The sequence below is a fragment of the Amblyomma maculatum genome, chromosome 1 (genome assembly GCF_055883805.1).
Source record: "Amblyomma maculatum isolate TAMU_Amacu chromosome 1, ASM5588380v1, whole genome shotgun sequence".
Lineage (NCBI taxonomy): Eukaryota > Metazoa > Arthropoda > Arachnida > Ixodida > Ixodidae > Amblyomma > Amblyomma maculatum.
The window spans coordinates 496,812,546-496,884,634 of NC_139344.1; the positions used below are offsets into that span (position 1 = coordinate 496,812,546).

The window sequence follows — 72,089 nt, forward strand, 5'->3', positions numbered from 1 at the left end:
TATAACGGGCTTCCATCCTGTGACAGTGGACTACATAAAAAAAATGTAATTGAAAGAGCTGATGCAAGTAATTTTTTTTTTTTACACCGCCACCTTCATCCCTATCACTATCGCCCTTCATCTCTCAAATAGTTCTGTCTGTTCTTTTCTGCTTCTTTAGGGGAGGAAAATGGGCTATGTCAGAGTGAGTGCCGGACTAGTCATGTCTGACTGTTAATGGCTTTGCTTCTGTTCTGTGTGGTGCCAAACTAATGCATCACTCTCGCACTAATTGCAATAATCACATCTTGTCCTTCTTAAATTTAATATATATAGAATAAAATGGGGCATGGGTGTAGGATGGGTGTAGGATAAAAGTGAGTAAGGACAAAAAAAAAGGGGGGGGGGGTTTAGGTAAGTGCTTTAGCCCAGGGCTATTTTTTAACTCTGCAAAAGACAGAAAATTAATGTTCAAAATCCAGTCAGGCTGAGCAAAATGTGGTTATTTTCATCATGGTAAAAGAAAACAGCTTTTCTTTATGCCCTCTAACTTTCCAAACAAGTGTTTGTTGCAATCTATAGTTGTTCCTTTCTGTGCAAAAAAAAAGGAAATCTCTTATCTGGCATCTTTATTTTAATGAATCTGCAAAAATCTATGAAGTTTCGAGCTCTAGACTCGCTGCTTCATCAAGTAGGCATGGCTGAAATCATATTTAAACAATGTGTTGAAACTTTACGGATATATGGAAGCACAGAAAAAGTGGAAATCATGACTCATGTGTCCCTTTGCAACTTATGAGCTGCTCAGTGATGTATGTATCATTGTAGGACAATAATCACGAAGGTTGCAAGACATTCAAAAAATTTATTACACATTTTAAACCAACAAAGAATGGTGACTGCACAAAGAAAATAATAGAATCAAAATATAACAGCACCTGTTCTACAAAATGAAATGAGTGAGAATACGAGCCATCCATTAGAATCAGCCAAGTGACACCCGAAGAGCAATGGAGTCAAAACAATAAGCTTAGCCCATTCACGAAGCCAGAGACAACCACGGCTTCATCTTGCGTTATGAGCCTTTGTTTTAGCCATCCTATGTAGTTCCCTGTAACCCAGTTGTTTGAGCATAAAAAAAAAAAAAATTTAACAATCGAGTAAGACGTGCGAAAGCTTTTGTGCACAGGTGGCAGTTGATGGAGACGAGGACATCCAGTGCACAGTGCAAGAGTGTGTTGCAGTCTGCACATAGGGGGATCCACTGCAGTTATAGTAGCTACAGCACTTCATACTTGCTTCCCATGAGTAATTCCTGGGTTTGAATCCACTATGTCCCCATTGTTTCTTTTTAGTGTGAAAGCACTACAAGCAGACACACAAGCATTAGACAATTTGGCTATGCCCTGAACCACTGGATTAGTGCTAAATACATTCATGCTCACATAAGGCACAATAAAAGACACTAACTTCAAAGCATCCTGCCCATTCGTAGCTGACCATATTTGCCAAAAGCCTAGACACTCAAAGCCTAAGAAGCTGATGCCCACCTGCCCCCTTTGCCCCATTACTGCTGCCATAACACTCAACAAATGGGAGGAAGCCGCTGGCTTGGTAATCACTGAACAATATTGTTATGAAGAGGAAATAATCTACAATATTCTTACTGATATGCCGCCAACTGACCTTGCCACTCTGTCACTGACACAACAGCTCTAGCCAACTTTGGCACCGACCCTGCACAGAACATGCAAGTTCCAACTGTCGACTTTCAGAATCGGCAAGCCTCGCTGCCTCAAGCATTCACAAGAGCAGTGAATGTTATATGACCTTGCTGGACTCCTTGATTGTGACTTTCAATGGCAACAGAAAGCTATTAATGAATAGATGTCAAGATGAACATAAGTATACCCAACAGCTTGCCTTTTCAGATCACTTGCCCCCCTCTCTCCCGTTTTATATCACCCTTTCAAAGCATGATGCTCCAAGCCTTCATTACCATTTCAAAAGCTGATCAGAGTGGAAGCAAGTGCTTATAGTGCAGTTCGGCAAGCAACTTTTTCTTATAAAGGCAAGATCTTGTCAATGTGCCTGAGTAAGCCAGCAGCGAGGAATTCACTTCACCAAAGACAAGATATCTGGAACGTGCCCACTCTCATTAACTGACAAAGATATATTAGTAGCAGATTTAGGAGGAGGAACAACTTTTATTTCATTTATCTCTTTCTTCCCAAGTGGAGCCCTGCGTTCAGTGCTCCATGTGCCACCACTTTCCTCCAGGCCCGTTAGACTACAATTGTAAGAGGTGCAAAAGAAAAAAAAATGAAAGGCCAGAAAGTGAAAAAAAAAAAAAAAACATAGAGACAAAAAATAATGGGAAAAAGAAGATGCACAGAGAACACATCCTTCACTACATCAGGTTTAAACTGTACCCAAATACTCGCCAAGCAGGCAAAATTAGGAAAGATGTATGAAAGGGTAAATGAAGCACAACTATAAATACATACCTCATAGAAGCCACATGACAGGAAAAAAAAGCAAGCTTACTTGTAACAATGGCAAAACACTTAGCAGGGAGAAGGAAAATGTACATATATATATGTATGTATACAATTGGAAAAAGAATGAGCAAAAATGACAAATGTAAAAGTAAAGGCAATAAAAAACTCAGTAAGCATCCATGACTGGAAAACTTCCAAAATGCATAAAGCTGCACAAGTGGAAACAAGGAGTGAAAGAGGAAACCGACACTTACTAAAGGTAATGCCTATTGCACCAATACTGCAGGCTTCTGGAGCTCAAGCCTCAGTGAATAACAGCGCACCACAGAGGAGTTATGAAATGTATCGACACAACTCGTGTAACTATTATTAAAGCATCTAGCAGAGCTGGTTCAGTCTAAAGGAGTAACTCAGACCTGCACATCGCAGCACCACCAGCAAAAAAATGATAATAATAGAAAATAAAAGAAATAATAATAAAAAGAAAGAAGTGGTATGCCCAAAGTACCTATTTGCTCGACAAAGGAGCAGGAGCCCTCCTCTGTACAGAGCATGGTAGGGGGTCTGCAGGGGGTCTGACACCTTCCAATTACCTAGCTCAGTCTTCAAACCTCATTGGGGTGCAGGTGATCTCTATAGGAGGTGAGATGGTCAACACCAGGCTATTTAGCTGAGTCAATTTGTTTCTTTTCTACCAAGGGCAGTCATACTCGCTTTCTAGCCACAGTTTGAGTAACTGTCACATGACACCAAAGCAGGCACAATGTCGGTAATCGGGGATGAAACCATCCACCACATCAAAACGAGGTCACGGCAAGGCAAGGTCCCCTGACTCTATTAATAAACAGGCACTTAAGATGTGCCTTTTCTAGCCACTTCAATATGCTTCACAGCAGTCCTGCACACTGGAGCAGGACCTCAATATTCGTACGAAGAGCCCCCGGGGTAGTAACACCAGCCACACCCATAAAAACCATTAAATTGTTTATAGTTTCCGACTGCTGAACGAATGGCATCCACTGAATATGCAGCTGCAAATACCCTTATTTGGACCTGTTCTCCATGTTTAACTAATGAAAATCCTAAGGAAAGCTTCTGTAGCTCCTTTGCAAAGAGTGTAAAAAGAGTGGACATGTTTCGCTTTGAAAAACCAAAACAAATAGCAGGCATAAGCCTGTTCTGCTTTCAGACTGCAAGGTCCAGCTCAAGAATATCACACTGAACTGGCCAGATGTCAAACGTTAATTTTTAAAACACTTTAATTCTATCTGTATTCCACAATAGTGAAATATTGTGAGTTGAAAAATCAGCCGACAGCCTGGCATGTTCTATGCCATCCACTACGTCATCACACTTCCTCTGATTCTTTGCGGAAGCAACTTCAAGTTTTGCTGCCCAAGACTTCGTTGAAGCTGCTCTTTCAAAGGAATTACAAGGAAGGAAGAGCAAAAGGCTATGTCAATATCCCATTCACAGTTCTCGCAGTGAATCTCAATCTGAGCTGTACTACCCAAGTACCTGGTACAATCAAGACAATAAAAGTGGTTCTCAGCTTCAGGAATGTGTACACCCAAAGCTTTGAAAAGCAAGTATATTTCAATTTTTTGAGCTTTTCCTGGGTACTAGATGATATTCAGCAGGTCCAGCGGGTCTGTCATCCCCCTGGTCGCTGACTTTAGGGCGCATCACATAGGACATGAGAAGGGCTGCAACTTGTGTCCTCTCATCAGCAACTTGCAAAGTACTTTGTTGAGCTCTGCAGTCAGCATCTTAAAATAAATGAGATATTCCACAAATATTAATTGGAAGAAAATGTTAGTTTACATCAAATTTTCCTACAGTCCACTTATACATAAGTGCCAAATAGCAGAGTCTAACTGATACAATGACAGGTGTATTTTACTGACAAACAGTGCGATATGGTTCCTTGCATGATAAATTCCATTTTTTTACATTTGTTAGGGTCAGCATAAAGGTGAGCATGTACTGAACATGCAAGCCAGAGAAAGGTTATCTGCCCAAAATGCTTAACATTTGCACTTCATTCAAAGCTTTTGGTGTCAAGATGGAATTATCTGGCATTTAAATCTTCAGCATTTCAGAAAAAAAGAAACATGCTCACTTGAGGACCTCAGTCTTCATCAGAACCTGAGCTGTCTGCATCACTTGGCACAAGATAAGGTACTGGCACTTCTTCCTGCTTTGATAAAAAAAAAATGTTGTGAGTCCAGAGGAGAAAATCTTGCCTCACTCAATAAGAACTTAGCCCAGCTTTCCTTTCTGAAATGATTGAAGCTTAAAATATTTATATCATGGTAAGCTTCATGAACAGCACTGCACGCCACTTACAACTATTATATGACAGTAGCATATTAATCAATGTTGCATGGCAGTTTCATTAAACCAAGGAGGGGGAGCAGAAAAGTGGACACAACAGAACCAATTCTTTAAAAAAAGAGAGGATGGCCACTACATGCAATTCATTTTTATAATCAGTTTATGAGGCTCGATAAACGTTTAAAGAGACAATAGCTATCCCTGCTAGTTTCCTATTTAACTAAAATTTGTTCAATTACTTTTTAAATCTTCACATAAAGGCTGGTTCACATGCAAGCAATTGAGTGAACTCAGTGGTGAGCGGCATCGACACAGCAAAAAATTTCCAACAGGTTGGAACTGGAGAGCTCGAGCTGCCGTGACAGCTCAAAATAAGTTTTTTAGTTACTCCGGCAGAAATTGCTGGAGTTCTCACTTGCATGTGAAAGGCTTAAGCGCTCATATGGCAATTATAATTTTAAAAGCAACTGTTATAACTGAAATTGATTGAAACGCCCACCTAAAGCCGTATATGTAAACACTTTGGATGTTAAGGGGAGTCAATGGAAGGAAAAGGAGAAATGCTACATGGTGAACGCTGGAAGGCCAAGTTTGCTACATGGCCGCTTGCCAACTGCAAGCCAAAAAGTGTTCGTAATTTCAGTATCTGGAACGATATTCAGCCAGGAAGAGCACCTTTTTTAGTAGTCTTGGCGGCATTAGAGTTAAAATCAGCAATTCTCCAGAACTAAACATTTAAATAACTAAATGTACATTGGAAAAGTGTAAATCTTAAGCAACTACATTGCCATAGGTCAAGCACTCATCTTTTATGATAACCTGAGTCTCCTAACATTGTGGCATCCTATGGCAGACACGAGTAATTGTGTGCAGCGAGGAGTAATTATGGCGTGCTCTTGTTGCAGCAAAAACGTGAAGATGCACGTGGTAGCACTGACTGACCATGATTTTGCTTCTTCCAGAGCCACACATGGCTCCTCCTAATGGTCAGGCTAGATACGTACATAGATCTGATTCTGCTAAACAATATTTAAGTATATTTTTAGCAATTCTTTGCTTCCACCTTGCGCAGCTGCTAAATTAGAGGAGAAAAGAGTAATTCAGGCCCTACCAATCTTGATGCATAGAAGGTGACAAAGCCCTGACTAAGCCTTGAAGCATATTTTTGTTTATCCACTTCCCTCCAAAATCACAGTGACATACCTCTCCAAGTCACTGAACTGCTTTTTGCATAATTATCGCAGGCATTACTGATCACAGAATCTCACTCTTGGTAGCACGAGTGACACTCAAGCTGAAAGAAAACTAAAAAACCTTCAGCGTGGTGCATATCAAAGCCACATCCCTGTTTATGCAACAATGTGACCAGGGCTTAAAGTGCTGTTTTGTGATATGGGTCAGGTATTAAAAGGTGGGAAAGAAAAAAATAAAAAGTATCTGAAGAGCCACTGACTTTTCAGTAAATCCATACAACTATAGGTGTCATTGGCATTAAAATTATGATTTTAAAGTCATCAATAAAGCTTGACAGAAGCAAATTAACAGACTTTAGTGAGTGACCTTATATTTATTGATGACCAACCTCAGATAGGGTGTCCCCTAAGCATGGTAAACACACTTGATAACACTGTGTATTTTGGAAACTGCAACTTGGTGACATTGGAAACCCTGTCCTTCTATAGGTGCTCTCATTTTTCAGCTTTTGTCAAGCCATTTCCTTGCGTTAGCAGCAACTCAGCCACTAATTCCTGTTTCTTGCCTGAGGCTATCAGTGTTCAGAGCGATAAATGGATTTCAAACCTGCAAACCTGGTCCTTTCTCCATGAATATGAGCATAATACTATGCTTTCATACATAGTCATCTTAATTACTGCATTACGACTTGGGATTTCACATATCCTTCACACGTGACATCACACCACTACAACACGTACAAAACCAAGCTTTACGTATATTTACATTCAGCCCATACCGTGCCAATATTCCCAAGTTATTTCAGCAACTTAACATTCTTTACATCTCTGCCTTACTCACGAATAACTTAGGCACTTTCACATATTGTTTTGTTAGTAACAACAATCTTCTCTAGTTTATATATCGTCAAGATCTTACTGACCCCAATACCATTAGATTTTCATCAAGAAGTAATTTTCTCCTGCCAAGAATGTGCACTAATTACCGTAGTTGGATTCACATCAGTCAAAGCATGGAATAACATACCTCCGGACATCAAATCAAGTCTTTTGCTACATTTGTTTAATGGCGCTCATTTTGTTCTTCAATTCTTCAATCATTCAGTGCCACCAACTAATGAAATACTTCATACACACTTCGTAAAAAGTTACTTTTAAAACTTGTTTTCTTGCACATGTTCACTTGTTTGTATTAATATTTGAATAATGGATACTTGTATTTTCTTGTAGTACTTTAGGCTATGCTGCTGTTCTTCCTTTCATTTTTTTTTATGATATGATACTACTTGTCGTTCTGTCTACGTCTACTTCTTTGTGGGGTATTCTATAATTTCAGAATGAATTTTTCTTCCTTGCCTCTATAATATTTATTTGTTATAGAGGCAAGGGAAAAAATTATTATTGTTATAACATACTATATTTTTACTTTGTACATTTGCTGTAACTACTGCTCCCTTTCATAACTCGTTTTAATTAGCTGAGGAGGTCCCAGTACAGTACATTTCACTATGGGACTCCTTTTGTATTTATTTATTATGTATGTAATGCTATCATATATGAAGTGCAATAAACTTGAAACTTGACAAAAAAAAAATTGAAATCTTGGACCCTGGTTGCAGTTTTAGTTTGGATCTTTAGACCTCAATCTTCTTTTTTTTTCTACTTGCAGCACAATAGGTTACAAAAAAAAAAACAAGCACAAGAGCTACTGTAACGTTTCCACAACAAATTCTGGGACAGGCCAAACTAAAATGTTACAATTTTACCTGCGCTGTTGCCGGCTGCTCCAGGAGAGTGTCATGCACATCTGTGCCTACTGGCAAGCAATATCTTGCTTTGGCCTGGTGTAAGAAAGGCAGGGTTATTGGTTATCACATTTATCACTTTTTAGTGGCAGCTCTAATAGGACACCAAGTTTCTCAACAGAGAAATAAAAGGTATTTTGAAACATCTCAAAATAAAGACCATCAAGGAAAGAATGCAGTGTGAGATGTCATGTGTAAACTATGCTAACTGTGCTTAGTTTGAACTGTGCTGAAAATTAGATACCAGATTATAAATCGAGACACTTCATACTGTGCGAATATGAAGTTCCTTGTAGTGGGGGCAACTGAAACAAATATGTAATTAAACACTGACAACTTAGTGCCATGAGCATTCTCTTTCTCTGCCAAAAGCCTTTTTCCTACCTGGCATCAATCCAGGGGCACCTCTCTATCCTCGTCTTCATCAATGCTCTGTGTAACCTGGTAACAAAGAGCATAGATGTTAGACATTAAATCAGCCGACTTCATGAAACATCGGGCACACCGTTAACATACATTCAAGTAAAGCTTCGAATGCAGAGCTCTATGCAACATGCTGAAGTGCATGTGCCCCCCCCCCTTACACACACACACACACACACACACACACACACACACACACACACACACACACACACAGCGGCCCTTCCTACTATGCTATATATCTAATAATGTAAATAATATATCCTGGTTCATATGTTAACTGCATGGAACTAAAATAGTAGAGTTAGGGCAAGGGTGATGCATTAGTTTAATTTCAGCTCACAGAATCCAAGCACAAGCTATTTAACAATCAGACGTGGAGGTAATGCACAAAAGACTAGTCCTGGACTCACACTGATATGGCCTGTTTTCCTCCTCCAAAGCGGCAGAAAAACATTGATGGAACTATTTGAGAGATGTAGGGTAATTGTGACGGTGGTGGCAGAAAAATATTTTCCTCATTATCTCATTTATTGTGCAGTTCCATTTTTTCAGTGTTGTCTATCACCACAGGACTGTGAGATTCACAGTAAACCATTAAAATCACTTCTCCAGTCACTAAGCAAGTGCAGATCACCTCACAAAAAGGGATCTCCTAGAAATCCTGTTTTTGCATCTCGACAAGGTCTCTCAACAGCTAAACAAAGATTATGCGGGGTTCTGGTTTTCTCTCTAAGTGCCTGTTGCTGGAAGTTCCATTATTTGTGATTGCATATATGATGCAGCTTAAAACAAAGCCCCTTCCCCCCCCTCCCTCCCCCTCCTCCTACTCTCATAGGTTGCAGCCCACTGGGAGCAGAGAGCTTATTTAAGATGACACTTAGTCTATGAAGGTGCTGTACGGAATACCGTGCCAATTACTGTAAAAGGTCAGTAAACATGGCGTCAGTGTAATGTCCAGCGCCCAGGCAGTGAGAGATTCAAAGTAGCAACTTCCGGGATGTTTGGCGTACTTATAACACCCCCCCCCCCCCCCTCCGCCACTTTTTTTTTTTTTTTTTTTTTTTTTTTTTACGAGAGATCTCGACTGCGCACACACTTATGCAAATGAGACGCTCCTCAAAGATCGCGCTTTCCGACCCCAGAACAATTATTAGACTCGGCTCTATGTTTTCAAATGAAATGAATTAACACCATGAAAGCAAGCCCAGATTTGAGTAAAGTCTGTCCGCGCGTCTTTAGCCAACCGAGTTCGAACGTATATATTTACCTCTCCGGCCGCCTTGTACTACTGCAGAGTGGTCGGTAGAACTGTCGTCGTCGTAGATCTCGCCAAACTGGGGGCGTCGAAGTCAGAAGCTCCACCGCTCGAAGAGGCATGAGAGGTCTCGGCAGCCATGTGCATTCTGAACCGCCGATTTTCTGTCTTTCTGTGCATGAGCACATATCTTGCTCAAGGTGGCGTTTGCACCCTAAAGGCATAGCGCGCGTCGTTCCACAGGTTCCACAGTCCCCCTTTTGTCACAGAACGCACATCGACGAATCAGTCCAATAAAACGTATCCAGAAATCGTCCTGCCTTACAGCTAGGCCTAGGCCTTCCCTTGGCAAAGCGGTGTGTGTTTGTCGATTAACTCTATGGATCTATGGTTTGGTGTGGTTGGTGTGGTGATTAAATAGATAACTGCCACATATCTGGTGAATAGTGTAGATCATGAACGTAAATGTACATACCACTGAAATTAAGTGGTACTATGCGCCACCTGCCTTTTGTATTTTGTGAAAACTACCTTGCAACAGTAGCCTTTAAGCCACAGAATCCTTGGCCTACATCGTTTTAATTCACTCGTTTTCATTCTCGGGATAAAAATTTAAACGCTGAAGAGCGTGAAGGACTGTCCGTTGAACATGCATGCATGGGTACATGAGCGCAGCCGCGGTATCCAAGTTGAAACGGACGTTCAGGGCACAAGATTAATTCCCGGGTCGCTCGAAATTGAATTTGGCTTTCCTGCAGTAACGCACTTGCACAATTGAACCGCTGAACGATTATGGTCTAATTGCCATAGTTTTTTTCTTCAGGGATCATATATAGTTATTTGATACTGCCCATGGTAAATTGCATGGTCTAATTTGTTTATAGAACTTAATTCCCAGTTGACATATCTGGCTGGCTTATAGAAATTTCTTGCAAAAAGGGTCCTGGGTTCGCGCTGCAAGCTTTCATGCTCTACGTGCTTCCAGCATTAACACAAGCTCGACCCCATGACTAGAGCACTGCACCTGATTTTCCGGTTCGGGCCCGGCCCATGCCCACCGTTTAAAGGTCCAAGCCCAGCCCGGGCCCATAACTCCAAGCCCGGGACTGGGCCTGGCCCATGCACACATGAACCAGGCGCGTACCTGGCCCGCGTTTCCACTATAGGCCCGCCCCAGGCCCGACAAAGTCTGCATGCGCAGACGCCTTAAAAATGTACTGCTTACCGCCAGTACATAAAAATAAGCCAAGATGAGACAAAAAAAAAAAAAAAGAAACTTACAGTAATAATATTCTCAACAGAGAATTAATTGCAGTAGTATCTGTAGAAGCAAAGGTTTCGTCAAGAGAGTTTTGGGAAGACATTTTACTCCTCTGTCTACAATATGCTTTCTTTTATTCGGCGTCAAATAAATCACTGAACCAAATTCAGCGGCAGGTTTCCTTCATTTCCGAAAGAAGCTGTATACACAGAAAGCCCCGGCCCGCGGCCCGTTTCCATGCAGTGTTCTACCGACCCCCTGCCCCAATCCCGATCACGTATATAACACAAGCAAATATACGGGACGTCGTGTCAGACACGTATGGCGAGCTTAGTACGGATCACACATATGCTCTTTCACATATGTACTATAATCAGCTGAATACGGCAGCGACGATGTCTTGCGATGTGTTTGCTAACACGTTGAAATGGCCACAGAGCGTAGCGTGGCGGAACGTCCGTGGCCACGATGGCCACGATGCCGATCTTCTCTGTCTCTTACTCAAGTGATTAAGAGGGACTCACGTATACCACTTTCAGGACTAGATCATACCTCCTAAACCTCCTACGTCCCTTTTGTTTTCCTGAATACATTCGAGGGGTGCACATACATCATGACTGATGTTTTGTGGTCGTGTGCGCCTCTCAGCTAGCAGTTCTAGTGAAATGATGCCGAGACAGCGAGAAAGCCGAATTCCCAAGCAAAAAAAAGTGTGTGGCAAAAGATAGGGCCGACCTTTCTCGCCGACCAAAAAGTGGCCGGCCGACCTTCGGCACCCGAATGAGGGCCGGCGTCGGGGATTGACACTGACCTAACGTTGGCCGATTTTAGGCAATCGACTACGGCCCAACCTTTTGGCCCGACGTGACCGACCACCTGCCGCACGTGGGCCTGCCGTCTGCCAGCGTTACTGAATGGTCGGCCGCTCGTCTGCCCTAGCATTTTGCTGACGAAAGACCATACGTCGGCCGGTTGCTTCCCGACGCCGGTTAGTGGCCGGCATCGCCCCTCGTGCAGGTATCATGCCATGCATTTAATATATCGTGGGCCATGCATATATAACGGGGTAGCACATACAAATGCATCAAGAAAAGCAGTAGCTTTTCTGATGCCATGAAGAAACAAAAGCTGCAGTATTTGGTGAAAAATTTATTTGTCAACAGCGTTCAGAAAAAGCTCGCGATTTGCTTTTTAATAAGCGTGGATATATGACTGCGCGTGTGCCACATATGGAAGATGGGCTTGAGGCTTGGTCTCCTTCTTTTGGCAGCCTGTCGATCACTTGATGTCTGCGACTGGTCGGATCTGCGGCAGGTTCCATCTTGGTCAGCTGTACGAAGACAAGTGTTTTAATGAAATATTTCCTTTTCGCCTAGACTTTTACATTGCAGGCAAATATAGGGTGAAAGGTAGAAAAAATAATGTCTGCTCACTGCCACCAACTGCACTATCACATCAATATATTTTATGCGCTTGACTTCATGCGACCCTACTGAAAACGCATTAGCGCAAAGCCGCAATAGGTAATCAGGATCCGTGAATCCGCGAGAAAGGCGCGATCACTTCGTTTTGCTGGAGTCATGATGTTGCAATTTGAAACCGTAGCGCAGTCAAACCTTATCCTCCCGAAGCGCGTTCTTGAATGCTAATGCTGCAATTTAATAATTCTAGCAAAACCAAGTGTCCGCGCTTGTCATAGAGCGCGTATGAGGGATTCCAACGCGGCTGAACAAACAGTTTCCGCGATATTTACATGAAACCTACAATAAGTTTATTCCGTAGAATACAGCTTAATTTTCTCAAACTAGATGGAACTTTTACAGCAAAAGCGACCGGATATTTAACGATAAGTCATCTGATTTATTTTCGTTATTTAACAACCGAGCATTATTTTAAAAATTCGGCTATTTAGACAGCCCAACTCTTAGAAGCTTATAGAACCCGTTGTAAATTTTTAAAGCTTGAAACAGGTTAGCTGAACACCTCATGAGCATGTAAGCACCAGGAAATAATCCGCACGATGAAAATACAACTGATTGCCCAGAAAGCAAGCGCACAGAGCAAAATCAATGTGAAACGGCTCAGATCTGTGTGCATCACATATATAATTCCAAAATCCACAAAATGAACGCACTGGCTCACTTACCTTGCCAGCATACCGCATCACTCAATCATCAATTTTCACGTATAGACATCATTACAGCAGCAAAAAAAAATAATAATAATAATAATAATAAACACGGCATAAACATTGTACTCAGTCCTGGCACGAGCTTGCTTGGCAGCAGCGATGATGCTTGTACAGCTTCTGATCGCTCCTATGGCGAGGGGTGCTGCAATATTTATATCAGTGATAGCATTTGACATTTAACTGGGTTGCATGCGTCCCATCGATGTGAGTCGGATAATCGAATTTTTCAAACAAAATCAGCGCTAATACCTGTCCGGCAAGTGCACCGCCATAAAGAAGTGAAAGGCCAGCGTTTTAGTGTAGAGGAGACCAAGGACTTCGGGCTTCGGCGAAACGAGCTTCCACTGTCGCAGCCAGTTTCCAGATCAGCTGATATCGCCTCCCTGCACGATCAGCGCAAGGCGCGCATACCAATTACAAAATATGCATTTACAGTAACAAGATGCGCATAAGTCTCAAAACAATACATAATTAGTTGCAGTTCATTATCGTATAGAAGAAAATCAGCGCTAATTTGACTTACCTGATGGGTATACATGTCAGTGCATGCACTTCGATATGAAGTGAAAGACGGGCGTTTTGGGGCAGAGGAGATCGGACCTCGGACTGCAGCGAAAAGAGCTAATTCCACCGCCACAGCATCGTTTCCAAGTCGGCTCAGCACGTCTTCCTGCGCAATCAGAGCGAAATGCGCACACATCGATTATAAAAAAAAAAAAAAATGCACGTAGTAACAAGATGCGCATATATATACGCGCTCCAGAAACAGTTGCAGTATATTGTCGTATCGAACAAAATATGTGCTAATTGGACTTACCTGATCGGTATAGTGAGTGTCCCTCCATGTTAAAAGGCGAGCATTTTGGGGCAGGAGATACCGAAGGACCCAGACTGCAAAATGAGCCAATTCTGCCACCGCAGCCAGCCGCAGCCTTGTTTCCAAACGGCTCAGCAAGTCTTCCTGCGCGATCAGCGCCCACACCAATTATATATATATATATATATGAAGAAAGATGCAAGGGGTATATAACAAGACGAACATATGCTCCAAAACAATACATTATTATGTTCAGTATAATATCGAATCTAGCAAAAAGCTCCTCTGATCAAGACCGAAAGATCATGTACTTACGCATGTTTTGGTGAACTTCGGCACGAAGAATCTGTACAAGCGGCTGCAATCATCAGCTGCATATATGGGCTGTTCTTTTCAAACGCTGACTGCACCAGGAGGTTGAGACAGATTGAATTTGCGCGAAATAAAAGCGGACGATAAGATTAGGCAGTACGCATCGCGCCCACACGGAGGCTGGCCGTCGACTGAGTGACGCCGCGGCCGCGCATCTTAGCTCGCGCGGGATGTGTTTTCCCGCCATTTGGACATGTGACCTCAAGAAGGGAGGAGGGGGGGAGAGAAGCTGCAAAAAGCAGCGAGAATCTCCCTGTGTGCTGTGCATGAAATTCTTTTTTTTTTTTTTTTCGCGCTATCTCTCTCTGCTTCGGCATTCCTGTCGCCCCCCGCGGTAGGGTGCCTCGATGCCTTTCGCCTCCCCGTGGTTCTTTCCGCTTTGCCGCAAGGAAAAGAGATGGGCTGATGGGGGGCAGCGGGTCCCGCGCAGCGAGAAGCAGTTTTCTTTCTTTTTCACGTACTCCCCCTCCCCCCCCCCCCCCCCTCCCTCGTCGTTCAAGAAGCGTCGAGGTAGTTTCTTTTCTTTTCTTTTCTTTTTTCTACGGCTTCTGTAGAACCCCCGTCTTGATACCAGCGGCTGTAGTTCTTTGCATGAAAAAAATATGGCTTGGAGTGAATGTATGTAATGTTCTTTTAACCGAATATCTTCCACATAAACCAAGTGTGGGGCAGTAGAACACCTGCAGCTTCATTTAGCCAAAATAGCAAGACCTGGCTACGTATATAGTGTTCAGTAACTTTATCGGAACCGTCTTGGAAACTTTTCCAAGACGGTTAAGTTGCAGAACACTGTATATTATGAGTGCTTTTGCAGAGATTACATAGTCCATGCGGATTTATACTTCCCAAAGCAGTACGTGGGTTATTTAGAGTCCCTCGGGCTGTCATATTAATCGCAAACCACATTTCCGTTTTCGCGTTTGGTTTCCATCATAATGCGGCTTCTGCAGCTCGACTAAAGCCCGTGACTTCGAGCTCAAGCTGGTAAATAACGATTGAATCACATAGTAACTGCTGCAAGTTTCTGACAAAAATATATTTTGTCCATTTGTTCTAGGGATGCATGAAAATCAGTAGAAGGTCGCAGGGCGAAGTGCACCGGATCCGGATGAAAGCTCATAAAAGCTCACCGCCTCTTTTCTTGACCCCGTACGAAATGTAAACTCACGGAGGCTGCGAAACGAATTTAAGGGCGTTTAGGATTGATAGGTTTCGAGGGCACTGGCAAAAGTAATTGACGGTTAACATATAAACCTTAAAGGCACGTGACCTCTTCGGTTTACCGTGGGTTTGCTTAGAGTTATGTTATAGGTTAATTTTATGATGAGGTTGTTTAAATTCAGAGGTTACCATTTAACCATAAAAAAAAATGGACAATTACATTCGTAGGTTCATAGCAGTTACCGCGCAAATCTTAGGCACTTAATACTAAGTATGCTTCAAACAGACAATCAGCGCCTACCAGTTCACAAATTCAAGCATAAGTTCATGACAACTCGCGATCAACCACAGACTGTACCATACCCGCCGCGGCTCAATTAGCGCGCGGTTAAAGCGTTATTTCAAAATATGTATAAATAACAGTTAATTTCACCTCCTGTTGCGCAATGTATATTTCTATCAGCAGGCTCAAATGATATAGTGTCAATATATATCATGCACGCGGTATAACTCAATGTTGCATAAAAATAGCTGTTTCAATGATACGAATTTTCCACTTTTCTCCTGCTAAGCCGACTGCCTCATGGAATGTAGAGGGGAAACCTGCGGTATTGCAGGAGACTTTACTTTGATATGGACAATGTTATTTAATGATATATTATAGCAGCAGTGAATACGCGGCTGGGGAAAAGGGGATTCGAGGAACTTTATATATATTCTGGCATTTCATACCATATTTCTGCGTGTGAGGCTGACGTTGAAGAATTTAACAATGTAGACCGCCACTGGTGCAGGAACCGATCGATCCTCGTCATGTTGCGCGGGATTCTCAAAACGCAATCCCTTTGAATTTTCTCAAAAGAACCAAATGTTACTTTTTGCACAATGCTTGTGTTCGCAGGAAGTTACGTTCGACAGGTGAATCGTCCGGGCGATCGGCTCTTTGCGTGCCTTTCATTTTTATTTGAAAACTATCAGGACCACATTTGTGTTCTGGATAAACACAGTCGGCCTCGGCATATTGATATATAAGGAATAAAGCTTTCCTAATCCCCGTGTTTTAACTGAGGCGGGCAAATATTTGTCCCAAGCTGTTCCATTTATCCTCATGTCGGCAATATACCCGAGTTTCGTCTATCGAGAGTGCAGCATATATATGCGAAGCGTTACAGCTCATTTGGTCCAAAAGCCACCTCGCTAACCCGGTTTTCGCTTGAGTATCGTCGAGTTTTGTCTGAAATATTCGGAATGTGGTAGTAAATATGCAGATGCGGTCCAGGTTCCCACCGGGATCTGTGACAGATGCTGCGCCTTTACTTTCCTATAACCAATTTGCAATTAACTGCGGTTGTCCACCGAAATAGAGAGATAGAGAGAAGAATGAGAAGGCGTTGTATCCCGTCAAACGTTAAGGGGAAGCTTGAGCGTCCCCCTAATTTTTATTTCCTTCTTTCAATTATTATTAACTATTCCATCGTACCACTGTGTAAGGTCGTGGAACAATTTACTCTGTGCGACTGCAGACGTGCGTAAGTGCGTGCGTGCGTACGTGCATGAGTCACAATAGTCACACTAGGGATAGATATTAACTCAATAATCTCGGACATCTTGTTCATCCTAAAGTTATAGCTAATTAACGTATGCGCGAAACTTCTGATAAAGCCTAGTGCACACAGGTGCCAACTTTCCCACATCTGTGTTCCTTGATTGTTTATTGATCCAGCCTCCCAATGATACGACCCTGCATGGCTTAGCACGTGTTTTCTTGTGTATTCCTCTTGCAAAGTCAACCTACTTTGATTATATTTTCACTATAGCTAGGTGGTGGCGCCTATTTGGGTTCCGCCTTGTCTTCATTATGCCCTTTGTTGTGCGCTATTGGGTATCCGAGTTAGTGGATCACATAGGTTACGTTGGGCGGCCTTAACTTTTATACTGGCTTGGAAGTAGAAGGCAGATGTTTGTAGTGCATGGTCAGGGGAAGCAGGCGCACGTGTTCGCATAGTTAGAGGAGATGTTCGTAGACGGAGCATGGATAGCCATAGCAGTATCTAATCTCTGCGAAGCGCTCTGCTATTCTGCGCCCCTACACATATGTGCCAAAGGTATGCGAAGTGGGAGACGCCTGTTGCACCCAATCTCCCGCATGCTGTAAGAGACTTTCGGTGGCGCACTGAGTGTGGCGTATTCGATCCCCACCAAATTAAACAGGCTTTACAGCTGGCATATTGATCTGCACTGTATCAACTTTGGTCAGGTCGAGTCTCACACACGTGTCCTTAAGGACTGTGTCGCAGCTTGGACATTCCGCTGCCTAGCGCCGTGAGCTTTTTCGTCGCACAGTGGAAGGCCGCGCGAAGCGTTCGAACAACGTGTAGTGAAGTCCGTGGGATTGATCATTTGGCAGAATAGGAACGCGGTCGATCGTATTCTTTCGGTGACCCCGTTGTCTACTGTTCCTCATGCTAGTGCGTCTCACCTAGATATAGCCATCTGTTAGCTCTTGGAGAGCAAAGCTTTATCCGGAGGTTGTTGACGCGGCACATCAAACTCAGGAAGGTCACTTGTACATCGAAGTGATTTGAACTCGGTTCTTGTCTTGAAAGACGCAAGCCTGCGGCTCACGCGTATATGTGTGAGCACAAAGGATCGAGCAATCGACTGTCTGGAAATTTGTTAGGTGGTCAGAGCTCCCGAGGGAGTCCTGTTGCAGCTGCGCATTATTGATATACAACGTGTGACCAGAAACTCACTGCATTATATATTTCTTGCCGCTACCTTATATGTTCGGTACTGTTTGCTGTTTTACTGAAACATTATTTATTGTCCCAGTGTGCTTTGCTATTTCCATGTTTATCAATAAAATTTCTTTGGTTCCCTGCTAAGTAAATGGTTGAAGTTCACGCCTATGACGTCATGATCGTTTCTACTCTCTTATCCCGGTACTTTTCAAGCAGAAGTCTTAAGTTTCTGGACCTATGCAGCATTCCTTCCACATGCAGGGCTATTCTACAAGCGATCTCTCGGCTTAGTACGTACGACAGATAATTCGCTTTAATCCCTTCCGATACATGTTCACGCCTTAAAACTAAAAGTTCTCCATATTATTAGTCTGAAGCCACAACAAAAACCCGAAATTGCGGCAGCTGCTTCAGGAAAGAATTCTTTTCAATTAGCTTCTTTTATTGCGCGTACCTCGTGTAGCTCTCAATAAATATTATTAATTTTCAATCACTCTGTATAACATAGGGGTCTCAAACTCATATTGATATGCAGGATGCGTTGAGAAAATATGTCTCTCGCGGACCAGGAGTGGACAGTAACAAGCAAGAAAATATAGAAGCCATAATTCAAAACAATCTGTAAAACAAAAGCGAAATACTAATAAAATAAATAAAAATCAACTGTATCGTTCCTATGAAACCACACTCCCATTATTGAGCAAAAAGAAAAAAGGAAAAAACAAACAAACAGAAAAACAGAAAAAGCGGAGCATCTTCGATTTTTTTTTTGTCCAAACGCGCCGGAGGAGCGCGTTACTTCAGGATGGCTTGGCGGAGTTACTGAAAGGATACAGCGGTTGAAAACTATTACAGTCACTTGTCCTGACAATATATAAATGCGAATGAAAAAGAGGTCTGGTTGTCCAGCGCCTAGTTATTGAAGGTAACAAAGTTGACTGTCTTGTAATTTTAACTAATAACGCGCAACTTTGGAAAACGCGCTTGCATTTCCAACATTTCGTTCGCACGTACAGCGTCCTCGCGCGCTCGAGATCGTCTCTTGGTCGCGCTCTACACTTCTGCAACGAACTTGAAAGCACGCACGCACCCACGAGCACAAGCTGCCGAGTCTTCCAAGAACTGTTGACAAGAAGCGGGGGAGGAGAGGGGGTTAGTTTCCGGTGTAGAATCGGACCGCTCGCTGCGAAAATGCGCCCCTCCGACTTCCGAAAAAAAAAAAAAAAATGAAAAGAGCCGCCCGTCCCACTCCGGCAGGTCGTAAAAGAGGATGAATGGGCCACACGCAAAGAAACAAAACCAAATGACAAGGACGCTGGCCTGTTTTCTCGCGGCTCTTAGCTTTACCAGACTGTTTTGAGAAAAACAGTATGCGATTAATAACCTGGACAATAATCATTTTCCTTCGTTTTTTTTTTCTTCATGTATTTGATCGTAAGACAACTTTGTTCGAAAAGAGCTCCTTCAAAAATAGTATACAAATACCACAAAACTGCATGCTCTCTTCAAAGTCGGCGTGTATACATTTCTTCTCTCGCCCAGTCAGGAACGCTCGCCACCAACTTTCGAGCTGCGGGGGTGACACAGTTGCCCCGCCCTTCCCACCATTTCCCCCCTCTTTTCCGCCCTTCCTTCGAAACGTCCGAGCGTGAGGTCGGTTTTGTTTCGTCCGAGTCTCCCTCCGTGTACGCATTTCTCTTCTCCTGCTGCGAAGTAGTGTTTTTAGAATTTGTCTCTGCTTGCCTGCTGGAGCGTTCGCCGCGGCCAAGGCTTGCCAGTGCCCTACGCATAATTTCTGCCCCCCGTGTGCTTTTTCTCTTCTGTCCGCTTCTTTTATTTTACACAATAGCCTTCTCCTCCCTTACAATGCGAAGTTGCGTCTACTCAAGTGCCCAGCTGCCATATAGCGAATTTCAGTGAGTGATACGGGCTAAATGGGGTGTACGGGAGCTTGTGCGCCAAAAAATATAACTGATGTTACATCACCTACAGCTGCGCTTCGTAATAAGCAAACAGTATAATGTATAATGACATGATCTACACATGAAATCGGGGTCACCTTGTGGCGTGCTGTTTATCAGAACTCGGTAAATAATTTTACTAACAGCTATAAGGTTCACTAAAAATGTGAGCGACAAGTTAAACAAACAATGGCATTAATTAATGTAACAAAACATTTACAATAAATAGCATGTATCATTTTGTTCCATACTAAGCGCAAATTACATAACATCGCGAAAAACCAAAGCCGAGTAACAGGCAAATTTAAAAAAAAAAGTAGCAGTCATGCTCTTCATAACCTTTTTTCAATGTACCGCCTCAACAGTCGGGCCGACGCATTGCCGCAGTCTTGCCATTAACCTGGCGCCGTGCCCGGCATTTAGTCCGGCCAAAAAGTCGGGCCAAAGCCCGCTGCGAACTACTTGCCGAAATGGCTAGCGGCTACCTCCGGGCCGACCGCTTGCCGTGGTTTACTAGCCGACTAAGTAGGCTCCCGACCATTTTCCGAACGTCGGCCACACGTAAATGGTCGGCCAAGGATGCTTGGGTTGTTATCCTCTCGAACAATCGTCCTCATAACGCTGCGGACGAGTTCTTCGTTAACTTCCGGGCAAAAGGAGCAACATGCAGTACGACTTGTCTGACGACGGCGACCGCTAATTGACAAAAAAATAAAAATAAAATAAGAATGGAGTTGATAATGAAATTGCTACGCCTTTGTATGTGAAGCTGTACACATTATGGTGCGTTACAAAACCTAAGCAGACACAAAAGCAGATGCAGAAGGAGCTGTGTAAGAACATTGTGTGTGTCAATGTCAAGCGAGACAAAAATGTGTCGTGTAGGCCTATAAAATTTGAAAAATAAATATATAAAAAAAGTTGCTTGTATTACGGCCTCCGAGATCACCGTTTGGTGATCTCGGAGGCCATACTTGTATACATGGTAAAAAGATGTCATAAGTGAAAAAAAAAATAAATGAGGAAAAAAATCGTTAAAATAGAATAACAAGGGCTAATTTGGGCTAAATGGTGTGAGTTACTACTAAAAGAAGAGACAGAAACATTATTTACTCCTTATAGGTGGCGGGTGCGACACACGTGCGATTAGGCCATTTTGGGATCCATTGGTGACATGTGATACCTTGTTCAAGTTCGCGCTGTTCCAATTTCCCGATGAGTTTTTTGCTGTAGAGTATGTTAATGTAATTCAGGGGCACGACGCAGTCGTCAAACGTAACTCAAAAACCTTGCCGACGTTCAGCGGCCCTTCACAGAAGGTCAATCGGATAAACGTTGCCTGGCCCGAGAGGATAAAAAACGGCGGGCAACTGGCTCATCAAAGCTGCTCGTCGCGCAAGCTGTCAAGTTCAGCCGTAAGTATACAGACTGTTATTGTATTTTTTGCAGATGTAGAACTGGCGCCCTTGCATTGAGCCAGATAGCGTTGCTATTTCGCTGTGGCGGTATGCATGCATGTTTATCAAGAAGGAGGAATAGACTTCGCGTATCTCCTCCACCCGCGTCTGGCGCTTCGCCTCGGATGCTGGCTGGTGCGCGTTGTTCTTCGGTCAGGTTGATCGCGCCCAGCTGGGTCTCAGGGTCAGAGCTGTGCAGGGTCTCCCAGGTTCTTTGGTTATTTATATTTACGGCCCTCCTTGGGGAGAAGGGGCATGCACGTAGTACTCAACATGTCGACAGTGCAGTAATTTTTTTTTCCCCAACGTTAGTATTAAGGGAGAAAAAAATACGATGTCACGCCACAGAAAGACTTTTGGCACATATCGCAGTGTCCGGATTTTGCAGTGACGTAAACAAGTGGAGCCATGGTTAAAATACTTTATGCTTGTTTCTGTACTCTGAAGGGACGGAAGAGGAAAGTTTTTCGTCAAGAACTGGTCCTAGATACCAAAAACCGGCGTTATTGGGTTTTTCAGATGCCGTAATTTTTTTACCGGCGAATGTTTATCAATGTTTTTTGGTTAGAACCGGAAAGTACATTGCCTGCTTGTGCCGTCAGTTTTTTTTTTTTTTTTAACGATATTTACTGCCTAAGGGCATCAGTAGGGTATGAGATGAAGAATGAAGAAATGATTAAATTAATGGAAAAAGGTTGGGTGATTTTATGAAGTGAAGGAGTGAGCATGATGTCCCTCCGTCCAGGTGATATACGAGGCAGGATTGTTTGCTGGTAGGCTAGCTATCGCCAAGTGCCGGATTAGTGTCAATTTCAGTGCTGGGCAGTCCCACAGCAAGTGGTGAATGTCGGCTTCAACATTTTTGTTCTTGCATATCGGACACCGTGGGTGGGGATATAAGTGTCCCCGCCCAGGGTGTTCGATATGTAAAAACAAATATGAACGTAGTCATTGCTTTTTTCAGAGCAAGAGCTCAATTTTGAACTGTGCCATTTGTATGTTAAGTCAAGTGATGTCATTCACAAGCCATAATATAGAGTGAAGCAAAGACGGGTATGAGAATGTCTGCTAATAGGTTTTCTTCTTCCTAGCTGTGCGCAGCAATCAGGAAATATTACTGAATGCAATGCTTGAGGAAGAGGAGGGATATGGTGATGCCCATCGACTGAAGACCAGCAAGGTTTCTGTCTTCTGTACCTTCCATTCATGTGTTATAGGCCATAATGAGAAAATGTTTTGTATTGCTTTTTAGATTTCTGTAAAAATGTATTGTTTTCCTTCTTTGACAACAGCATAAAATGCTTACGTTTGCAATCTAATCCCTGAGACAGAGTCAGAAATTAAATAGATCTGCAGGCCATTAAGATATGTTTTAAGATCATCATGTAGCAACTTCCTTATTCGAGTTAGCAGTGTGCTGCAGAAGCCTGTTTGAGCCAGAAATCCTGTACAGGGTGGTCGTGAACCCCATGTGTATCGGCCAGCTCCACAGCATCTTGGAGCTGGTAGATTGTCAAATTATTCAGCAGAAAGCTTTTTATGTTATTCAGTAAGTCTGGCACACCAATTTCAGCGAGTTTAACATGCAGTACATTGGCAAAATAAATTATTTTTCTGAGCCTTAATGGGCAGCTTGGTGGCATCACCTGTTGCCTTAGTGTTGATGCTAAGCTTTCACTATTCTCTTAAGTACCACAGCTTGCTATTGAAAATAATGTTCAAATTGCATTCTTCATTATACCATTAGTCTCTTACATTCCTCCAGGCCTCTTATTGATGAATGACTGCTGCTTGTTAAAAGCTAGGAATCAGTTCTAAATTGTTTGTGTTTAAGCAGTTAAACCTCATTTTTGAAAAAAAAATTATGGTGTTTCTTTTTTGTATAATAGAAGCCAGGAAAACGAAAGGGGGAGACAGCATCTTAGGCTGGAATTAGATCAAAAGGTAAGCAACTACATGTTTTTGGCTATGTTGAAGTAGTTAGAAGGCTTATCTATGCATAACTCATATTGAATAAAAAATTGTCATTGGCAATTTAAATACACTTTTGCAATATTATGATCCTCCACATAAATAAGAGTTAAAATCAGTCAAAAATTTTTCATATTGTGTCTACTGGAGAAATGAATGGCTTGTTTGCAATTTTAATGGCCTGGGAATGCAGCATCATATTATGCATGTAGTGATCACACAGCCTCAGCTCTCTGTGTCAATTTCTACAGGTCATGTTACAGCTAATGATTACTTTTGTAAATGGGGAAGGATTTTCACGGTACAATTGAGTGTCACAATTAAAGGCCTGTGATCAATCATTACATGGCACTCTCTGGCACATTAAATGATTGGCATGGTGCATGTGCAGAATTAGACATATGATGAGGAATGTTTTTCAATGCCTGTCCCAGTCCTATCTGCCATCACTGCAAATTTGTGACTGCCTGCAACCCAGTATTGATTTCAAAGCTCTCTTCAGTCAAAAATTTTTTATATTGTGTCTACTGGAGAAATGAATGGCTTGTTTGCAATTTTAATGTCCTGGGAATGCAGCATCATATTATGCATGTAGTGATCACACAGCCTCAGCTCTCTGTGTCAATTTCTACAGGTCATGTTACAGCTAATGATTACTTTTGTAAATGGGGAAGGATTTTCACGGCACAATTGAGTGTCACAATTAAAGGCCTGTGATCAATCATTACATGGCACTCTCTGGCACATTAAATGATTGGCATGGTGCGTGTGCAGAATTAGACATATGATGAGGAATGTTTTTCAATGCCTGTCCCAGTCCTATCTGCCATCACTGCAAATTTGTGACTGCCTGCAACCCAGTATTGATTTCAAAGCTCTGGCTTGACTTAGAAGGGGTCCATTCACAGCTGGTTCATTTATTGCTATGTCTTGAAGCCGGTTAACCATTGGAAGGCCTGTCTAAGAGTGCACTGTCTTAGCTCAGCGAAACTAACAATAAACGAACACGCAGCGCAGTGCTAATACAGTGGAACCCCACTATAGTAAACTCGGATATAGTAAAATGAAACTGAAGTCCCAGTTCCTCTTCCATAAGTGACATCTTTTGCCTAAATGGTAAAAACATTTTTGGTAACAATCAGTTGTCGTAAAGTGCACCTGGCCACGGGGATGTACTTCCCTTGAAATTACATCACTGCACACGCACTACTTAGAATCGAAGGGCAGATATAAAAAAAAAAGATGCAAAACTGCTTGTTTAATGGCTTTATCATCAGGCTCACCAACACTAAGGAGCCAACTTTACATAAGCCTTAGTACCGTGAAGGAAAGAATGCAGTTCAGTTCAGGCGTTCAGTCGTGTCCGACTCTTCGTGACCCTATGGACCATGTCACGCCACGCTTTCCGGTCTCTCACTATCTTCTTAACATCACATAGCTTCATCTGCAATGCAGTGCATAGGATAAAAAAGTAAAGGTGGCTATGAATATGGAAGGAAGGTGGTGCAGTTCACTTGGAAGTAAAAGAGCGGAAAAGCGTAGCAAGAAGTAGGGAAAGAAAGAAATTTCCGAGCTGCAGGGCGAAACACAAGGGAGTGATGGCAAGAAATGTAGGCGCGGCATGTTCAGTTTTGCTGTGCTTGACTGTCACATACATTTCTCATCTATTGCCTTTTAAATGCCCTAAACAGTGGAGCGCAATGCCGTGTACATTCAAGGCTTTGGTTTTCACATGAAATCACTCAGTTGAACAATAATAGAGTAGAATGTTGAGCTAATTGGTGTAACATCTTGGAAGGAGGCAGCAGAGCAGGGGAACAAAACCGAAGAAGCGCACACAGACACAAGGACAACGCTGCACTGACAACTATATTGATCTGAACCCGCGCATCTTTTCTCCCTTCACTTCACCTCTGCAGCTAACTTATTCCTTATCTTTAACATCCTGCCAACAAGCGTAATCTGATTCCTTTTTCAACAGTACCACTGAAGGCGTGGTAACACACTGGTCTTCCGAGCTCCTGATTGCACGTGCTTCGAAAATTTCCCTTGTTAACCTGTCCTTATTCCTTCTCAAAACCTTCACATTGTGAAGGTCAGCTGGACATTTTTGGTCTTTGCAAATACAAATAAAGCAGCCTCTGCAGTGCACTGCGGGGTTGGTGTCTGACTTCTCCGATATTGCTGCAGCGTGCTCTCTAATTTTGTCATTAATGAATCTTCCTGTTTGTCCAATGTACTGCTTGATGTAGTTTTTTTTTTTTTTTTTTAGCGCAAACAAAGACAAGAAAGGCGAGACGTTTGCGCTAAAAAAAAAAAAACCCTACATCAAGATGAACTACCAACTCGCCCAGCAGGAAGTTTTAGTCAATGTATTGCTTCCCACAATGTAAGGGAATCTGGTAGACAATCCCCTGGATACAATCGGAGTACCTTGTCTGGTGCGCAGTTTGGCATCTAGACTTAAACTCCTGGTTATTCACTCGAGCAAACTTGCCTTTGGCTCTGTTTTATGTCGCAGGACACAATCCGGATGCAATGTCTGTGTCCAATCTTCATCAAATTATGGGTCAATCCATGAGTATATGGTACCACTGACCACTTATTTCTTTGTTTAAAGAAATAATGTAAAGGGCATCCTCGGAAAAAGGAGCCGTCCAAGCTTACTTTGCGTGCGCCTTTACTGCTGATTCTGATCACATGTCGGTGGCAGCACTTTGCAAAGTGTGGAGGCCACATGCTCTTGTGTTCTCTCTTATATTGCTTCTAGCTATACTATGTCGCATAATTACATGCCAAAGTTATTGGCACGAGCACAAGACTGCCTGTCTTGTTTGCGTGATAGAAAAAGTTATGCGTTCACATAACCTTTACTGTGTTGAAGAGCTGGAAAGGAGCGGACATTTTCTGCCAGCCAAATAGTCTGTCTCATCATCATTATCATCATCCTTTTCTATCCCTTAAAGGCCCCAAGTGGGGTATTACATTGGGGGGGGGGGGGGGGGGGGGAATCGATAACATATGTATCAGCTGTCAGGAAATGAAAAACGAGAACAGGCACTACAATGCAGTAATACAACAGCAATACAAGAATACCATAAATTGTACCTGAGCACAATTCAAAAACTCCTAAAACAGACTATGGCAGTATAAGAGCAAAAACAAATGCAACATAGACCACAATCACATAAACTCGAAAGAATAAAAATTGCACAGAAAGGAAACCATTGTAGTTGTTCGTTTAGATCGGCAGCAAGTATAGCCGTAAATTTAAATGTCATGCTTGGAGGCTATTGATTCGGATAATTTATTCCATGCTGCAATTGGTCTAGGAAAAAAGGACCTGTTGAAAGCATCAGTGTGACCATGAAGACGCTGAACGCTCATTGAATTATAATGGCAACAAGAAGTGCCTAGTGGCAACTCTAAGAGCAAGTTTGGTCAATGAGGACAAAGTTGTGCAATTTTCCGTCGGAATTTCCAGTGGGTGAAGGTCAAGGGAGGCTTTGATACCAGTTATGTAATCCAAATAATATGCGCTAAAATGTTGTTATCTGAGCACTGTTGCGATACAGTGCTTGTCGTTCAGACTTAGCACTGTATGAGACTACTTTTTTAGAGTACAAACATTTTCGTTGAATTGGGAACCAGAAATCTTGCATCTAGAAAGAAAAGTGCAAATTTTCTTGGGCTCACTCATTCAGAATGCACATTGAATATTTTAATCTGAGTGCTCGCTTTGTCTGTTTCATCTGAGGCAGTTGATACCATTGCGCATTATTTTGAGCAAGTGAGTCCATTTAACCGAGCAGCTGGCGGGTGCGTATGTAGGCACACCTTCTTCCTGTAGGTATTGCTTTATGTACACTGGAATATGGACACTGCCTCCTTGCATTCCAATCTTATAGTTGGTGCTGTGCAGTGGTAGCTCAATCGGCGTTGGTTGTACAATACATAGCTGCCTTTTGTGGTGCCACCTCAAGGACGATTTCTAAACTCTGCAAGTGATACCTTTCTGATTATGTCTGCAGACCTTGTGCAGGAGCAAATGAAAAAAAAAAAAAAAAAGAAGGTTATTTTCTAAGGCCCAGACAAAGGCAAATAAGTTTTACTCAGTAGCATTGTTGGTTGCTGCACGACATAGTGCAAATGATTTCTAGCTGAGTAGCATCTTTGTGTTGCTCTGTGCTGTCGGTAGCTAAATAAGTTTGCGAAATTTAAACTTCACCCATCTGAAGCTCCAATGTGCAGTGTTGCTCATGTTTTCTTTCTGTAATGTTCTGTTGTTTTATAGAGTTGCCAGAACTTGTTGACGTCTTCAATACTTCTGGGATGGCTGGTGCAGCAGCAGGAAATACTTGAGGTACTGAGTGTTTTGGCTGTCCTGTAAGTGTTGATCAACTGATGCAATGAAAATTAAGTTAACCTGTAGCCCTTTATAAGAGGCACCTGTTCTGCATTATTTTTTTATACCCGTTGCTAAGCATGATTCTCTCAGAAAGTACTGTGTGTCAAGTTGGGTAGTGTAAATGCCTCATTGGGGCACTGAAAATTGACCTGACAGAGCTGCACAGTCTAAGCTGTAAGAAATCTAATCATCCCAGATACACCTTCAGTTTTACTATGAACAGAAGAGTTTAACACCAAGTCTAAACAATGTTTGTTACGCTGTTGGGACCATGAAGGTGGCACATCTATTAGATCAAAGTAGGGAATTCGCTTGTAGGATGAAAGAGCACTGAACAAGTGTAGAGGGGGAGCCTCAGTTAGCAAGCCGAGCCAACATTTCGACAAGGGGACTTGTCTTCGTCTGGGCAGCACAATTACTGGTGGAGGTTTTAAATACGGTTTTGCTTCCGAAGAAGACAATCTAGGGAGGGGGGGGGGAGGGGGGGGGGAGAAAGAAGCAGGGCGAGAAGTGAAAGAATGTTTCCTTGGGTATGAATTTCTATGAGCATGGAACCAGTGCTTTCATCATCACATGAAAAAAAAAAAAAAAAAAAAAGCAGCAGCAGCAAGAAAATTTAATATGCAAAGTAAACGATTGTCAGCACCTAAAGCAGGTTCGATGCTGACACGTGTTTCTTGAAAGGGGACAGGTAGAACGAAAGGAAGATGGTTTACCCGGTATGAAGAAGTACTGAACAAGGGTAAAAGGGGTGCGCCTCAGTTCACAGGTCGAGCCAACGTTTCGACAAGTGGACTTGTTTTCGTCTGGGCAAAGTGATTATCACTGGCAAGGGTTTAAATATTCTTTTGCTTTCGAAGAAGAAAAGATTAGGAGGGGAAAGTGGGTGAGAAGAAAGTAGGTGAAGGAGTGTGGAGGGCAGGATGGGTGAGAAGGAAGTAGATCATGCAGTGAAAAAATAAATAAATCTTCAGTATGTATTTCTCAGCCTGGAACCAGGGATCTTGTGGTGGCCTGCAAAAGAAGTAAAAGCAGCATACCGGGAAAAACTAAAATACCGGGTAGATGATTTGTCACCACTTAAGAGGGTTTGGTGCAGATACACCTGACAAAGGGACAGGCTTTGCAAAGGGCCCTGATAAGGAATATATCTAAGGGGGCCAATTCTTAAAACTTTCTGCAAAGCTGGTGGTGGTGGTAGTGGGGGGGGGGGGGGGAAGGTTAGTACAAAGTCACAGGATAATAACTGCACAGTGAACCACAAATGACATGCAAAAGAAAAAGTTTGAGGACAAACTCAAGCAACAAGTGATAAGGGGGAAATGTGTTTGGAGAAGCATGTACAGCTTATGCTATTGCTGAAGGGAATAGAGTGTACATGCGTTGTGAATAAGCTGTACAATTAACGCTATGTGGGATTGTTTCCCCGAATAGTTATATTGCATAGGGAATATACTTAGGGATTCTCTTAAGTGGTGACTAATCATCTACCCGGTATTGTAGTTTTTCCTGGTATGCTGTTTTACTTCTTTTGCTGGCCACAGGATCCCTGGTTCCAGGCTGAGAAATACATACTGAAGATGTTTTTTTTTGTTCACTCCATGACCTACTTTCTTCTCATCTTCTCACCCATCCTCCCCTCCCCATTTCTTCACCTGCTTTATTCTCACCCACTTTCACCTCCACAGCTTTTCTTCTTTGGAAGCAACAGCGTATTTAAGCCCCTGCCACTGATGATTGCTTTGCCCAGACGAAGACAAGTCCACTTGTCGAAACGTTGGCTCGACCTGCAAACTGAGATGTACCCCTTTTACATTTTAGGAAACGTAGCGCAAAGAAGACAAGGACAAATGCAAACGCACCAACTCACCCAATTCAGCATTCTTGTACCCCTTTTACCCTTGTTCAGTGCTCCTTCATACATTGAAAGGGACAAGCATTCCAAAGGGACCTGATGAGCAATACAGCTAGCTGCATGGGAACAGCTATCAAGAGGTTTTGGAAAGGGGAGAGAAGGACAAAAAAAATTAAAATAACAACAAATCAGAGTATACTATACCTGCCAAGCATGGCATTATCTGAAACGATTCAAGGGGGAACCAAAGTAAGAAGTAATGAGAAACGAACATGTTGAAAAAACACTTGGAGCTTTTGCTATTACAGGAGGGGGGCGGGGATACAGAGTATGTACATATGCTATGAATAAAGTGTACTATTTACACTTTATGGGGTTGTTGTCATGACTAGTTGTGGCAGAGAGGAAATATATTTAAGGAATACTAATGCTTCTTTCAAGATATTGTTGCAAGATAACGACAACAAAGTGTTTCCTTCACTTGCCTCTTGGAAGGGACAAGGAGATGACAACAAAGTGGGCCTGGTTCCATGTTGCTGCTCGCGGCTATGCTTGTTGAGGCTGTTGTAAATATACTGTAAATACATACTTTCCACGTAACAATATTTGCTCCTGTTGGTTCCAATCTTCTAAATTTATGGATTAGATATGCCACCCTATATTTTGTGTCCCTTGAAGATTTAAAGCCCAACATGGAGAATAAATAAATTTCAATAACCTTACGGCCCATCTGATTGAAATGCTGGGAAGCTGCTTTTGGGAGGTTTTTGCCTGTGTCTGCCCGATGTTCATTTACCCTTCTGTTCATTGATTGCCCAGTCTCTTTCGGACAAGTTCGGAGCCATAATTGAAAACCTGCTTGAAAAGCCATGCCCTTTGCTGACTGCAAATATCGCTCTGTAGGATGAGTAAATGAATGCGCTTCTTCGACTGCGATGGGCAAGGCACTGATGCGTGGGGTGCAGCACAGATGTCCGCACAGCTTCTCCGCACCTCCAGTTCCCCCAATTAACTGCATGTAACACACTGCTCCCCTGCAAGTCCACCGTCGTCTGGGGAAGCCATCGCGCAGGGCAAGCCACGAAACTTTCGCTTACCAGTGACGACTTGAAATGTGCCCATGCCACAAAAGTGTAATGCGATGATCAATTACAGTACTGGTACCGGCAGCTGATCAGAGTTATCAAAGCTTATGCTACGCCGCACGTTCAGACTATAAGGATGGTCGACTCTGGCAAAAAAAAAAAAGAAAAAAAAAACAGATCTGCCGCTCCAAGCGGCCTGGAGTAGAAGTTGCAGTGAAGGCATGTCGTGAATGTGGCAGTTAGTCTTACCGCCATATTCACGACTGCGCCTTCACTCTAACTTCTACTCCAAGCGGCCCCCGAGGCCCGTTTTTCGTTTTACAACCTCCACTCGAATAACTCCCAACAGTGGCAGAGAGAGCTCGAGTTTTCTCAAGAATCTTTAGTCCGCAGTGCCGCTGCCTTGGCGCCGCTCCTCGACCACTCCACTTGTAAACACTGAGGACATCACATCGTTTGCTCGCTGTGTGGACTTTGTTCTACCGGTATACCAAACTTCACGAAAGTGGATATGACGAGGATGCACCAAACCTTTCTCTAAAGCATTGGCTGAAAGTGACAGCGATCCAGGACATCTGGCACGTTATAGTTTTACAGGTGTGGCCGTAGCCTCTTGCTGCCCGTGCCGAGCTTTTATAACTGTGATCAGCCGCCGGTACCAGTACTGTAAATGATTATCGCATTATGCGTCTGTGGTGTGGGTACATTTCAAGTCGTTGCCGATGAAGTGAACAACTTTTCGGAGCCTACTGAGTGCAGAGTTGAGGCGCGCATTTCACGGTTAATGGTGGGCTTGCTTGCAGGTGGACTCGAGCTGTGGGGGAGGCGCACTCCTTCCATAGCTCGCCTTGTCTGATGAACGGCGGCAAACTTGTCGTGGGGGAAGAGCATGTCACATGCAGTAAGCTGGGTTGCACCAAAGGCGCGGTGGGGCTGTGCGGACATCTGTGCTGCACCCCACGCATCAATGGCTTGCCTGTCACCTGAGGGTACGTAGTGCGTCTTCGGACGCGCGGCACTGTCGAGGGAGTGCATTGGTGTGCTTGTCCTACGGAAGGATATTCGCTGCCAGCGAAGGCATTCTTTTCAAGCACATTTCCAGTTAGGGCTCCGAATTCAGTGTGTATGCGCTGAAACGCACTGTGAAGCAGCATGCAGGTTTTCACCGTTTGCCCCCGAGCCCTCTGAAGGCCAAAGCCATGTTCATAGAAAGTGCCGGCTTTTACTTTTTTTTTTTTTCAAATGTATTTTGATGTCTGTCAAAGCATGGCAATAAAAAAAAAAAAGGCAAAGCAGCAAAGGGCGAGAACATCTCACACCAAACAAATAAAACTCTGTCACCAGCAGCGACTGTTGCCAGGCGCAAAAGCATTTTTGGTAGTTTTTCACAGTCACCCTTTTCATCTAGCCCGCAAAACAAGTTCCACTATGCTCTTAACATCGAACTTGCTTGCGAAGGTTGTTGAAGACTCAACATGAAAAACTAAGCGTGCTACTTTAGCACACAGTTTTCGGGCCAAAAGTACGCCTTAATTTCATCCCCATACGCCATTTGCGCTGCTTCGAGTAGAGAGAGAACTTGTCAGAGGAAATGCCGAGTTGGATTCATGAATCCTAATTGGCCCTGAAGTGGAGGAGTGGCTGTTTTCTCCACTCCAAGCACTGGTGGTAGAGCGTCGAGTCGAGGCACGTTTACAATATGGGCGCTAGTTTGCATTCATGTGAGAAAACCATTGAGAACTTATAGTACAAGAATCAAACTGAACTTGGTGGTCTATATTGCTGAGACTTTCAGTTTGCACATCCCATTCCTATTATACCTGCAATGCAGTTGCAGGCTTTCAGGCACCGTTAAAACATTCACAGCGCCAATTGGTTTCGTATTGAGTGGGAGCACCCCTTTCATGGCAGTTGTATCAACACATGAAGCTCATGATAATTTTTGATGGCAATGTTTGTACCTCCAGCCGTCAGTGAGGATTTTAATTGAGATGTCCCAAGTTTGGTCAAAAGGTTTTCTGTGGGTAAAATTAATGGTAGAGCACCTGTTTGGAGCAGCTTGGCTCCACAGAAAATTTCAACTGTACTGATATTTTGAGGTATGCAATTGTATGTTACCAAAGCTTTACTTGTTTCGTTTGCTGTTTCTTCCAAATTCGCTTGTATTATAGTCACAAATGCATGCATTCAAGATTAAGCGGAAAGGGAAGGGTTTGAAAACTTGGGTTTTGTATTTTCTACACCGCTAAAAGACAAACTGTTCATGCAGTGAAGTTCGTAATATAACAGTGTTTTTTTTTATATAAATGCTGCTGTGTAGAAACAAAATTTCGTTGTAAATTAGGAAGGATTAGGGCGGACGTTAAGAAGCGGAGATTTTTTTTTTTTTCTTGTTTTTTTGCCAGAGTCGACCGTCCTTGTCGTCTGAACGTGCGGAGTAGCATAAGCTATAGGGACCGGGCGCCCGTTGTATGGCGCCACCGTCTCCTCGGTGGAACAGCGCCGCCCGCGGCTGAGTGCTGAAACAGCGGAATGACGAGGCAGCTGAGCGGCGCAGTCGTTTCCGTTCTGAGAGGTGTTTTTGAGCCTGTCCCTACCTGTCGTTTTGCGGTGTGACTTTGAGAGCTTTGAGCTGCTTTGAGTAATCGCAAGTATTTTTTGACCGGGAAATCTTGAAAAAGAAAAGGGCCGTTCTCGGCAGGGCGTGCGTTTTTTTTTGTTTGTTTGTTTGTTTTTTTTTGAAACCGCCCGGCGCATGGTATTTTTGTTTATCCTCGAAAATGCCGCGCGCGTGATTTCACCATGCGCTAGGAACACCTTTGTTAGGCACCTGTTAAGGCGACTTTGAAGACGGGAATTGCGCCTGCACTGCGCGTCTATCTTATATTAGGTCTAGTTGAAATTTGCCTGAAGATCAAATACCGCCGAGCCATGGCGCCGTAGTAGTGGTAGTTGTAATGGTCAGCGTTCATGTAAAATGAAAAAGATGCTGCACCTGTCTTTTTTTGGTAATAGCTAGGCTCAAATGATTCAGAGTAGAATAATAGCAAATGACATTCCAGTTTCAACCTTGCAACGAGAGCTGTAAAAGGAGAAAAATAAACAAGCAAGACAAAAGTAGGATCCTATTTATGATTGGAATAGCAAACGCACATATACTACCAGGACTTCCTGCACAATTACGCTACAATATCTCACTGAACCCGGCCTTGAGACTATCAAACTTAATCATAATGTAAGCCAAATGAGTAATACCACCTCAGCATCATTTTTACATATACGGCAATGCTCTTGTTGAACACGTCGGAGCTGCAATTGACTTAGAAAATATTATACTATACATGCCTTTCTCCCGACATGTTGCGGAGGTTGTGAAAAGAAAAAAAAATTAAATTTCCTGCTAGCGTTCTCGCAGCGCAGGAAGTTCAATGCGATTGACCGCACCTGCCTTGAACATCTGAAGGCAATAGTCCAATACTGTCAAACTGTTAAATACAATCGAAAAAAAAAACACAGTGTGATGTGTTGTAAGATAAGCCACCGACAACTAAGAGAGCATTCTATTGTTAAATGAATCCCTCTGATGGCTCGTTCCCTAAGGTGGTCTACTTTCTCAGCGTACCACGAACTTGCGGTGCCGATACCTAGCTGACCTCGATACCTGATCAGTGTGAGGGGACACGACCATGTAGGTAGTTTTCTATTTGCACGTAAAGGAATCCGGGTAACTGAAAGCCATTCCTTTTACAACTTTGTCACTGCAGCCTGCCGGACTGCCGCTAAATTTGTTTACATTGGCAATAGAAGCAATTTCTGAGAGAGGTAAAACGGTCTTGTCATACGCCACAATCAGGAAATCTCACGTTCACTAAAACGCCGATGAGAAACACATGTATTTAGGCGGGCCAGGAAATGGACGCTGCTGAGAAAATACGTAAAGCCGTGTCAGGTGCAGCGTGAATGCGAAAAAAAAGCAACTGATACACGGCCTTCGAAATTTAAAAAAAAAAAAAAAATGCTACGTTCATGCTCGTTTCCAAAAATTAAATTGTATTTTTTTTTCTTGTTCGACTTTTAATGAAGCCGATAGAAGATTTTGTGACCATGCGGTATTGATTGAGCTGTGAAATGAGTGATGTCATTAAGCGAAATGGACATGCAACAAACAAATGTTAACAAATTCTAAGAGTATCAACGCAGAGCTCTCAGCGCATTTTCATTGGTTGACAAACGAAAAAAGGAAAAATGACAAGATCATGGTAATAGGAATTGTTCGTTTCTCCTATCTGCTCTTTCTGTTAAGAGAAAAAAGTAAACTATCTTTGACTATGTCAGCGAAAGTATCTGCACAAACATTGTCTCTGCCCTTCACTGAAGATCGTAACGCAGCCCGAAAGACGATGGTGGAGCTGTCTTTTCTTTTTCCGTGCTGGGGTTTTCTTGTACACGGGCGGGGAAATGCTAGCGCTGTAGCTTACGCTGTTGGGTTACTTCGATTTTCAATTGTCAATAAAGTGACTACAGATGAAGGAGTGCGGCTTCAACTCCGAGACTCTCGTGCCGTCATTCCTGGGGAACAGAAGGCACAGAGCATCCGGTAGCAAGCCGAATTTTAAAAAATCGGCACTTTCCATGACCACACAGTAACCAAATACGTAGATTCGTGCCTTTGCCTTTCAAAGAACCATGCTTAGGTCACCCGCCCCTCATGCTTCTGCGGAAACCCGTAGAAATGAATCGACTTAAAAACGTCCGACGAGTTTGCGTATCTGCCAGTGGAGCCAGCCTTGTTTGGCCAGACTTCATTTCACTGGACATATTCACACAACTAGCCCAATTTTCTGTTCTCTTGAGGATATATTCACGCACAACGTCACCTAAACCTTAGGGTTTCCAATTTCCACACAAACCAACGACAAACAGTACGCTCCCATGCGTTGGCAATGCGCCGGCCGGGGCCGGCGCATTCCGACGATTGAGTGATACGCCGAGAGACGGCGCCACCCGTTCAGTTGTCCGGTCCCTATGGTGGATGCGAATGTTAAGAAGCGGCACATTTATCTCTTTTTTTTTTTTTTTTTTGGCGAGAGTTGTCCATTCTTGCATTTATAAATCAACGAAAGCATGCGGTCAGCTGTGATCATGACACCGGCTTTTAGAAGGGCGGTACTGGTATATCTAACCTGGCCAGATTCGGGCTGCATTTGAGAATTTTATTCACTTATTTTGCGTAAATAGGGGCTGCCATATTTGTTACAGCTTACAGTATTTATTATTTTGTTACAGTATTTGATTGTTTTAAATGTTAAAAAGAGGGCTTTAATTTGTGTCTTGTTTCCTTCCTCTTCAGTTCATGCGATGTCAAAATTTCCCCACCTACCTTACTCTATGGTCCAGAGTTTTTTGTGTCACAAATTCAACAATGCAGCGAGTGCATTGAAGAAAGCAAGTAAAGAATCATAAACAGGAAGGGTCAGGGTTCGGGCTAGTGGGTAATCTACATGAGGTTCCATAGTGCACATTAAAGAAGGGACAGAACACGAGCGCTCGTGTTCGGTCCTTTCTTTGATGCACGCTATGGAACCTCATGCATAAACGGGAAGTATGTTTCATTTCTCATTCTCTGATAAAAAAAAAAAAATATGCTTCCAAGATTCTAACCCGCACTCCTTTATTCTGAAAAATGGAACTATTATATTCATGTCAGGATCAGATAAAAAAACAGAATGCCCCATTGTGGTTTCCATTACAGGTTGGTGGCTTTGCCATAGTCTACATTTCAAATACGGCGTTTCAGACATTGCGGTTTCCAACTCCAGCTCAGCTTTTTTACTTTTGTTTTGTCATCATTCATAACCATGTTAAGAAGGAACGAACCATCTGGTTTCTAAAGCTAGTTCTTGTAGCAGTATATGATTGTTAATTGGAATGTTAAAAAGCCTACTTTAATTTGTGTCTTGTTTTCTTCCTTTTCAGTCCACGTTGCGTCCAAAGTTTGGAACCTATCCAGATCTGCGGTCCGGACTTTCTACTTGCTTTCGTTTAGCACGAGATCAGTGTTTTGTTACTCTATATATTGGTGTATTGTAGCACTGTTTCTTGAAAATTAAACTCTGTAAATAGATATTGAGTGGCATAGGCGTATTTCTTTTCCATGGACTGTATTGTGATTTAATGTGTGATATGATATGGCCGAAATTGTTTGCTGCGAGTACTATGAAAGACCCCATAGTGGAGGGCTTTGGAAATTTCGACCACCTGGGGTTCTTTAATGTGCACTGACATTGCACAGCACTCAGGCGCCTTGCTTTCCACCTCCATCGAAAAGTTGCTGCTGCGGCCAGGATTCGATCCCACATCCTCGGGCACAGAAGTCTTGCACCCTAACCACAGCACCACCACGGTGGGTCATTGTACTCAAATGCTTTGAATAAAGATATAAAGGAAGTTGTGTCACATATATTCAGACTGGGTGGGTAAAATACGGACGGAAATAACGGTAAGTTAGCTTAAGTAACATTGACTTTTGAAAACTGTCAACCAAGGAGCATGAAAAAGGGTCATGACAATGGACACAAATGTCGCATTGAGGTGTTTGTCGGTATTGCCCTTCATTTATGTTTCTCGGTAGCTAGTTTTCAAAATGTCGGACGTATTTTCAGCATTTGGCAGCTATATTTTTGGTGCATTTTTGCAACATTTTTGTAATGCATCAAAAATATGAGCGCATCACATTTTTCATGTATTTTTAGTGCATTCCGAGAATGGTATAAATTTATGCTTTTAGTATATTATTAGTATATTTTTCTTGGTTTGGAAAATATAACTGCAACATATTTGTAATGCTCCAAAAAATATGAGCGAATCCTATTCTTCATATATTTTTAATCCATTCCAAGGGTACTTTCTCCCAGCATGAAAAATAGGTCAAGTACATTAGTAATACTTTCAAAGTACATTGTCAGTCTGTTGGTGGAAGATTTTGTGAACCCTGCCAAGCTGAAGAAAGTACATTTTCAGTATGTTAGAAATATGCTCAATAGGCGAAAAGCATATTTTAAACATATTTATATTAAGATATGCAGTGTTGTACTCCTAGTATATTTATAACATATTTGTATGGCATTGGGACAAAAAAATGCGAAATTAATACGAAATAAATACAATGCGTTTGAAGTACATTTTTAGTATGCCTGTTTTTTGCTAAGGGTACACACAAAGCCTTACAGGCACTTCTAGGCATGATGTGCATAACGCGGTCATCCAGCTTGCGCGGGTTAGGCTCAGAACTGCGATTCAAGTTTGCACGTAGCGGCTCAAACGAATCGCAACAAGTTAATACACACAACGCCTTACAGGCACTTTTACGCATTATTTGCAAAACGCGGTCATCCAGCTTGCGCGGGTTAGGCTCAGAACTGCGATTCAAGTTCGCACATAGTGGCTAAAGCGAATCGCAACAAGTTAATACACAAAAAGCCTTACAGGCTAGGCATGATGTGCATAACGCGGTCATCCAGCTTGCGCGGGTTAGGCTCAGAACTGCGATTCAAGTTTGCACGTAGCGGCTCAAAAGAAGCGCCACAAGTTAATACACACAACGCCTTAAAGGCACTTTTAGGCATGATGTGCAAAACGTGGTCAACCAGCTTGCGCGGGTTAGGCTCAGAACTGCGATTCAAGTTTGCACGTAGCGGCTCAAACGAATCGCAACAAATTAATACACACAACGCCTTAGAGGCACTTTTAAGCATTATTTGCAAAACGCGGTCATCCAGCTTGCGCTGGTTAGGCTCTGAACTGCGACTCAAGTTTGCACGTAGCGGCTCAAACGAATCGCAACAAGTTAATACACACAACGCCTTACAGGCAATTTAGGCATGATATGCAAATAGGCGTCACTCAAGCTTGCGAGGGTTAGGCACAGAACTGCGATTCAAGTTCGCACATAGCGGCTAAAGCGAATCGCATCAAGTTAATACACACAAAGCCTTACAGGAACTTTTAGGCATGATGTGAAAAACGAGGTCATCCAGTTTGCGCGGGTTAGGCTGACAACTGCGATTCAAGTTCGCACATAGCGGCTAAAGCGAATCGCAACAAGTTAATACACACAAAGCCTTACAGGCACTTCTAGGCATGATGTGCATAACGCGGTCATCCAGCTTGCGCGGGTTAAGCTCAGAACTGCGATTCAAGTTTGCACGTAGCGGCTCAAACGAATCGCAACAAGTTAATACACACAACGCCTTAAAGGCACTTTTAGGCATGATGTGCAAAACGTGGTCATCCAGCTTGCGCGGGTTAGGCTGAGAACTGCGATTCAAGTTCGCACATAGCGGCTAAAGCGAATCGCAACAAGTTAATACACACAAAGCCTTACAGGAACTTCTAAGCATGATGTGCATAACGCTGTCATCCAGCTTGCGCTGGTTAGGCTCAGAACTGCGATTCAAGTTTGCACGTAGCGGCTCACACGAATCGCAACAAGTTAATACACACAACGCCTTAAAGGCACTTTTAGGCATGATGTGCAAAACGTGGTCATCCAGCTTGCGCGAGTTAGGCTGAGAACTGCGATTCAAGTTCGCACATAGCGGCTAAAGCGAATCGCGGTCATCCAGCTTGAGCGGGTTAGGCTGAGAAAAGCGATTCAAGTTCGCACATAGCGGCTAAAGCGAATCGCAACAAGTTAATACACAAAAACCCTTACAGGCACTTCTAGGCATGATGTGCATAACGCGGTCATCCAGCTTGCGCGGGTTAGGCTCAGAACTGCGATTCAAGTTCGCACATAGTGGCTAAATCGAATCGCAACAAGTTAATACACAAAAAGCCTTACAGGCACTTCTAGGCATGATGTGCAAAACGTGGTCATCCAGCTTGCACGGGTTAGGCTCAGAACTGCGATTCAAGTTTGCACGTAGCGGCTCAAACGAATCGCAACAAGTTAATACACACAACACCTTACAGGCACTTTTACGCATTATTTGAACGCGGTCATCCAGCTTGCGCGGGTTAGGCTCAGAACTGCGATTCAAGTTCGCACATAGTGGCTAAAGCGAATCGCAACAAGTTAATACACAAAAAGCCTTACAGGCTAGGCATGATGTGCATAACGCGGTCATCCAGCTTGCGCGGGTTAGGCTCAGAACTGCGATTCAAGTTTGCACGTAGCGGCTCAAACGAATCGCAACAAGTTAATACACACAAAGCCTTACAGGCACTTTTAGGCATGATGTGAAAAACGAGGTCATCCAGCTTGCGCGGGTTAGGCTGAGAACTGCGATTCAAGTTCGCACATAGCGGCTAAAGCGAATCGCAACAAGTTAATACACACAAAGCCTTACAGGCACTTCTAGGCATGATGTGCATAACGCGGGCATCCAGCTTGTGCGGGTTAGGTTCAGAACTGCGATTCAAGTTTGCACGTAGCGACTAAACGAATCGCAACAAGTTAATACACACAACGCCTTAAAGGCACTTAGGCATGATGTGCAAAACGTGGTCATCCAGCTTGCGCGGGTTAGGCTCAGAACTGCGAATCAAGTTTGCACGTAGCGGCTCAAACGAATCGCAACAAGTTAATACACACAATGCCTTAAAAGCACTTTTAGGCATGATGTGCAAAACGTGGTTATCCAGCTTGCGCGGGTTAGGCTCAGAACTGCGATTCAAGTTCGCACATAGTGGCTAAAGCGAATCGCAACAAGTTAATACACACAAAGCCTTACAGGCACTTCTAGGCATGATGTGCATAACGCGGTCATCCAGCTTGCGCGGGTTAGGCTCAGAATTGCGATTCAAGTTTGCACGTAGCGCCTCAAACGAATCGCATCAAGTTAATACACACAACGCCTTAAAGGCACTTTTAGGCATGATATGCAAAACGTGGTCATCCAGCTTGCGCGGGTTAGGCTCAGAAATGCGATTCAAGTTTGCACGTAGCGGCTCAAACGAATCGCAACAATTTAATACACACAACGCCTTACAGGCACTTTAGGCATGATGTGCAAATAGGCGTCACTCAAGCTTGCGAGGGTTAGGCACAGAACTGCGATTCAAGTTCGCACATAGCGGCTAAAGCGAATCGCAACAAGTTAATACACACAAAGCCTTAAAGGCACTTTTAGGCATGAAGGCATGATGTGCAAAACGTGGTCATCCAGCTTGCGCGGGTTAGGCTCAGAACTGCGATTCAAGTTAGCACATAGCGGCTAAAGCGAATCGCAACAAGTTAATACACACAAAGCCTTACAATCACTTTTAGGCATGATGTGAAAAACGAGGTCATCCAGCTTGCGCGGGTTAGGCTGAGAACTGCGATTCAAGTTCGCACATAGCGGCTAAAGCGAATCGCAACAAGTTAATACACACAAAGCCTTACAGGCACTTCTAGGCATGATGTGCATAACGTGGTCAACCAGCTTGCGCGGGTTAGGCTCAGAACTGCGATTCAAGTTTGCACGTAGCGGCTCAAACGAATCGCAACAAATTAATACACACAACGCCTTACAGGCACTTTTACGCATTATTTGCAAAACGCGGTCATCCAGCTTGCGCTGGTTAGGCTCTGAACTGCGACTCAAGTTTGCACGTAGCGGCTCAAACGAATCGCAACAAGTTAATACACACAACGCCTTACAGGCAATTTAGGCATGATATGCAAATAGGCGTCACTCAAGCTTGCGACGGTTAGGCACAGAACTGCGATTCAAGTTCGCACATAGCGGCTAAAGCGAATCGCATCAAGTTAATACACACAAAGCCTTACAGGAACTTTTAGGCATGATGTGAAAAACGAGGTCATCCAGTTTGCGCGGGTTAGGCTGACAACTGCGATTCAAGTTCGCACATAGCGGCTAAAGCGAATCGCAACAAGTTAATACACACAAAGCCTTACAGGCACTTCTAGGCATGATGTGCATAACGCTGTCATCCAGCTTGCGCGGGTTAGGCTCAGAACTGCGATTCAAGTTTGCACGTAGCGGCTCAAACGAATCGCAACAAGTTAATACACACAACGCCTTACAGGCACTTTTAGGCATGATGTGAAAAACGAGGTCATCCAGCTTGCGCGGGTAAGGCTGAGAAAAGCGATTCAAGTTCGCACATAGCGGCTAAAGCGAATCGCAACAAGTTAATACACACAAAGCCTTACAGGCACTTCTAGGCATGGTGTGCATAACGCTGTCATCCAGCTTGCGCGGGTTAGGCTCAGAACTGCGATTCAAGTTTGCACGTAGCGGCTCAAACGAATCGCAACAAGTTAATACACACAACGCCTTAAAGGCACTTTTACGCATTATTTGCAAAACGCGGTCATCCAGCTTGCGCGGGTTAGGCTCAGAACTGCGATTCAAGTTCGCACATAGTGGCTAAAGCGAATCGCAACAAGTTAATACACAAAAAGCCTTACAGGCACTTCTAGGCATGATGTGCATAACGCGGTCATCCAGCTTGCGCGGGTTAGGCTCAGAACTGCGATTCAAGTTTGCACGTAGCGGCTCAAACGAATCGCAACAAGTTAATACACACAACGCTTTAAAGGCACTTTTAGGCATGATGTGCAAAACGTGGTCATCCAGCTTGCGCGGGTTAGGCTGAGAACTGCGATTCAAGTTCGCACATAGCGGCTAAAGCGAATCGCAACAAGTTAATACACACAAAGCCTTACAGGCACTTTTAGGCATGATGTGAAAAACGAGGTCATCCAGCTTGCGCGGGTTAGGCTGAGAACTGCGATTCAAGTTCGCACATAGCGGCTAAAGCGAATCGCAACAAGTTAATACACACAAAGCCTTACAGGCACTTCTAGGCATGATGTGCATAACGCGGTCATCCAGCTTGAGCGGGTTAGGCTCAGAACTGCGATTCAAGTTTGCACGTAGCGGCTCAAACGAATCGCAACAAGTTAATACATACAACGCCTTAAAGGCACTTTTAGGCATGATGTGCAAAACGTGGTCATCCAGCTTGCGCGGGTTAGGCTCAGAACTGCGATTCAAGTTTGCACGTAGCGGCTCAAACGAATCGCAACAAGTTAATACACACAAAGCCTTACAGGCACTTCTAGGCATGATGTGCAAAACGTGGTCATCCAGCTTGCGCGGTTTAGGCTGAGAACTGCGATTCAAGTTCGCACATAGCGGCTAAAGCGAATCGCAACAAGTTAATGCACACAAAGCCTTACAGGCACTTTTAGGCATGATGTGAAAAACGAGGTCATCCAGCTTGCGCGGGTTAGGCTGAGAACTGCGATTCAAGTTCGCACATAGCGGCTAAAGCGAATCGCAACAAGTTAATACACACAAAGCCTTACAGGCACTTCTAGGCATGATGTGCATAACGCGGTCATCCAGCTTGCGCGGGTTAGGCTCAGAACTGCGATTCAAGTTTGCACGTAGCGGCTCAAACGAATCGCAACAAGTTAATACACAAAAAGCCTTACAGGCACTTCTAGGCATGATGTGCAAAACGTGGTCATCCAGCTTGCGCGGGTTAGGCTCAGAACTGCGATTCAAGTTTGCACGTAGCGGCTCAAACGAATCGCAACAAGTTAATACACACAACACCTTACAGGCACTTTTACGGATTATTTGCAAAACGCGGTCATCCAGCTTGCGCGGGTTAGGCTCAGAACTGCGATTCAAGTTCGCACATAGTGGCTAAAGCGAATCGCAACAAGTTAATACACAAAAAGCCTTACAGGCACTTTTAGGCATGATGTGCAAAACGTGGTCATCCAGCTTGCGCGGGTTAGGCTCAGAACTGCGATTCAAGTTTGCACGTAGCGGCTCAAACGAATCGCAACAAGTTAATACACTCAACACCTTACAGGCACTTTTACGGATTATTTGCAAAACGCGGTCATCCAGCTTGCGCGGGTTAGGCTCAGAACTGCGATTCAAGTTCGCACATAGTGGCTAAAGCGAATCGCAACAAGTTAATACACAAAAAGCCTTACAGGCACTTCTAGGCATGATGTGCATAACGCGGTCATCCAGCTTGCGCGGGTTAGGCTCAGAACTGCGATTCAAGTTTGCACGTAGCGGCTCAAACGAATCGCAACAAGTTAATACACACAACGACTTAAAGGCACTTTTAGGCATGATGTGCAAAACGTGGTCATCCAGCTTGCGCGGGTTAGGCTCAGAACTGCGATTCAAGTTTGCACGTAGCGGCTCAAACGAATCGCAACAAGTTAATACACACAACGCCTTAAAGGCACTTTTAGGCATGATGTGCAAAACGTGGTTACCCAGCTTGCGCGGGTTAGGCTCAGAACTGCGATTCAAGTTCGCACATAGCGGCTAAAGCGAATCGCAACAAGTTAATACACACAAAGCCTTACAGGCACTTCTAGGCATGATGTGCATAACGCGGTCATCCAGCTTGCGCGGGTTAGGCTCAGAACTGCGATTCAAGTTTGCACGTAGCGGCTCAAACGAATCGCAACAAGTTAATACACAAAAAGCCTTACAGGCACTTCTAGGCATGATGTGCAAAACGTGGTCATCCAGCTTGCGCGGGTTAGGCTCAGAACTGCGATTCAAGTTTGCACGTAGCGGCTCAAACGAATCGCAACAAGTTAATACACACAACACCTTACAGGCACTTTTACGCATTATTTGCAAAACGCTGTCATCCAGCTTGCGCGGGTTAGGCTCAGAACTGCGATTCAAGTTCGCACATAGTGGCTAAAGCGAATCGCAACAAGTTAATACACAAAAAGCCTTACAGGCACTTCTAGGCATGATGTGCATAACGCGGTCATCCAGCTTGCGCGGGTTAGGCTCAGAACTGCGATTCAAGTTTGCACGTAGCGGCTCAAACGAATCGCAACAAGTTAATACACACAACGACTTAAAGGCACTTTTAGGCATGATGTGCAAAACGTGGTCATCCAGCTTGCGCGGGTTAGGCTCAGAACTGCGATTCAAGTTTGCACGTAGCGGCTCAAACGAATCGCAACAAGTTAATACACACAACGCCTTAAAGGCACTTTTAGGCATGATGTGCAAAACGTGGTTATCCAGCTTGCGCGGGTTAGGCTCAGAACTGCGATTCAAGTTCGCACATAGTGGCTAAAGCGAATCGCAACAAGTTAATACACACAAAGCCTTACAGGCACTTCTAGGCATGATGTGCATAACGCGGTCATCCAGCTTGCGCGGGTTAGGCTCAGAACTGCGATTCAAGTTTGCACGTAGCGGCTCAAACGAATCGCAACAAGTTATACACACAAAGCCTTACAGGCACTTCTAGGCATGATGTGCAAAACGTGGTCATCCAGCTTGCGCGGGTTAGGCTGAGAACTGCGATTCAAGTTCGCACATAGCGGCTCAAACGAATCGCAACAAGTTAATACACACAACGCCTTAAAGGCACTTTTACGCATTATTTTCAAAACGCGGTCATCCAGCTTGCGCGGGTTAGGCTCAGAACTGCGATTCAAGTTCGCACATAGTGGCTAAAGCGAATCGCAACAAGTTAATACACAAAAAGCCTTACAGGCACTTCTAGGCATGATGTGCATAACGCGGTCATCCAGCTTGCGCGGGTTAGGCTCAGAACTGCGATTCAAGTTTGCACGTAGCGGCTCAAACGAATCGCAACAAGTTAATACACACAAAGCCTTACAGGCACTTCTAGGCATGATGTGCAAAACGTGGTCATCCAGCTTGCGCGGGTTAGGCTGAGAACTGCGATTCAAGTTCGCACATAGCGGCTAAAGCGAATCGCAACAAGTTAATACACACAAAGCCTTACAGCCACTTTTAGGCATGATGTGAAAAACGAGGTCATCCAGCTTGCGCGGGTTAGGCTGAGAACTGCGATTCAAGTTCGCACATAGCGGCTAAAGCGAATCGCAACAAGTTAATACACACAAAGCCTTACAGGCACTTTTACGCATTATTTGCAAAACGCGGTCATCCAGCTTGCGCGGGTTAGGCTCAGAACTGCGATTCAAGTTTGCACGTAGCGGCTCAAACGAATCGCAACAAGTTAATACACACAAAGCCTTACAGGCACTTTTACGCATTATTTGCAAAACGCGGTCATCCAGCTTGCGCGGGTTAGGCTCAGAACTGCGATTCAAGTTCGCACATAGTGGCTAAAGCGAATCGCAACAAGTTAATACACAAAAAGCCTTACAGGCACTTCTAGGCATGATGTGCATAACGCGGTCATCCAGCTTGCGCGGGTTAGGCTCAGAACTGCGATTCAAGTTTGCACGTAGCGGCTCAAACGAATCGCAACAAGTTAATACACACAACGCCTTAAAGGCACTTTTAGGCATGATGTGCAAAACGTGGTCATCCAGCTTGCGCGGGTTAGGCTCAGAACTGCGATTAAAGTTTGCACGTAGCTGCTCAAACGAATCGCAACAAGTTAATACACACAAAGCCTTACAGGCACTTGTAGGCATGATGTGCATAACGCGGTCATCCAGCTTGCGCGGGTTAGGCTCAGAATTGCGATTCAAGTTTGCACGTAGAGGCTCAAACGAATAGCAACAAGTTAATACACACAACGACTTAAAGGCACTTTTAGGCATGATGTTCAAAACGAGGTTATCCAGCTTGCGCGGGTTAGGCTCAGAACTGCGATTCAAGTTCGCACGTAGTGGCTAAAGCGAATCGCAACAAGTTAATACACACAAAGCCTTACAGGCACTTCTAGGCATGATGTGCATAACGCGGTCATCCAGCTTGCGCGGGTTAGGCTCAGAATTGCGATTCAAGTTTGCACGTAGCGGCTCAAACGAATCGCAACAAGTTAATACACACAACGCCTTACAGGCACTTTTACGCATTATTTGCAAAACGCGGTCATCCAGCTTGCGCGGGTTAGGCTCAGAACTGCGATTCAAGTTCGCACATAGTGGCTAAAGCGAATCGCAACAAGTTAATACACAAAAAGCCTTACAGGCACTTCTAGGCATGATGTGCATAAGGCGGTCATCCAGCTTGCGCGGGTTAGGCTCAGAACTGCGATTCAAGTTCGCACATAGTGGCTAAATCGAATCGCAACAAGTTAATACTGTGAAGAGGAAGAAGTGCACAAGGAACATGCCAGTCAGTGGCATCGTGATCGCTGCGCGTGCTGGATCTGCCTGTGTTCGCTGCCGCTGTGTTCGAAGCTGATCTGCTCAGTCCTGCTGATCAAGTCCTGTTGATCCGCTGAATAAACCCCCCATTCTTACATTTGGTGGAGCTGCCGGTCAAGATCTATCCTCTCGCCCTGGAACTCCGCAGCCGTACATTACCACCTCCTGCGATGCCTGAGGACGTCAACCACCAAGCCGTACAAGTTGGCTCTGCCATCATCTGCCCCGGCTCCCTCCGCCAGCGTGACCCCGCCATCTTCAGCGGCACTGACGACCACGATGTCGAGGACTGGCTCACATCCTATGAACGAGTGAGCGTTTACAACAAATGGGACGCGGAAACAAAGTTAAGCAACGTCATTTTCTATCTCACCGGCGTAGCAAACCTATGGTTTCGAAACCATGAAGCGGACATTCCATCATGGTCCGCGTTTAAAGCCAGCTTCTCTGAAGTCTTCGGCCGACCAGCTGTGAGGAAACTCCGCGCTGAACAGCGCTTGCGTACGCGGTCTCAGCAAGCTGGCGAAAATTTCACGAGCTATATCGAGGACGTCGTCGACCTGTGCAAGCGCATTAACCCACACATGTCAGAGGCCGAGAAGATCAAGCACATTCTGCAAGGCATCGATGACGATGCCTTTCAGATGCTGTCGGCTCGAGATATCCGCACCGTCGCACAAGTGGTCACACTGTGTCAAAGTTATGATGAACTGCGAAAACAAAGGGCCATAACTCGCGCGAACACCATGCACTCCGAGTCCCTTGCTGGCCTGACAGATGCATGTGAACATTCTGCGCTCCTACCACAAATTAAGAGCTTCATTCGGGAAGAAGTTGCTCGACAGCTCTCCCTTATATCCTGCCATCAAGAACCTTCCTCAAACCTAGCTCCTAGTTTGCGCCACATTATTCAAGAACAGGTAGCTGAATCTCTTCCTCCAGCCCCTCAACCCATGCCTGTTACAGCGCCGTTAACTTATGCGGCTGTTGCGGCCCGACAGCCACCTGCATATGCTCCACCGCCACCAGCCTACGTTCAGCCGCCTCCTGCGCCTGCGCGAGAACCTGCGCAGTTTATGCGACCGGCTCCAAGACCACGTAATCCCTGGCGCACGACGGATAACCGGCCAATCTGTTACACTTGCGGGCTTGCTGGACACATTTCTCGTTACTGCCGCAACCGTCTCCCGGTGTCGGCACCACCTACTCATGGTTCTGCATACTGGTCTCCGACGCCTCAGTATTCCGCGCCTACTGAGCCTCCAGCTGGCCCTCAGTTCTCCCCAGACCGCTCAGCCATGTCCGACCGCCGTTCACCGTCGCCGCGACGCCGCTCTATCTCTCCGATGCGACGTCGACAGAACGCTTCACATGAGGAAAACTAGAGGCCGCAGTTCCTGAGGCGAGAACTGCGACCCAGTCGAACTTCCCAAGTCCTCATCTGTCGCCGACAAACCTAATTGAAGTTTTCGTCGAGGGTGTTGCTGTCATGGCTCTAATTGACACTGGTGCTGCGATTTCGGTAATGGACGCAAAACTATGTCGCACTTTAAAGAAAGTGAAGACGCCAATTGCGGGACTTTCGTTGCGAACGGCCAGCGCTCAGCATATCAAGCCTTTAGCAGCGTGCACCGCTCGAGTAGTTATTCAAAATTCCCTTTATACGATTGAGTTCGTCGTGCTGCCAAGTTGCTCGCACGCTGTAATTTTAGGCTGGGATTTCCTGTCGCGTCATGCTGCTATTATCGATTGTGCTCGAGCTGAAGTGGGGTTCTCGACTATGCCCGATGCCTTACCAGACGCTGATCAGTCAAATTCCGGTGCTAAAGCCCTCGTCGCCGAAGATATCGACCTTCCTCCCTGCTCTTCAGTGCTTGTTCGTGTCGCTTGTGCATCTCTTAGCGATGACACCGTTCTCTTCACACCAGCCCATACTTTCCTGCGCCGCAAGTGCCTTCCATTGCCCTACGCAGTGCTCGCTATTTCCGCTGGCTTTTCCATGTTATGGGTCTCTAACCCATTTAACTCCCCTACTGCTTTGCGCCATGGCGAATGTCTCGGAAGTATCCAGCCAATCGCATCTCTTCTGATCTCTGAGGAACCTGACGACGCGCCGCACTGTGCCGTGACTGCGCTCAGCCCCCCTTCAATTGCGCCCGCTCCCCCCTCTACAGACTTGTTTCTCCGTTCCATCGATGCCGATCTTCCTCCAGAGCAGCGCACTCAGCTTTTGAACCTACTACATCACTTTCGCTCCTCCTTCGACTCTCATCAAAGTTCTTTGGGTCAAACTTCTACAGTCACTCATCGCATCGACACCGGCACCCACGCACCACTACGACAGCGTCCCTATCGTGTGTCTGCAACCGAACGCCAGGCTATAGAAGAGCAAGTCGACCTAATGATCCAGAATGGCGTGATTCAGCCCTCAAGCAGCCCTTGGGCCTCACCTGTTGTCCTTGTAAAAAAGAAAGATGGTTCTATCCGCTTCTGTGTCGATTATCGCCGCCTTAATAAGATAACGCGAAAGGACGTCTATCCTCTCCCGCGCATCGACGACGCTCTCGATTGTTTGCAAGGCGCCGAACTCTTTTCTTCCCTAGATTTACGTTCCGGGTACTGGCAAGTCCCCTTGGAAGCGGCTGATCGCCCCAAAACTGCCTTTGTAACTCCCGACGGCTTGTACGAATTCACAGTTATGCCGTTTGGCCTTTGTAATGCTCCGGCAACATTTGAGAGGATGATGGACACCATTTTGCGTGGCCTAAAGTGGAAGACATGCCTCTGCTACCTCGATGACATTGTCGTCTTTTCTCGTGACTTTGACACACACCTCTACCGTCTGAAGCACGTTTTGACCTGCCTATCTGATGCCGGACTGCAGCTGAATTTGAAAAAATGTCGTTTTGCCGCCCGCCAGCTCAACATTCTCGGCCACGTTGTTTCCAAAGAAGGTGTATCTCCAGACCCTGCCAAACTTCGTGCCGTAACAGCCTTTCCCAAACCGACTTCCATCAAAGATCTACGTAGCTTCCTCGGGCTGTGCTCTTACTTTCGCCGCTTTATTAAGAATTTTGCTTCCATTGCTGCTCCCTTGACAGAACTTCTGTCCGGCAGTTCCGACCTTTCGTCGTGGTCACCAGCGTGCGACGATGCCTTCAATGCTTTACGACATATCCTCACGGCACCGCCTGTCCTACGTCATTTCGACCCCACTGCGCCTACTGAGGTCCACACAGACGCCAGTGGTATTGGTCTCGGCGCTGTGCTCGCTCAGCGCAAAGCAGGTTATGCTGAATACGTGGTCGCCTATGCTAGCCGTACACTCACGAAGGCTGAATCCAATTACTCTGTCACTGAAAAAGAATGCTTAGCGATTATTTGGGCTCTTACTAAATTCCGCCCTTACCTCTATGGTCGCCCTTTTGACGTAGTGACGGACCACCATGCGCTTTGCTGGCTTTCCTCACTGAAAGACCCGTCCGGCAGACTGGCAAGATGGGCTCTTCGCCTTCAGGAATATGATGTCCGCGTTGTTTACCGCTCTGGCCGCAAACATCACGATGCCGATGCACTTTCCCGCTGCCCCCTTACAGCTGAGGTCGCGAGCCTTTCCCCTTCCGACGACTCCCCGCCATCGCTTCACATCAATGACATGCCGTCAGCGCAGCGGCAAGATCCTTGGATAAACTCTATCCTCGATTTTATCTCCAATCCTACAGCTGCTTCTCCATCGCGTGCTCTCCGCCGCCATGCTTCCCACTTCGCCATTCGTGATAACCTCCTCTACCGCCGCAACTACTGTGCAGATGGCCGCAAGTGGTTGCTAGTTATTCCCCGGCAGCTACGTTCGCAAATTTGTGACTATTTCCACGCTGACCCACAATCCGGTCACGCGGGCGTCTTCAAGACATACACTCGTCTCCGGCTGCGTTACTACTGGCGGGGTATGTACACCTTTGTACTCAAGTACGTTCGCTCATGCCTCACCTGTCAACGTCGCAAGCCATCTCCTCAACGTTCTGCTGGAGAGTTGCTGCCGTTACCCAGCCCACCACGTCCTTTCGACCGCGTCGGCATTGATTTGTACGGGCCGCTTCCCTACACTGCGGCCGGCAACCGCTGGGCTATCGTAGCCGTTGATCATCTGACGAGGTATGCAGAAACCGCCGCACTTCCATCTGCCACAGCGTCAGAAGTAGCTTTCTTCATTTTGCAGCGATTTGTTCTTCGCCATGGCGCACCTCGAGAGCTGCTCAGCGACAGAGGACGCGTTTTCTTGAGTGATGTTGTAAAAGCCTTGCTCACCAAGTGCAACATAATTCATAGAACCACCTCCGCCTATCATCCCCAGACTAATGGCCTCACTGAGCGTTTTAATCGTACCCTTGGCGACATGCTCTCTATGTACATCTCCTCCAACCACTCAAACTGGGACCTCGTCCTTCCGTATGTCACGTACGCATACAATACCGCAACGCAGTCTACTACTGGCTTCTCTCCTTTTTTTCTCCTCTACGGCCGTCACCCCTCTGCAACAATCGACACCATACTTCCGTATCAGCCAGACATATCAGAGTATACACCTGCGTCTCAAGCAGCCCAGCATGCGGAAGACTGTCGACAAATCGCCCGCGCATTCACGGCCAACACCCAGTACCGCCATAAATCCAACCATGACAGCCAACACTCGACACCGCACTTCTCGTCTGGCGCTCTTGTGTGGCTATGGATACCTTCCAATGCCCCTGGACTGTCTTCAAAATTTCTTGCTAAATATCATGGCCCATACCGTGTTCTGGAGCGCACCTCTCCGGTTAATTATGTGGTGGAACCTGTTACGCCGTCCCATGATCTACGCCGGCGCGGACGCGAGATTGTTCACGTCCAGCGCCTCAAACCCTATTACGACCCTGCCGTCTTGCTCACACCGTAAGTCGCCAGGATGTCTCCTCTTCGTCCCGCGGGTAATTGTGAAGAGGAAGAAGTGCACAAGGAACATGCCAGTCAGTGGCATCGTGATCGCTGCGCGTGCTGGATCTGCCTGTGTTCGCTGCCGCTGTGTTCGAAGCTGATCTGCTCAGTCCTGCTGATCAAGTCCTGTTGATCCGCTGAATAAACCCCCCATTCTTACAATACACAAAAAGCATTACAGGCACTTCTAGGCATGATGTGCAAAACGTGGTCATCCAGCTTGCGCGGGTTAGGCTCAGAACTGCGATTCAAGTTTGCACGTAGAGGCTCAAACGAATCGCAACAAGTTAATACACACAACACCTTACAGGCACTTTTACGCATTATTTGCAAAACGCGGTCATCCAGCTTGCGCGGGTTAGGCTCAGAACTGCGATTCAAGTTCGCACATAGTGGCTAAAGCGAATCGCAACAAGTTAATACACAAAAAGCCTTACAGGCACTTCTAGGCATGATGTGCATAACGCGGTCATCCAGCTTGCGCGGGTTAGGCTCAGAACTGCGATTCAAGTTCGCACATAGTGGCTAAAGCGAATCGCAACAAGTTAATACACAAAAAGCCTTACAGGCACTTCTAGGCATGATGTGCATAACGCGGTCATCCAGCTTGCGCGGGTTAGGCTCAGAACTGCGATTCAAGTTCGCACATAGTGGCTAAAGCGAATCGCAACAAGTTAATACACAAAAAGCCTTACAGGCACTTCTAGGCATGATGTGCATAACGCGGTCATCCAGCTTGCGCGGGTTAGGCTCAGAACTGCGATTCAAGTTTGCACATAGCGGCTCAAACGAATCGCAACAAGTTAATACACACAACGCCTTACAGGCACTTTTACGCATTATTTGCGAAACGCGGTCATCCAGCTTGCGCGGGTTAGGCTCAGAACTGCGATTCAAGTTCGCACATAGTGGCTAAAGCGAATCGCAACAAGTTAATACACAAAAAGCCTTACAGGCACTTCTAGGCATGATGTGCATAAGGCGGTCATCCAGCTTGCGCGGGTTAGGCTCAGAACTGCGATTCAAGTTCGCACATAGTGGCTAAATCGAATCGCAACAAGTTAATACACAAAAAGACTTACAGGCACTTCTAGGCATGATGTGCAAAACGTGGTCATCCAGCTTGCGCGGGTTAGGCTCAGAACTGCGATTCAAGTTTGCACGTAGAGGCTCAAACGAATCGCAACAAGTTAATACACACAACACCTTACAGGCACTTTTACGCATTATTTGCAAAACGCGGTCATCCAGCTTGCGCGGGTTAGGCTCAGAACTGCGATTCAAGTTCGCACATAGTGGCTAAAGCGAATCGCAACAAGTTAATACACAAAAAGCCTTACAGGCACTTCTAGGCATGATGTGCATAACGCGGTCATCCAGCTTGCGCGGGTTAGGCTCAGAACTGCGATTCAAGTTCGCACATAGTGGCTAAAGCGAATCGCAACAAGTTAATACACAAAAAGCCTTACAGGCACTTCTAGGCATGATGTGCATAACGCGGTCATCCAGCTTGCGCGGGTTAGGCTCAGAACTGCGATTCAAGTTCGCACATAGCGGCTCAAACGAATCGCAACAAGTTAATGCACACAACGCCTTACAGGCACTTTTACGCATTATTTGCAAAACGCGGTCATCCAGCTTGCGCGGGTTAGGCTCAGAACTGCGATTCAAGTTTGCACGTAGCGGCTCAAACGAATCGCAACAAGTTATACACACAAAGCCTTACAGGCACTTCTAGGCATGATGTGCAAAACGTGGTCATCCAGCTTGCGCGGGTTAGGCTGAGAACTGCGATTCAAGTTCGCACATAGCGGCTCAAACGAATCGCAACAAGTTAATACACACAACGCCTTAAAGGCACTTTTACGCATTACTTTCAAAACGCGGTCATCCAGCTTGCGCGGGTTAGGCTCAGAACTGCGATTCAAGTTCGCACATAGTGGCTAAAGCGAATCGCAACAAGTTAATACACAAAAAGCCTTACAGGCACTTCTAGGCATGATGTGCATAACGCGGTCATCCAGCTTGCGCGGGTTAGGCTCAGAACTGCGATTCAAGTTTGCACGTAGCGGCTCAAACGAATCGCAACAAGTTAATACACACAAAGCCTTACAGGCACTTCTAGGCATGATGTGCAAAACGTGGTCATCCAGCTTGCGCGGGTTAGGCTGAGAACTGCGATTCAAGTTCGCACATAGCGGCTAAAGCGAATCGCAACAAGTTAATACACACAAAGCCTTACAGCCACTTTTAGGCATGATGTGAAAAACGAGGTCATCCAGCTTGCGCGGGTTAGGCTGAGAACTGCGATTCAAGTTCGCACATAGCGGTTAAAGCGAATCGCAACAAGTTAATACACACAAAGCCTTACAGGCACTTTTACGCATTATTTGCAAAACGCGGTCATCCAGCTTGCGCGGGTTAGGCTCAGAACTGCGATTCAAGTTTGCACGTAGCGGCTCAAACGAATCGCAACAAGTTAATACACACAAAGCCTTACAGGCACTTTTACGCATTATTTGCAAAACGCGGTCATCCAGCTTGCGCGGGTTAGGCTCAGAACTGCGATTCAAGTTCGCACATAGTGGCTAAAGCGAATCGCAACAAGTTAATACACAAAAAGCCTTACAGGCACTTCTAGGCATGATGTGCATAACGCGGTCATCCAGCTTGCGCGGGTTAGGCTCAGAACTGCGATTCAAGTTTGCACGTAGCGGCTCAAACGAATCGCAACAAGTTAATACACACAACGCCTTAAAGGCACTTTTAGGCATGATGTGCAAAACGTGGTCATCCAGCTTGCGCGGGTTAGGCTCAGAACTGCGATTCAAGTTTGCACGTAGCTGCTCAAACGAATCGCAACAAGTTAATACACAAAAAGCCTTACAGGCACTTTTAGGCATGATGTGCAAAACGTGGTCATCCAGCTTGCGCGGGTTAGGCTCAGAACTGCGATTCAAGTTTGCACGTAGCGGCTCAAACGAATCGCAACAAGTTAATACACTCAACACCTTACAGGCACTTTTACGGATTATTTGCAAAACGCGGTCATCCAGCTTGCGCGGGTTAGGCTCAGAACTGCGATTCAAGTTCGCACATAGTGGCTAAAGCGAATCGCAACAAGTTAATACACAAAAAGCCTTACAGGCACTTCTAGGCATGATGTGCATAACGCGGTCATCCAGCTTGCGCGGGTTAGGCTCAGAACTGCGATTCAAGTTTGCACGTAGCGGCTCAAACGAATCGCAACAAGTTAATACACACAACGACTTAAAGGCACTTTTAGGCATGATGTGCAAAACGTGGTCATCCAGCTTGCGCGGGTTAGGCTCAGAACTGCGATTCAAGTTTGCACGTAGCGGCTCAAACGAATCGCAACAAGTTAATACACACAACGCCTTAAAGGCACTTTTAGGCATGATGTGCAAAACGTGGTTACCCAGCTTGCGCGGGTTAGGCTCAGAACTGCGATTCAAGTTCGCACATAGCGGCTAAAGCGAATCGCAACAAGTTAATACACACAAAGCCTTACAGGCACTTCTAGGCATGATGTGCATAACGCGGTCATCCAGCTTGCGCGGGTTAGGCTCAGAACTGCGATTCAAGTTTGCACGTAGCGGCTCAAACGAATCGCAACAAGTTAATACACAAAAAGCCTTACAGGCACTTCTAGGCATGATGTGCAAAACGTGGTCATCCAGCTTGCGCGGGTTAGGCTCAGAACTGCGATTCAAGTTTGCACGTAGCGGCTCAAACGAATCGCAACAAGTTAATACACACAACACCTTACAGGCACTTTTACGCATTATTTGCAAAACGCTGTCATCCAGCTTGCGCGGGTTAGGCTCAGAACTGCGATTCAAGTTCGCACATAGTGGCTAAAGCGAATCGCAACAAGTTAATACACAAAAAGCCTTACAGGCACTTCTAGGCATGATGTGCATAACGCGGTCATCCAGCTTGCGCGGGTTAGGCTCAGAACTGCGATTCAAGTTTGCACGTAGCGGCTCAAACGAATCGCAACAAGTTAATACACACAACGACTTAAAGGCACTTTTAGGCATGATGTGCAAAACGTGGTCATCCAGCTTGCGCGGGTTAGGCTCAGAACTGCGATTCAAGTTTGCACGTAGCGGCTCAAACGAATCGCAACAAGTTAATACACACAACGCCTTAAAGGCACTTTTAGGCATGATGTGCAAAACGTGGTTATCCAGCTTGCGCGGGTTAGGCTCAGAACTGCGATTCAAGTTCGCACATAGTGGCTAAAGCGAATCGCAACAAGTTAATACACACAAAGCCTTACAGGCACTTCTAGGCATGATGTGCATAACGCGGTCATCCAGCTTGCGCGGGTTAGGCTCAGAACTGCGATTCAAGTTTGCACGTAGCGGCTCAAACGAATCGCAACAAGTTATACACACAAAGCCTTACAGGCACTTCTAGGCATGATGTGCAAAACGTGGTCATCCAGCTTGCGCGGGTTAGGCTGAGAACTGCGATTCAAGTTCGCACATAGCGGCTCAAACGAATCGCAACAAGTTAATACACACAACGCCTTAAAGGCACTTTTACGCATTATTTTCAAAACGCGGTCATCCAGCTTGCGCGGGTTAGGCTCAGAACTGCGATTCAAGTTCGCACATAGTGGCTAAAGCGAATCGCAACAAGTTAATACACAAAAAGCCTTACAGGCACTTCTAGGCATGATGTGCATAACGCGGTCATCCAGCTTGCGCGGGTTAGGCTCAGAACTGCGATTCAAGTTTGCACGTAGCGGCTCAAACGAATCGCAACAAGTTAATACACACAAAGCCTTACAGGCACTTCTAGGCATGATGTGCAAAACGTGGTCATCCAGCTTGCGCGGGTTAGGCTGAGAACTGCGATTCAAGTTCGCACATAGCGGCTAAAGCGAATCGCAACAAGTTAATACACACAAAGCCTTACAGCCACTTTTAGGCATGATGTGAAAAACGAGGTCATCCAGCTTGCGCGGGTTAGGCTGAGAACTGCGATTCAAGTTCGCACATAGCGGCTAAAGCGAATCGCAACAAGTTAATACACACAAAGCCTTACAGGCACTTTTACGCATTATTTGCAAAACGCGGTCATCCAGCTTGCGCGGGTTAGGCTCAGAACTGCGATTCAAGTTTGCACGTAGCGGCTCAAACGAATCGCAACAAGTTAATACACACAAAGCCTTACAGGCACTTTTACGCATTATTTGCAAAACGCGGTCATCCAGCTTGCGCGGGTTAGGCTCAGAACTGCGATTCAAGTTCGCACATAGTGGCTAAAGCGAATCGCAACAAGTTAATACACAAAAAGCCTTACAGGCACTTCTAGGCATGATGTGCATAACGCGGTCATCCAGCTTGCGCGGGTTAGGCTCAGAACTGCGATTCAAGTTTGCACGTAGCGGCTCAAACGAATCGCAACAAGTTAATACACACAACGCCTTAAAGGCACTTTTAGGCATGATGTGCAAAACGTGGTCATCCAGCTTGCGCGGGTTAGGCTCAGAACTGCGATTAAAGTTTGCACGTAGCTGCTCAAACGAATCGCAACAAGTTAATACACACAAAGCCTTACAGGCACTTGTAGGCATGATGTGCATAACGCGGTCATCCAGCTTGCGCGGGTTAGGCTCAGAATTGCGATTCAAGTTTGCACGTAGAGGCTCAAACGAATAGCAACAAGTTAATACACACAACGACTTAAAGGCACTTTTAGGCATGATGTTCAAAACGAGGTTATCCAGCTTGCGCGGGTTAGGCTCAGAACTGCGATTCAAGTTCGCACGTAGTGGCTAAAGCGAATCGCAACAAGTTAATACACACAAAGCCTTACAGGCACTTCTAGGCATGATGTGCATAACGCGGTCATCCAGCTTGCGCGGGTTAGGCTCAGAATTGCGATTCAAGTTTGCACGTAGCGGCTCAAACGAATCGCAACAAGTTAATACACACAACGCCTTACAGGCACTTTTACGCATTATTTGCAAAACGCGGTCATCCAGCTTGCGCGGGTTAGGCTCAGAACTGCGATTCAAGTTCGCACATAGTGGCTAAAGCGAATCGCAACAAGTTAATACACAAAAAGCCTTACAGGCACTTCTAGGCATGATGTGCATAAGGCGGTCATCCAGCTTGCGCGGGTTAGGCTCAGAACTGCGATTCAAGTTCGCACATAGTGGCTAAATCGAATCGCAACAAGTTAATACTGTGAAGAGGAAGAAGTGCACAAGGAACATGCCAGTCAGTGGCATCGTGATCGCTGCGCGTGCTGGATCTGCCTGTGTTCGCTGCCGCTGTGTTCGAAGCTGATCTGCTCAGTCCTGCTGATCAAGTCCTGTTGATCCGCTGAATAAACCCCCCATTCTTACATTTGGTGGAGCTGCCGGTCAAGATCTATCCTCTCGCCCTGGAACTCCGCAGCCGTACATTACCACCTCCTGCGATGCCTGAGGACGTCAACCACCAAGCCGTACAAGTTGGCTCTGCCATCATCTGCCCCGGCTCCCTCCGCCAGCGTGACCCCGCCATCTTCAGCGGCACTGACGACCACGATGTCGAGGACTGGCTCACATCCTATGAACGAGTGAGCGTTTACAACAAATGGGACGCGGAAACAAAGTTAAGCAACGTCATTTTCTATCTCACCGGCGTAGCAAACCTATGGTTTCGAAACCATGAAGCGGACATTCCATCATGGTCCGCGTTTAAAGCCAGCTTCTCTGAAGTCTTCGGCCGACCAGCTGTGAGGAAACTCCGCGCTGAACAGCGCTTGCGTACGCGGTCTCAGCAAGCTGGCGAAAATTTCACGAGCTATATCGAGGACGTCGTCGACCTGTGCAAGCGCATTAACCCACACATGTCAGAGGCCGAGAAGATCAAGCACATTCTGCAAGGCATCGATGACGATGCCTTTCAGATGCTGTCGGCTCGAGATATCCGCACCGTCGCACAAGTGGTCACACTGTGTCAAAGTTATGATGAACTGCGAAAACAAAGGGCCATAACTCGCGCGAACACCATGCACTCCGAGTCCCTTGCTGGCCTGACAGATGCATGTGAACATTCTGCGCTCCTACCACAAATTAAGAGCTTCATTCGGGAAGAAGTTGCTCGACAGCTCTCCCTTATATCCTGCCATCAAGAACCTTCCTCAAACCTAGCTCCTAGTTTGCGCCACATTATTCAAGAACAGGTAGCTGAATCTCTTCCTCCAGCCCCTCAACCCATGCCTGTTACAGCGCCGTTAACTTATGCGGCTGTTGCGGCCCGACAGCCACCTGCATATGCTCCACCGCCACCAGCCTACGTTCAGCCGCCTCCTGCGCCTGCGCGAGAACCTGCGCAGTTTATGCGACCGGCTCCAAGACCACGTAATCCCTGGCGCACGACGGATAACCGGCCAATCTGTTACACTTGCGGGCTTGCTGGACACATTTCTCGTTACTGCCGCAACCGTCTCCCGGTGTCGGCACCACCTACTCATGGTTCTGCATACTGGTCTCCGACGCCTCAGTATTCCGCGCCTACTGAGCCTCCAGCTGGCCCTCAGTTCTCCCCAGACCGCTCAGCCATGTCCGACCGCCGTTCACCGTCGCCGCGACGCCGCTCTATCTCTCCGATGCGACGTCGACAGAACGCTTCACATGAGGAAAACTAGAGGCCGCAGTTCCTGAGGCGAGAACTGCGACCCAGTCGAACTTCCCAAGTCCTCATCTGTCGCCGACAAACCTAATTGAAGTTTTCGTCGAGGGTGTTGCTGTCATGGCTCTAATTGACACTGGTGCTGCGATTTCGGTAATGGACGCAAAACTATGTCGCACTTTAAAGAAAGTGAAGACGCCAATTGCGGGACTTTCGTTGCGAACGGCCAGCGCTCAGCATATCAAGCCTTTAGCAGCGTGCACCGCTCGAGTAGTTATTCAAAATTCCCTTTATACGATTGAGTTCGTCGTGCTGCCAAGTTGCTCGCACGCTGTAATTTTAGGCTGGGATTTCCTGTCGCGTCATGCTGCTATTATCGATTGTGCTCGAGCTGAAGTGGGGTTCTCGACTATGCCCGATGCCTTACCAGACGCTGATCAGTCAAATTCCGGTGCTAAAGCCCTCGTCGCCGAAGATATCGACCTTCCTCCCTGCTCTTCAGTGCTTGTTCGTGTCGCTTGTGCATCTCTTAGCGATGACACCGTTCTCTTCACACCAGCCCATACTTTCCTGCGCCGCAAGTGCCTTCCATTGCCCTACGCAGTGCTCGCTATTTCCGCTGGCTTTTCCATGTTATGGGTCTCTAACCCATTTAACTCCCCTACTGCTTTGCGCCATGGCGAATGTCTCGGAAGTATCCAGCCAATCGCATCTCTTCTGATCTCTGAGGAACCTGACGACGCGCCGCACTGTGCCGTGACTGCGCTCAGCCCCCCTTCAATTGCGCCCGCTCCCCCCTCTACAGACTTGTTTCTCCGTTCCATCGATGCCGATCTTCCTCCAGAGCAGCGCACTCAGCTTTTGAACCTACTACATCACTTTCGCTCCTCCTTCGACTCTCATCAAAGTTCTTTGGGTCAAACTTCTACAGTCACTCATCGCATCGACACCGGCACCCACGCACCACTACGACAGCGTCCCTATCGTGTGTCTGCAACCGAACGCCAGGCTATAGAAGAGCAAGTCGACCTAATGATCCAGAATGGCGTGATTCAGCCCTCAAGCAGCCCTTGGGCCTCACCTGTTGTCCTTGTAAAAAAGAAAGATGGTTCTATCCGCTTCTGTGTCGATTATCGCCGCCTTAATAAGATAACGCGAAAGGACGTCTATCCTCTCCCGCGCATCGACGACGCTCTCGATTGTTTGCAAGGCGCCGAACTCTTTTCTTCCCTAGATTTACGTTCCGGGTACTGGCAAGTCCCCTTGGAAGCGGCTGATCGCCCCAAAACTGCCTTTGTAACTCCCGACGGCTTGTACGAATTCACAGTTATGCCGTTTGGCCTTTGTAATGCTCCGGCAACATTTGAGAGGATGATGGACACCATTTTGCGTGGCCTAAAGTGGAAGACATGCCTCTGCAACCTCGATGACATTGTCGTCTTTTCTCGTGACTTTGACACACACCTCTACCGTCTGAAGCACGTTTTGACCTGCCTATCTGATGCCGGACTGCAGCTGAATTTGAAAAAATGTCGTTTTGCCGCCCGCCAGCTCAACATTCTCGGCCACGTTGTTTCCAAAGAAGGTGTATCTCCAGACCCTGCCAAACTTCGTGCCGTAACAGCCTTTCCCAAACCGACTTCCATCAAAGATCTACGTAGCTTCCTCGGGCTGTGCTCTTACTTTCGCCGCTTTATTAAGAATTTTGCTTCCATTGCTGCTCCCTTGACAGAACTTCTGTCCGGCAGTTCCGACCTTTCGTCGTGGTCACCAGCGTGCGACGATGCCTTCAATGCTTTACGACATATCCTCACGGCACCGCCTGTCCTACGTCATTTCGACCCCACTGCGCCTACTGAGGTCCACACAGACGCCAGTGGTATTGGTCTCGGCGCTGTGCTCGCTCAGCGCAAAGCAGGTTATGCTGAATACGTGGTCGCCTATGCTAGCCGTACACTCACGAAGGCTGAATCCAATTACTCTGTCACTGAAAAAGAATGCTTAGCGATTATTTGGGCTCTTACTAAATTCCGCCCTTACCTCTATGGTCGCCCTTTTGACGTAGTGACGGACCACCATGCGCTTTGCTGGCTTTCCTCACTGAAAGACCCGTCCGGCAGACTGGCAAGATGGGCTCTTCGCCTTCAGGAATATGATGTCCGCGTTGTTTACCGCTCTGGCCGCAAACATCACGATGCCGATGCACTTTCCCGCTGCCCCCTTACAGCTGAGGTCGCGAGCCTTTCCCCTTCCGACGACTCCCCGCCATCGCTTCACATCAATGACATGCCGTCAGCGCAGCGGCAAGATCCTTGGATAAACTCTATCCTCGATTTTATCTCCAATCCTACAGCTGCTTCTCCATCGCGTGCTCTCCGCCGCCATGCTTCCCACTTCGCCATTCGTGATAACCTCCTCTACCGCCGCAACTACTGTGCAGATGGCCGCAAGTGGTTGCTAGTTATTCCCCGGCAGCTACGTTCGCAAATTTGTGACTATTTCCACGCTGACCCACAATCCGGTCACGCGGGCGTCTTCAAGACATACACTCGTCTCCGGCTGCGTTACTACTGGCGGGGTATGTACACCTTTGTACTCAAGTACGTTCGCTCATGCCTCACCTGTCAACGTCGCAAGCCATCTCCTCAACGTTCTGCTGGAGAGTTGCTGCCGTTACCCAGCCCACCACGTCCTTTCGACCGCGTCGGCATTGATTTGTACGGGCCGCTTCCCTACACTGCGGCCGGCAACCGCTGGGCTATCGTAGCCGTTGATCATCTGACGAGGTATGCAGAAACCGCCGCACTTCCATCTGCCACAGCGTCAGAAGTAGCTTTCTTCATTTTGCAGCGATTTGTTCTTCGCCATGGCGCACCTCGAGAGCTGCTCAGCGACAGAGGACGCGTTTTCTTGAGTGATGTTGTAAAAGCCTTGCTCACCAAGTGCAACATAATTCATAGAACCACCTCCGCCTATCATCCCCAGACTAATGGCCTCACTGAGCGTTTTAATCGTACCCTTGGCGACATGCTCTCTATGTACATCTCCTCCAACCACTCAAACTGGGACCTCGTCCTTCCGTATGTCACGTACGCATACAATACCGCAACGCAGTCTACTACTGGCTTCTCTCCTTTTTTTCTCCTCTACGGCCGTCACCCCTCTGCAACAATCGACACCATACTTCCGTATCAGCCAGACATATCAGAGTATACACCTGCGTCTCAAGCAGCCCAGCATGCGGAAGACTGTCGACAAATCGCCCGCGCATTCACGGCCAACACCCAGTACCGCCATAAATCCAACCATGACAGCCAACACTCGACACCGCACTTCTCGTCTGGCGCTCTTGTGTGGCTATGGATACCTTCCAATGCCCCTGGACTGTCTTCAAAATTTCTTGCTAAATATCATGGCCCATACCGTGTTCTGGAGCGCACCTCTCCGGTTAATTATGTGGTGGAACCTGTTACGCCGTCCCATGATCTACGCCGGCGCGGACGCGAGATTGTTCACGTCCAGCGCCTCAAACCCTATTACGACCCTGCCGTCTTGCTCACACCGTAAGTCGCCAGGATGTCTCCTCTTCGTCCCGCGGGTAATTGTGAAGAGGAAGAAGTGCACAAGGAACATGCCAGTCAGTGGCATCGTGATCGCTGCGCGTGCTGGATCTGCCTGTGTTCGCTGCCGCTGTGTTCGAAGCTGATCTGCTCAGTCCTGCTGATCAAGTCCTGTTGATCCGCTGAATAAACCCCCCATTCTTACAATACACAAAAAGCATTACAGGCACTTCTAGGCATGATGTGCAAAACGTGGTCATCCAGCTTGCGCGGGTTAGGCTCAGAACTGCGATTCAAGTTTGCACGTAGAGGCTCAAACGAATCGCAACAAGTTAATACACACAACACCTTACAGGCACTTTTACGCATTATTTGCAAAACGCGGTCATCCAGCTTGCGCGGGTTAGGCTCAGAACTGCGATTCAAGTTCGCACATAGTGGCTAAAGCGAATCGCAACAAGTTAATACACAAAAAGCCTTACAGGCACTTCTAGGCATGATGTGCATAACGCGGTCATCCAGCTTGCGCGGGTTAGGCTCAGAACTGCGATTCAAGTTCGCACATAGTGGCTAAAGCGAATCGCAACAAGTTAATACACAAAAAGCCTTACAGGCACTTCTAGGCATGATGTGCATAACGCGGTCATCCAGCTTGCGCGGGTTAGGCTCAGAACTGCGATTCAAGTTCGCACATAGTGGCTAAAGCGAATCGCAACAAGTTAATACACAAAAAGCCTTACAGGCACTTCTAGGCATGATGTGCATAACGCGGTCATCCAGCTTGCGCGGGTTAGGCTCAGAACTGCGATTCAAGTTTGCACATAGCGGCTCAAACGAATCGCAACAAGTTAATACACACAACGCCTTACAGGCACTTTTACGCATTATTTGCGAAACGCGGTCATCCAGCTTGCGCGGGTTAGGCTCAGAACTGCGATTCAAGTTCGCACATAGTGGCTAAAGCGAATCGCAACAAGTTAATACACAAAAAGCCTTACAGGCACTTCTAGGCATGATGTGCATAAGGCGGTCATCCAGCTTGCGCGGGTTAGGCTCAGAACTGCGATTCAAGTTCGCACATAGTGGCTAAATCGAATCGCAACAAGTTAATACACAAAAAGACTTACAGGCACTTCTAGGCATGATGTGCAAAACGTGGTCATCCAGCTTGCGCGGGTTAGGCTCAGAACTGCGATTCAAGTTTGCACGTAGAGGCTCAAACGAATCGCAACAAGTTAATACACACAACACCTTACAGGCACTTTTACGCATTATTTGCAAAACGCGGTCATCCAGCTTGCGCGGGTTAGGCTCAGAACTGCGATTCAAGTTCGCACATAGTGGCTAAAGCGAATCGCAACAAGTTAATACACAAAAAGCCTTACAGGCACTTCTAGGCATGATGTGCATAACGCGGTCATCCAGCTTGCGCGGGTTAGGCTCAGAACTGCGATTCAAGTTCGCACATAGTGGCTAAAGCGAATCGCAACAAGTTAATACACAAAAAGCCTTACAGGCACTTCTAGGCATGATGTGCATAACGCGGTCATCCAGCTTGCGCGGGTTAGGCTCAGAACTGCGATTCAAGTTCGCACATAGCGGCTCAAACGAATCGCAACAAGTTAATGCACACAACGCCTTACAGGCACTTTTACGCATTATTTGCAAAACGCGGTCATCCAGCTTGCGCGGGTTAGGCTCAGAACTGCGATTCAAGTTTGCACGTAGCGGCTCAAACGAATCGCAACAAGTTATACACACAAAGCCTTACAGGCACTTCTAGGCATGATGTGCAAAACGTGGTCATCCAGCTTGCGCGGGTTAGGCTGAGAACTGCGATTCAAGTTCGCACATAGCGGCTCAAACGAATCGCAACAAGTTAATACACACAACGCCTTAAAGGCACTTTTACGCATTACTTTCAAAACGCGGTCATCCAGCTTGCGCGGGTTAGGCTCAGAACTGCGATTCAAGTTCGCACATAGTGGCTAAAGCGAATCGCAACAAGTTAATACACAAAAAGCCTTACAGGCACTTCTAGGCATGATGTGCATAACGCGGTCATCCAGCTTGCGCGGGTTAGGCTCAGAACTGCGATTCAAGTTTGCACGTAGCGGCTCAAACGAATCGCAACAAGTTAATACACACAAAGCCTTACAGGCACTTCTAGGCATGATGTGCAAAACGTGGTCATCCAGCTTGCGCGGGTTAGGCTGAGAACTGCGATTCAAGTTCGCACATAGCGGCTAAAGCGAATCGCAACAAGTTAATACACACAAAGCCTTACAGCCACTTTTAGGCATGATGTGAAAAACGAGGTCATCCAGCTTGCGCGGGTTAGGCTGAGAACTGCGATTCAAGTTCGCACATAGCGGTTAAAGCGAATCGCAACAAGTTAATACACACAAAGCCTTACAGGCACTTTTACGCATTATTTGCAAAACGCGGTCATCCAGCTTGCGCGGGTTAGGCTCAGAACTGCGATTCAAGTTTGCACGTAGCGGCTCAAACGAATCGCAACAAGTTAATACACACAAAGCCTTACAGGCACTTTTACGCATTATTTGCAAAACGCGGTCATCCAGCTTGCGCGGGTTAGGCTCAGAACTGCGATTCAAGTTCGCACATAGTGGCTAAAGCGAATCGCAACAAGTTAATACACAAAAAGCCTTACAGGCACTTCTAGGCATGATGTGCATAACGCGGTCATCCAGCTTGCGCGGGTTAGGCTCAGAACTGCGATTCAAGTTTGCACGTAGCGGCTCAAACGAATCGCAACAAGTTAATACACACAACGCCTTAAAGGCACTTTTAGGCATGATGTGCAAAACGTGGTCATCCAGCTTGCGCGGGTTAGGCTCAGAACTGCGATTCAAGTTTGCACGTAGCTGCTCAAACGAATCGCAACAAGTTAATACACACAAAGCCTTACAGGCACTTGTAGGCATGATGTGCATAACGCGGTCATCCAGCTTGCGCGGGTTAGGCTCAGAATTGCGATTCAAGTTTGCATGTAGAGGCTCAAACGAATAGCAACAAGTTAATACACACAACGACTTAAAGGCACTTTTAGGCATGATGTTCAAAACGAGGTTATCCAGCTTGCGCGGGTTAGGCTCTGAACTGCGATTCAAGTTCGCACGTAGTGGCTAAAGCGAATCGCAACAAGTTAATACACACAAAGCCTTACAGGCACTTCTAGGCATGATGTGCATAACGCGGTCATCCAGCTTGCGCGGGTTAGGCTCAGAATTGCGATTCAAGTTTGCACGTAGCGGCTCAAACGAATCGCAACAAGTTAATACACACAACGCCTTACAGGCACTTTTACGCATTATTTGCAAAACGCGGTCATCCAGCTTGCGCGGGTTAGGCTCAGAACTGCGATTCAAGTTCGCACATAGTGGCTAAAGCGAATCGCAACAAGTTAATACACAAAAAGCCTTACAGGCACTTCTAGGCATGATGTGCATAAGGCGGTCATCCAGCTTGCGCGGGTTAGGCTCAGAACTGCGATTCAAGTTCGCACATAGTGGCTAAATCGAATCGCAACAAGTTAATACACAAAAAGCATTACAGGCACTTCTAGGCATGATGTGCAAAACGTGGTCATCCAGCTTGCGCGGGTTAGGCTCAGAACTGCGATTCAAGTTTGCACGTAGAGGCTCAAACGAATCGCAACAAGTTAATACACACAACACCTTACAGGCACTTTTACGCATTATTTGCAAAACGCGGTCATCCAGCTTGCGCGGGTTAGGCTCAGAACTGCGATTCAAGTTCGCACATAGTGGCTAAAGCGAATCGCAACAAGTTAATACACAAAAAGCCTTACAGGCACTTCTAGGCATGATGTCCATAACGCGGTCATCCAGCTTGCGCGGGTTAGGCTCAGAACTGCGATTCAAGTTCGCACATAGTGGCTAAAGCGAATCGCAACAAGTTAATACACAAAAAGCCTTACAGGCACTTCTAGGCATGATGTGCATAACGCGGTCATCCAGCTTGCGCGGGTTAGGCTCAGAACTGCGATTCAAGTTCGCACATAGTGGCTAAAGCGAATCGCAACAAGTTAATACACAAAAAGCCTTACAGGCACTTCTAGGCATGATGTGCATAAGGCGGTCATCCAGCTTGCGCGGGTTAGGCTCAGAACTGCGATTCAAGTTCGCACATAGTGGCTAAATCGAATCGCAACAAGTTAATACACAAAAAGACTTACAGGCACTTCTAGGCATGATGTGCAAAACGTGGTCATCCAGCTTGCGCGGGTTAGGCTCAGAACTGCGATTCAAGTTTGCACGTAGAGGCTCAAACGAATCGCAACAAGTTAATACACACAACACCTTACAGGCACTTTTACGCATTATTTGCAAAACGCGGTCATCCAGCTTGCGCGGGTTAGGCTCAGAACTGCGATTCAAGTTCGCACATAGTGGCTAAAGCGAATCGCAACAAGTTAATACACAAAAAGCCTTACAGGCACTTCTAGGCATGATGTGCATAACGCGGTCATCCAGCTTGCGCGGGTTAGGCTCAGAACTGCGATTCAAGTTCGCACATAGTGGCTAAAGCGAATCGCAACAAGTTAATACACAAAAAGCCTTACAGGCACTTCTAGGCATGATGTGCATAACGCGGTCATCCAGCTTGCGCGGGTTAGGCTCAGAACTGCGATTCAAGTTCGCACATAGCGGCTCAAACGAATCGCAACAAGTTAATACACACAACGCCTTACAGGCACTTTTACGCATTATTTGCAAAACGCGGTCATCCAGCTTGCGCGGGTTAGGCTCAGAACTGCGATTCAAGTTCGCACATAGTGGCTAAAGCGAATCGCAACAAGTTAATACACAAAAAGCCTTACAGGCACTTCTAGGCATGATGTGCATAACGCGGTCATCCAGCTTGCGCGGGTTAGGCTCAGAACTGCGATTCAAGTTTGCACGTAGCGGCTCAAACGAATCGCAACAAGTTAATACACACAACGCTTTAAAGGCACTTTTAGGCATGATGTGCAAAACGTGGTCATCCAGCTTGCGCGGGTTAGGCTGAGAACTGCGATTCAAGTTCGCACATAGCGGCTAAAGCGAATCGCAACAAGTTAATACACACAAAGCCTTACAGGCACTTTTAGGCATGATGTGAAAAACGAGGTCATCCAGCTTGCGCGGGTTAGGCTGAGAACTGCGATTCAAGTTCGCACATAGCGGCTAAAGCGAATCGCAACAAGTTAATACACACAAAGCCTTACAGGCACTTCTAGGCATGATGTGCATAACGCGGTCATCCAGCTTGAGCGGGTTAGGCTCAGAACTGCGATTCAAGTTTGCACGTAGCGGCTCAAACGAATCGCAACAAGTTAATACATACAACGCCTTAAAGGCACTTTTAGGCATGATGTGCAAAACGTGGTCATCCAGCTTGCGCGGGTTAGGCTCAGAACTGCGATTCAAGTTTGCACGTATCGGCTCAAACGAATCGCAACAAGTTAATACACACAAAGCCTTACAGGCACTTCTAGGCATGATGTGCAAAACGTGGTCATCCAGCTTGCGCGGGTTAGGCTGAGAACTGCGATTCAAGTTCGCACATAGCGGCTAAAGCGAATCGCAACAAGTTAATACACACAAAGCCTTACAGGCACTTTTAGGCATGATGTGAAAAACGAGGTCATCCAGCTTGCGCGGGTTAGGCTGAGAACTGCGATTCAAGTTCGCACATAGCGGCTAAAGCGAATCGCAACAAGTTAATACACACAAAGCCTTACAGGCACTTCTAGGCATGATGTGCATAACGCGGTCATCCAGCTTGCGCGGGTTAGGCTCAGAACTGCGATTCAAGTTTGCACGTAGCGGCTCAAACGAATCGCAACAAGTTAATACACAAAAAGCCTTACAGGCACTTCTAGGCATGATGTGCAAAACGTGGTCATCCAGCTTGCGCGGGTTAGGCTCAGAACTGCGATTCAAGTTTGCACGTAGCGGCTCAAACGAATCGCAACAAGTTAATACACACAACACCTTACAGGCACTTTTACGCATTATTTGCAAAACGCGGTCATCCAGCTTGCGCGGGTTAGGCTCAGAACTGCGATTCAAGTTCGCACATAGTGGCTAAAGTGAATCGCAACAAGTTAATACACAAAAAGCCTTACAGGCACTTCTAGGCATGATGTGCATAACGCGGTCATCCAGCTTGCGCGGGTTAGGCTCAGAACTGCGATTCAAGTTTGCACGTAGCGGCTCAAACGAATCGCAACAAGTTAATACACACAACGACTTAAAGGCACTTTTAGGCATGATGTGCAAAACGTGGTCATCCAGCTTGCGCGTGTTAGGCTCAGAACTGCGATTCAAGTTTGCACGTAGCGGCTCAAACGAATCGCAACAAGTTAATACACACAACGCCTTAAAGGCACTTTTAGGCATGATGTGCAAAACGTGGTTATCCAGCTTGCGCGGGTTAGGCTCAGAACTGCGATTCAAGTTCGCACATAGTGGCTAAAGCGAATCGCAACAAGTTAATACACACAAAGCCTTACAGGCACTTCTAGGCATGATGTGCATAACGCGGTCACCCAGCTTGCGCGGGTTAGGCTCAGAATTGCGATTCAAATTTGCACGTAGCGGCTCCAACGAATCGCAACAAGTTAATACACACAAAGCCTTACAGGCACTTTTACGCATTATTTGCAAAACGCGGTCATCCAGCTTGCGCGGGTTAGGCTCAGAACTGCGATTCAAGTTCGCACATAGTGGCTAAAGCGAATCGCAACAAGTTAATACACAAAAAGCCTTACAGGCACTTCTAGGCATGATGTGCATAACGCGGTCATCCAGCTTGCGCGGGTTAGGCTCAGAACTGCGATTCAAGTTTGCACGTAGCGGCTCAAACGAATCGCAACAAGTTAATACACACAACGCCTTAAAGGCACTTTTAGGCATGATGTGCAAAACGTGGTCATCCAGCTTGCGCGGGTTAGGCTCAGAACTGCGATTCAAGTTTGCACGTAGCGGCTCAAACGAATCGCAACAAGTTAATACACACAAAGCCTTACAGGCACTTGTAGGCATGATGTGCATAACGCGGTCATCCAGCTTGCGCGGGTTAGGCTCAGAATTGCGATTCAAGTTTGCACGTAGAGGCTCAAACGAATCGCAACAAGTTAATACACACAACGACTTAAAGGCACTTTTAGGCATGATGTTCAAAACGAGGTTATCCAGCTTGCGCGGGTTAGGCTCAGAACTGCGATTCAAGTTCGCACGTAGTGGCTAAAGCGAATCGCAACAAGTTAATACACACAAAGCCTTACAGGCACTTCTAGGCATGATGTGCATAACGCGGTCATCCAGCTTGCGCGGGTTAGGCTCAGAATTGCGATTCAAGTTTGCACGTAGCGGCTCAAACGAATCGCAACAAGTTAATACACACAACGCCTTACAGGCACTTTTACGCATTATTTGCAAAACGCGGTCATCCAGCTTGCGCGGGTTAGGCTCAGAACTGCGATTCAAGTTCGCACATAGTGGCTAAAGCGAATCGCAACAAGTTAATACACAAAAAGCCTTACAGGCACTTCTAGGCATGATGTGCATAACGCGGTCATCCAGCTTGAGCGGGTTAGGCTCAGAACTGCGATTCAAGTTTGCACGTAGCGGCTCAAACGAATCGCAACAAGTTAATACATACAACGCCTTAAAGGCACTTTTAGGCATGATGTGCAAAACGTGGTCATCCAGCTTGCGCGGGTTAGGCTCAGAACTGCGATTCAAGTTTGCACGTATCGGCTCAAACGAATCGCAACAAGTTAATACACACAAAGCCTTACAGGCACTTCTAGGCATGATGTGCAAAACGTGGTCATCCAGCTTGCGCGGGTTAGGCTGAGAACTGCGATTCAAGTTCGCACATAGCGGCTAAAGCGAATCGCAACAAGTTAATACACACAAAGCCTTACAGGCACTTTTAGGCATGATGTGAAAAACGAGGTCATCCAGCTTGCGCGGGTTAGGCTGAGAACTGCGATTCAAGTTCGCACATAGCGGCTAAAGCGAATCGCAACAAGTTAATACACACAAAGCCTTACAGGCACTTCTAGGCATGATGTGCATAACGCGGTCATCCAGCTTGCGCGGGTTAGGCTCAGAACTGCGATTCAAGTTTGCACGTAGCGGCTCAAACGAATCGCAACAAGTTAATACACAAAAAGCCTTACAGGCACTTCTAGGCATGATGTGCAAAACGTGGTCATCCAGCTTGCGCGGGTTAGGCTCAGAACTGCGATTCAAGTTTGCACGTAGCGGCTCAAACGAATCGCAACAAGTTAATACACACAACACCTTACAGGCACTTTTACGCATTATTTGCAAAACGCGGTCATCCAGCTTGCGCGGGTTAGGCTCAGAACTGCGATTCAAGTTCGCACATAGTGGCTAAAGTGAATCGCAACAAGTTAATACACAAAAAGCCTTACAGGCACTTCTAGGCATGATGTGCATAACGCGGTCATCCAGCTTGCGCGGGTTAGGCTCAGAACTGCGATTCAAGTTTGCACGTAGCGGCTCAAACGAATCGCAACAAGTTAATACACACAACGACTTAAAGGCACTTTTAGGCATGATGTGCAAAACGTGGTCATCCAGCTTGCGCGTGTTAGGCTCAGAACTGCGATTCAAGTTTGCACGTAGCGGCTCAAACGAATCGCAACAAGTTAATACACACAACGCCTTAAAGGCACTTTTAGGCATGATGTGCAAAACGTGGTTATCCAGCTTGCGCGGGTTAGGCTCAGAACTGCGATTCAAGTTCGCACATAGTGGCTAAAGCGAATCGCAACAAGTTAATACACACAAAGCCTTACAGGCACTTCTAGGCATGATGTGCATAACGCGGTCACCCAGCTTGCGCGGGTTAGGCTCAGAATTGCGATTCAAGTTTGCACGTAGCTGCTCAAACGAATCGCAACAAGTTAATACACACAAAGCCTTACAGGCACTTG

The 72,089-nt window shown here is 45.9% G+C and overlaps 1 protein-coding gene and 2 long non-coding RNA genes across 8 annotated transcripts; 1 reads left to right on the top strand and 2 right to left on the bottom strand.

Annotated features, from left to right (window-relative positions):
- Window positions 1-4,053: 4,053 nt before the first annotated feature.
- LOC146210284 (uncharacterized) lies at window positions 4,054-10,090 on the bottom strand. 3 transcript variants are annotated; one of them, XM_084608904.1, is made up of 4 exons: window positions 9,509-10,087; window positions 8,200-8,256; window positions 4,603-4,677; window positions 4,054-4,249 (listed from the first exon to the last, which is right to left on the bottom strand). In XM_084608904.1, the coding sequence occupies exons 1-4, from the start codon at window positions 9,718-9,720 to the stop codon at window positions 4,243-4,245; spliced, it is 351 nt and encodes a 116-aa protein (XP_084465030.1). In that variant the 5' UTR covers window positions 9,721-10,087; the 3' UTR covers window positions 4,054-4,242. The 3 variants fall into 3 exon arrangements, 2 of the variants coding, with proteins under 2 accessions (XP_084465030.1, XP_084465024.1); XM_084608898.1 differs by having other exon boundaries at window positions 4,603-4,680; window positions 9,509-10,085; XR_014708660.1 differs by lacking the exon at window positions 4,603-4,677 and having other exon boundaries at window positions 9,509-10,090.
- A 1,803-nt stretch (window positions 10,091-11,893) lies between these two features.
- Window positions 11,894-14,377, bottom strand: LOC146210285 (uncharacterized). Of its 2 annotated transcripts, none has more exons than XR_014708664.1 (5): window positions 14,081-14,377; window positions 13,766-13,905; window positions 13,472-13,618; window positions 13,198-13,331; window positions 11,894-12,087 (listed from the first exon to the last, which is right to left on the bottom strand). It is a non-coding gene; the product is annotated as an uncharacterized LOC146210285 (long non-coding RNA). The 2 variants fall into 2 exon arrangements; XR_014708663.1 differs by having other exon boundaries at window positions 13,766-13,909; window positions 14,081-14,376.
- Window positions 14,378-21,154: 6,777 nt separating this feature from the next.
- Window positions 21,155-37,658, top strand: LOC146210286 (uncharacterized). 3 transcript variants are annotated; one of them, XR_014708669.1, is made up of 6 exons: window positions 21,155-21,415; window positions 22,549-22,637; window positions 23,347-23,401; window positions 27,723-27,791; window positions 31,580-31,765; window positions 36,753-37,658. It is a non-coding gene; the product is annotated as an uncharacterized LOC146210286 (long non-coding RNA). The 3 variants fall into 3 exon arrangements; XR_014708668.1 differs by lacking the exon at window positions 31,580-31,765 and having other exon boundaries at window positions 27,723-27,814; window positions 36,753-37,656; XR_014708670.1 differs by lacking the exon at window positions 31,580-31,765 and having other exon boundaries at window positions 36,753-37,656.
- Window positions 37,659-72,089: the final 34,431 nt, after the last annotated feature.

Excerpts from the sequence above, each read along its gene's own strand:
- LOC146210284 (XM_084608898.1), bottom strand. The coding sequence starts at position 9,720 with ATGCCTTTAGGGTGCAAACGCCACCTTGAGCAAGATATGTGCTCATGC. Across the intron at positions 8,257-9,508 it reads AGTACAAGGCGGCCGGAGAG|GTTACACAGAGCATTGATGA; the intron begins GTAAATATATAC and ends CTTTGTTACCAG. Across the intron at positions 4,681-8,199 it reads TGCCCCTGGATTGATGCCAG|CAGGAAGAAGTGCCAGTACC; the intron begins GTAGGAAAAAGG and ends TTTTTATCAAAG.